At 41.9% G+C, this 72,089-nt stretch overlaps 1 long non-coding RNA gene across 1 annotated transcript; it reads left to right on the forward strand.

Moving 5' to 3' along the window:
• The first annotated feature begins 12,452 nt into the window (after positions 1 to 12,452).
• On the forward strand, positions 12,453 to 25,899 carry LOC120523354. The gene is made up of 2 exons (XR_005632601.1): positions 12,453 to 13,048; positions 25,324 to 25,899. It is a non-coding gene; the product is annotated as an uncharacterized LOC120523354 (long non-coding RNA).
• Positions 25,900 to 72,089: the final 46,190 nt, after the last annotated feature.

The following is a 72,089-nucleotide window of genomic DNA, read 5'->3' on the forward strand; positions in this document are numbered from 1 at the left end:
AAGATGTTTGATTTTTCGTTCCTATGCTACCCTTCTTGTCCCATTAGGGGTTGAATTGCTGGGGTTGTTTGATGTGGTATACACAACTTCAAGGCCTTCTGATCCTTCTTCTGAAGACAGCTATTGGTTTATCATATATTTGTGACTACCTGCACATAATATGGTGCAAAAATGGCCTAAACATTTTCCACGTCTAGAGGGCCAATATTGGGGAGAACCCTAAAAAGCTCAATGTCTTGCAAAACTAGAGATCAAGATGAGGGGGCTCTGAGGCTAAGAATCTGCACCAGTATTCAGAAGTTTGCCAGTTCAAATCCCCTTTACTGCCAAAAGAGTTCCCCTTCGGAGTCCTGTACAATGGCTGACTATGCACTCTGACACTGAGGGATATGCGGAAACTAACAAATTCCTAATACAAGAAATTGTATAAGGTGAAATAAAGAAGAAAAAGCAAAACTTCATAAGGTAGATATATATAATAAGCAAGAATAGTTGTGTCACTTATTTGAGATATTAAAATTAGTATTTTAATTTAAAAATTTAATGTTTAAATATTCTCATTTCTAATAGAAATTTGTTATTGCTCATTGTCTGATTGAGGTCTATAGAGGGCTTGATTCCTACTAAAGGATCAAAACTCAAAAATCACATCATATTCATAATCAATGACCTTGAAACAGTCTAAAACGATACCCAAGTCTGAAAGCTGTCAATTTTAACTTTCTGGGAGTGGCACTTAGAGGGTTAGGACCACCGGCAAAGAATAAAATACCAAATGATATTAGTATATTCGTGGTCACCAGCCTTGAAATAACAGAAAATGACACTCCACGTGCTTATATTACCAACCCCATTTTTTCTACGTTTACTGAAAAAGAGTAACTTTGACCCCATAGGAAAATAAAACTTACAAGATTTAAGAATCAACTTTGCCACAAATGTTCTTCCTAGAATTCCATTGGATAAACAGCTTTAAACAAACAGGAGACATGAGTGAAAAGGAGTCAAAATTGAGAATTTCGTTTGAATAGCACGGTGCATTTTGTGAGATCTCTTTCTAGTGTTGTTTTTATCTTCTTCAAGACTTCACATGTTTTTCCTATCATTGGACAGATGCCTTTATTCAGATGACTTTTAACATTTAAGATATGATTTGTTTCATTTCCTTTGCTAACTGAAGCAGTGGCAAGTGAAGTGACTCTTGTGGTCACACAGTGGTGTCAGTAGTGCGATTTGAACCAACAACCTCAGAGATTGAAGCCCAAAGTCTTAACCACCATTGCCAGCCTCTTCATCTACCATGAGTGTGATGTAACTCAGAGCACAGCAATATATAGCAGAGCCACTAACAGTATTATTCAGAAGCAAAGAATACAGCTTTGTAATCATAGAAAAAGTATTTAATTATTAACGTCCATACAACTCACATTACATTACTGAGCACACAATGTAAATACTTTCAAATGCAAAAAAACATATGTTCAGACACCACATGGACGATCTCTGCTGAAATTCAATTTAAATGTTAAAGTTTAAATATTCTCAATGTGTCATTGTTCATTGTCTGGTTGAGGTTGAGAGAGTGCTAGTTTCCAAAAATTAAAAATTCAAAAATGACATCATATTCATAATCACCAGCCTTAAAAGAGTCTAATATGATACCCAAAATGTGGGGTATTTTTGTATCAGGAGGTAAAAGACAATGTCTCCATTATGTTTCCTTCTGATCTCATTGCTGCTGGGGAAAAGTCAAAAAAGATGTTAAAGAGATTTCTTTTTTGATTTTTCGTTCCTGTGCTACCGTTCTTATCCCATTAGGGGGTGAATTGCTGGGGTTGTTTGATGTGATATACACAACTTCATGTCCTTCTGATCCTTCTTCTGAAGACACCTATTGGTTTATCAAAAACGTGTAACTTCCTTCACGTAATATGGTGCAGATATGGCCTACAAATAAGGGTTTTCCAGGTCTAGAGGGCCAATATTAGGGAGACCCCCAAAAGGTCGATGTCTTGCAAAACTAGACATCAAGATGAGGTGGCTTTGAGGTTAAGAATCTGGACCAGTATCCAGAAGGTTGCTGGTTCAAATCCCTATTACTGCCAAAAGAGTTCCTACTCTGCTGGGCCATTGAGCAAGGACCTTCAGGGGTGCTGTACAATGGCTGACGATGCACTCTGACCCTGAGGGGTATGCGAAAACTAACAAATTCCTAATACAAGGAATTGTTTAAGGCAAAATAAAGAACAAAAAATAAATAAACGCATATCATACGTATGTGGGGCTTTTCTCATACTGGTGATTACAGATTACAAAGTGTTTCCAAGCAATTCTTCTGAACACCAAATTATATTATACTAGCCAACCCGCGGCGTACCATACGCTGCATAATCAGGCCGGTTTTTTAATGAATTTTAAGCACAGGGAGAAAGTTAACATTTGAAAAATCGGTAATGTAATAAATCAGCAAGAAAAGCAACATTGTACCAATGCACGGAACGAACCAACACACAATCGTCCGTAACTGAAAACCGGCGGATCATCCTCGCGCCTTCTGCTGCCAGACGGAGGGATGGGGGTTCACGGCACGGAGAGTGGAACGGGAGGAGAGAAGGACGTCCATTCAACTCCGTCCGTCATGCTAGTCTGCTGATTTCTCGTTCAGTATGTACTGCCCGGTCATGTGCCCACCTCCAACTTGTCACTTGAGTCATCGTCTTTACACAGTCCAGATGTACATGTGACTGACGTGGACTTTTCATTGCTCTGTGCGGTTTTGGCCGCTTTTCTATATATAATCCACCAAGACACCTGACCACGGTAGTAGCGAGGTGGGAGGGGGGTGCGTACAAAGTGCAGGAACATCTAAGAAGACGCATGTTTGTCGCGACGCAACCAGTGGGAGCGTCAGGGCGATCCTGGGTAGACGGCCGCCTTTGTGCGAATGTGGTTTCGCCGCCCTACGTACCTATTTTCTGTTATGATATGATGGATATTACTATTACATGTACTACTTCAAACAGGATTAAGACGGTGTTAGGGTTAGAGTCGGGATGTATAAATAAAATTTAATTTCAAACGATTAATTTCAAACCAAACCAGCCTAGATTAGAAAGCCGGTTTATTTAATCGTTCTAAGCGACAGGCAGCTCTGCACACAGCGACAGTCAATTCAGAGATCGCCGCAGCCCGCTGTCTTTTGCCGCTTCTCTTGACTCGCAATCCGTTGAGGCGTCGCGTCTCACATGAAATCTATCGCCCGCGGCGCAACTATGAAACATGCAAGTTGAGCGTTGACTAGGGGCTACACACATTTAGAGGCGTGCGTAAACACATGGTAAGCAATGGAACCGTTCAGACAGAGCGTGCGATGAGCGGCGACTATCAAAGGCTTTTTGCCGCTCGCGCAAGCAAATCGCTATGTATGTGGAGTCCCTAATAGGCATCAACGCATCGACTACAATACACGCCACCGCAACTTTGTCAAACTTTGCTCACTGCAAACGCCGCCGCTGCTATAGTCGTCGACCGCCCTCAGACTTTAAAATTCAAAGGCGGACAGCCGCCAGTCGCAGCGTCGCCGGCTGCTGCACGTCTCCTAAACGGCCGCCTTTGAGTTTGCGCCGCCACGCGGGCACGTTTTGCCCGTCGCCAGGATCGGCCCTGGGAGCGTATGAGTCGCACTTAGTGGGAATTCCACGGTTTGCACCCGAATGGGGCTCAACGGCTTATCCACGCCGGGTAGACACACGGTCAATGTCATGCATAATTATTTATTGAATGCTAAACACTTCTGGAAAGACACAGTTGTCTAAAAAGTGAGGGTTTGAGGATACAACAGAAAGTGAATGAAAAGATGGAACTGTAGACTTTTCATTGCTCTGTGCGGTTTCGGCTGCCTTTCTATAATATAATCCACCAAGACACCTGACCATGGTAGTAGGGAGGGGGGTGTGAACAAAGTGCAGGAGCATCTAAGAAGATACATGTTTGTCGCGGATGCGAATTGCTGTATGTAGCGTGTAAAACAGTTTGCCATGGAGCACGTGGTGGAGCTTCGTAACCGAAAACTCAGTTTTTAAAAACTGCTCACTTCATTGTGTTTTAACCTCAGTTGTAAAGGATTGTTTTAAGGATCCCATGGGATACCCTCGCAAACCGTTTGACACGCTGCACCATAGAGTCCGGACGTATTCATGTAATCAGCGTATTGTTGAGCAGACTGTATAACAACGCCTCTGTGACTAAGAACAACGGACACCACGTCACCGAAGTTATCCCAATGTTGACAAACAAAGCTAAGAGCCATGTCACGAAGTTTGAGAGCAACAGTTTAAGTCAATGACATTTCTTCAAAAAAACCCGACTGACAGAAACAAACAGTTACCTGAAGCAGGAATTTCCATAACATTGAAAGAATTGTTGTTTCCATGAAATACATTTGAAGCGGCAGCCATGGAGGGCAAAAGAATAGTCAACGTGGCTCACAGCTGGGTTTGGACCGGAGCACAGACCAAAGCGAGTGAGTATGTGTTTGATGAGCTGTTTGATTTGGCGGGCAGTGGTCTGAGGTGCGTTCCTGAGCACGTGGGAGGAGGGGTAGAGTTTCTGGGCGGGGCTTCGTTGTTCCTTTCGCATGGTTTTTCATGGTGTCGGAACCAAAAAGAATAATGAAAAGTCAATGTGGCTTAGATGTGCATGTGGACTCCTAGCACAGACGAAAGGGGCTAACTGGGTGGTCGGTGAGTTTTTGCGTCCGGGCACATGGGCAGGCAGTGTGAATGCCTAGAGAGCGAGGGTAGACGCGGGCCGGTGAAAAGGAGTGTTGGTGGGTAGGAAAACGTCTTCCGTGTTCCTGCAGGAGCATCTAAGAAGACGCATGTTTGTCGCGGATGCAAATTGCTGTATGTAGCGTGTAAAACAGTTTGCTATGGTGCAAGCGGTCATGCGTTGTAACCGAAAAATCGTTTTTTAAAGACTGCTTACTTCATTGTGTTTTAACCTCAGTTGTAAAGGATTGTTTTAAAGATCCCATGAGATACCCCTCACATGCTGCATATGGCGATTCACCTCCGCGAGAAACATGCCTCTATGAACAGTCAACGTAGCTCGGAGGTGCATGACATGAACATGACATTAACCTGCCCTGCACCGCATGTGGCCTCCACGACAGACGGATATAAATGACGCCACTTTGTCTGTGTCCTCGTGTCCGACTTGGTGGGCGTGGCCCTGCGAGTTGTCGTCGTATCCAATGGAGTTGGCGGGCATGGCTCCTTCCTTCGTGCGCCATAGTTGTCTCACTTGTCGGCGGCTTAGTGAATCCACGCCCCTTCCGGCGTGCTTTTCATGAGTGTCTTGCCTTAGTGAATTATATATATAGATAAGGACCCTACTTTTCTATTAATTATATATCTAATTTATGTAAATGTGTGTATTGATTTATGTTTTGAGAATTGTTTATTTTAATCTGAGTTAAATCCTTTGTAAGAAAATGAGCCCTAGAAATAAATGTTGTTAACATGGGATTTGGACCCAGGGCACTGGATTTGGTAGACAACAGTGCTAACCAGAGCACCATGTGAATGCTAATGATTAGTGTTTAAATTCAGAAAAATCAGTATTTAGTAGGTGGTAATCGTGTGACTATTAGGGTAATACTGAAAACAATTAAATCAAATAGCTTGCATTTTAATTTGTCTGAAGGTGTTTTAAAAATAAAGGAGGCAGACTACATAAAAGAGGTTGAGGAATAAATAGGAATCCATCCCAAAATGCATATCTTTCATTATTGCATATCGGCACAGAGAGAACATGAGACTCCCAGGAAGATTTTATCCCAGATATTTGAAACTATAATCAGAACTAAGCTGCTATAAACTTAAAGATATATTAATTAAAAAAAATGTTAAAATTGAGAGTATTTTATATTTTGCTTAGCTTCTCAATTAGGTATCCCTCCCTGTCCACACACACCCACACACACACACAGAGGACGTTTTCTCCAATATAATAAGAGTGGAGAGAGGCCCTCGCAAGGTTTACAGGCTGAGAGTACAACAGCACAAAACCCCCACATTGTCTACGGCTCATAAAACAGATTAACAACTTGTTTAGGCTTGCAATGCATTCTGGGAGGTTATCTGACAGGGCAGAGGGAATTGACACGGTATGTCAAAACAGGATGTGAATGGTTCTCATTAGCAGGACGTTTAAGGGGCTCTGTTTTACAGAAAATAGTCGGTTAACATTCAAAGAGTTAAATGTGAAAAATATGATAAAGACAGCAGGAAGGGCAAAAGATTATAACCCTGTGCATTTACATTTTTGTAAACAAAAGAGCTGGCCAAATATGGGTAAGTTGTGTTGTATTTTTTTTTTTTTACAGTGGCGTATTTAATCCCCTTGAAAGTCATCATAATTTTCTGCATGACAAAAGATTTGTCCCCATATTTATCCCTTCGGTGTTTTAATGAGAACTCTTATGTTGTAACAATACATTTCCAGAGTCAAAATGAATAATTTTTTGTAGATATGTAACTGAAGAAGAAAAAAATCCAAAGTTAGAGTTTGCTTTGGAAGCTCCAGTTTTACACAAATGACACAAACTACACAAAGGTGACAGTCATTTGACAGTCATAATCTTTATATATAATACGTTCGTTCGTTTGTTTGTCTGTCCAGGATTTTAAATCACCTGTAGCTCACAAACAGTTTGAACTATTGATCTGAAATTTAGGACACATATACTACATGACCTCTACTATCCACTTTTGGGGTAATGATTGACCTCCAAGATTATTCCTCTTTTGATTTTTGTTTTATTTTATTGTAGAATCAACTCTCTGCAGCGGCCAGCAGGGCGGCCATGCGTTCTTATCCCCTACCGCCTTCGTCATCACTTCCCCTACCTCTTCATATCTTAAATCATTCTTGAGGCAGATTGAAGACTTAAGTGCCAGCTTAAGTGAAAAATTAATGAAAACCAACGAATGAAGCAATTGCAACACAAACACTGACTTAATCTTGAGAGATGTTTGCACATCAAGTAATTTTCATTTGAGTGGCCCACTATTCAATTTATGGGTCCTCCTGCCTTTGACTTAAATTGCATAACTGATAAATGAATATGTTTTGGTTAAATGATGGTGTCACATGAGTGCGCTTGGGGAACAACTTAAGGGCTCGAGTGACTGTAATATTCCACCGAGACATGAGGTGGCACTGTTTAATAATGATCTCTCTTGTTCTCCCTCTGCAGAAAGGAAGACTGACACCTTTCCATTCAGGATGTCACTTCTGGGATCCGACCACCTGGGCCCGCCTCTCTTTCCCAGAATCCATCACAACCAGAAGAAACACCACTTTGGGCAGTCTGCCTGATGGAAAAGTTGGACAAACATGTTAGCATTATTACTACTCGCTTTATTTTCATTTTTTCGATTGCACATTCAGGGTTGGCCTTCAAGATGCCCCAAAACACTTTAATCTTCCAGTATTTTTCTTACAGATGGGTACACCTGCACAGGATCTGAAGTAATGATGGCCAGTTTTGGTCAAGTGATGGGTATTGGGTAATTATGGGAAGAGCTAAAAGGAGGAGAGTATTTTGCATAAATAGTTACTAATGTAATAATGGACATGGCTGTGGTGAATACGTATTTTAAGAAGAGGGAGGAACATAGGGTGACGTACAAGAGTGGAGGAAGAGGCACACAGGTAGATTACATCCTATGCAGAAGAGTTGATCTGAAGGAGATTGAAGACTGTAAAGTGGTGGCAGGGGAAAGTGTAGTTAAGCAGCATAGGATGGTGGTCTGTAGGATGACATTGGAGATCAAGAAGAGGAACAGAGAGTGGGCAGAGCCAAGAATCAAATGGTGGAAGTTGGAAAAGGAAGACTGCAAGGTTGAGTTTAGAGAGGAGGTGAGACAGGCACTGGGTGGCAGTGAAGAGTTACCAGAGAGCTGGGAAACTACAGCAGATGTAGTTAGGGTGACAGCAATAAGGGTGCTTGGTGTGACATCTGGAAAGCCGAAGAAGGAAAAGGAAACCTGGTGGTGGAATCGGGAAATACAGGAGAGTATACAGAAGAAGAGGATGGCAAAGAAGAAGTGGGATAGTCAGAGAGATGCAGAAAGTAGACAAGAGTACAAGGAGATAAGGCGCAAATTGAAGAGAGAGGTGGCGAAGGCCGAAGAAAAGGAGTATGTGAGTTGTATGAGAGGCTGGACACTAAGGACGGAGAAGAGGACTGGTGGGCTAGACAGAGGGACCAAGGTGGGAAAGATGTGCAGCAGGTTAGGGTGATAAAGGATAAAGATGGAAACGTACTCACAAGCGAGGAGAGTGTGTTGAGCAGATGGAAAGAGTACTTTGAGTGGCTGATAAATGAAGAGAACATGAGAGAGAAGAGGTTGGATGATGTGGAGATAATGAATCAGGAAGTGCAACGGATTAGCAAGGAGGAAGTAAGGACAGCTATGAAGAAGATGAAAAATGGAAAGGCCATTGATCCAGATGACATACCTATGGAAGCATGGAAGTGTTTAGGAGAGATGGCAGGGGAGTTTTTAACCAGGTTGTTTAATGGAATTTTGGAAAGTGAGAGGATGCCTGAGAAGTGGAGAAGAAGTGCACTGGTGCTGATATTTAAGAATAAGGGGGATGTGCAGAACTGTAATGACTACAGAGGGATAAAATTGATGAGTCACAGCATGAAGTTATGGGAAAGAGTACTGGAAGCTAGGTTAAGAAGTGAGGTGATGATTAGTGAGCAGCAGTATGGTTTCATGCCAAGAAAGAGCACCACAGATGCAATGTTAGCTCTGAGGATGTTGATGGAGAAGTTTAGAGAAAGCCAGAAGGAGTTGCATTGCGTCTTTGTGGACCTGGAGAAAGCATATGACAGGGTGCCTCGAGAGGAGCTGTGGTATTGTATGAGGAAGTCGGGAGTGGCGTACTGTACGTAAGAGATGTACAGGATATGTACGAGGGAAGTGTGACGGTGGTGAGGTCTGCGGTAGGAGCAACAGATGCATTCAACGTGGAGGTGGGATCACATCAGGGATCAGCTCTGAGCTCTTTCTTATTTGCAATAGTGATGGACTGGTTGACAGACTAGATTAGACAGGAGTCCCCGTGGACTATGATGTTTGCTGACGCCATTGTGATCTGTAGTGAGAGTAGGGACGAATGAGGAGACCCTGGAGAGGTGGAGATATGCTCTAGAGAGGAGAGGAATGAAGGTCAGTAGGAACAAGACAGAATACATGTGTGTAAATGAGAGGGAGGTCAGTGGAATGGTGAGGATGCGTTTAGGTGGATGAGTTTAAATACTTGGGATCAACAGTACATAGGAATGGGGATTGTGGAAGTGAGGTGATAAAGAGAGTGCAGGCAGGGTGGAGTGGGTTGAAAAGAGTGTCAGGAGTGATTTGTGACAGATGGGTATCAGCAAGAGTAAAAGGGAAGGTCTACAGGACAGTAGTGAGACCATCTATTTTATATGGGTTGTAGATGGTGGCACTGACCAGAAAACAGAAGACAGAGCTGGAGGTGGCAGAGTTAAAGATGTTAAGATTTGCATTGGGCATGACAAGGATGGACAGGATTAGAAATGAGGACATTAGAGGATCAGATCAGGTTGGACGGTTGGGAGTCAAAGTCAGAAAGGCGAGATTTTATTGGTTTGGACATGTGTAGAGGAGAGATGCTCAGTATAATGAGAGAAGGATGTTAAGCATAGAGCTGCCAGGCACGAGGAACAGAGGAAGGCCTAAGAGAAGGTGTATGGATGTGGTGAGAGAAGATATGCAGGTGATGGGTGTAACAGAACAAGATGATGAGCACAGGAAGATATGGAAGAAGATGATCTGCTGTGGCAACTGCTAATAATAACCTGATGCACTTTCTAGTTGAAGCACTTGCACCATGGTCAAGTCCCTGTTACATTGTTGTGTTATAAATTTTTTATGCACTTCCATCTGGGCTCTTAGACTGCCTTATTTCAAGAGAGAGAACTTTTCTCCACAACATTGTCTACACAAAATTTAACATTTTGACCAAAATTAGAGTATATTCTTGTGACACTGGGAGGAAATCCCATGCAGACATGGGGAGAACATGCCAACTTTACACAGACTGTGGATCTGGGAGGCTGTAGTGCTTTAGACTGTGCCAATTTCTTGCCCTTACAGTATGTCTACCCAGATGGACAAAAATATCTTGTTTAATAATAATAGCAATTTATTACATTTATATAGTTTTTTTAGACAGTCAAAGTGTATAAAGACTGTTCTGTCACCACCAATGTGCAGCACCCACCAGGTTGATATAACGGCAGCCATTCTTGTCCCAGTACACTCACCACAATTTGAAGGGGTGAGAGAGCCAGTTAGCCAATAAGCGACAGGGGGATTATTAGGAGGCCAGAATGGACAAGGCAGTGATGGGCAATTTAGTCAGGACTGTGGAGTACGGCCAAAGCTCTCCTCAAAAAATGCACCGGCATCTTTAATGACCATGGGAAAGGCACTATATAAATTAAATGCATTATTATTACCTTAGAGAATCAGGACTTCTATTATGTCTCACCTGAAGGATGGCACCATTTTTACATCACAGAGTCCCCGTCACAGCACTGCGGCATTGGGATCCACACACAGACCACAAGGTAACCACCTTATGCAAGCCTCACTAACACCTCTTCTAGGAGCATCCCAAGCTTTTTTCCTAGATGGTCCCCATCCAAGTAATGGCCGGGCCCAAACAGGGACAACTTTAGGTGGATTACTTGCCCCAAAGTGCAGGAGGTATGGTTGCTATATTGAAAAGCATCCTTAGGCACTGTATGGAATAAAGGTCAATTGAATTGTAGTAAGGGGTTACACTGGTTAATACTGAGCTGCTCCATTATAGTTCTAATCAGAGCACACAGAAAAGGCAAAGGTATAAAGTATCCAAAACAGAGCCAAATTCTAGCCACATCCCCATCCACCCTGACTAGATGAGGTTCACTCCTAGTGACCACTCACAAGCCTACACCAGGCCCACCCCAAATTGGCTTTGGCTTCAGAAAATGTTCAGATATCCTTAAATATCCCAAGTGCCTCCAAATATAAATATATCCATCCATCCATCCATCTTCTAACCCGCTGAATCCAAATACAGGGTCACGGGGGTCTGCTGGAGCCAATCCCAGCCAACACAGGGCACAAGGCAGGAACCAATCCTGGGCAGGGTGCCAACCCACCGCAGGACACACACAAACACACCAAGCACACACTAGGGCCAATTTAGAATCGCCAATCCACCTAACCTGCATGTCTTTGGATTGTGGGAGGAAACCGGAGCGCCCGGAGGAAACCCACGCAGACACGGGGAGAACATGCAAACTCCATATAAATATATATAAGTGATTATTATGGAAGGACTGGGGGAGAAAAAGAACTCGGTCCATTACCTCCCCCAGGTCGCTAGGTGGCATCCCCCCTAGTTTGCAGCGGTGCCTCAGACTCCATGGGAGCTGAAGTTTGGAGCAACTCTGTTGGGTTCTGTGGGCACTGCCATGCTTCACACATTATACACTTCATGTCTAGATTTTCTCAAGTATTACTAAAACATGAAAAACGTTTCTGTTTTAACAATTTGTTTACATAGATCGTTGTAAACACGGAACACACATGAAATGCAAGTGCTCCAAATAACGATATAGTATTTATAAAAGGTGTCATTTTGCTTGACTTCTCACTCTATACAACACTAAGCAACTGACATGCAGGTAAACAGACATGAGCTGAGAAAACTGTGCGGCAGTGGGGGATGTGATAGCAGGCTGCTTGCTGCTTAATAAACACATTTAAAGGACAAAGGACGCTGATGGAGAGGTGAGAAGAGATTTAAGGTGGGACGGATCTACGAGTTTTTTCATAGGCTCAGGTAATTCAAGTGTTAAAGAGCTCTCAGAGAAGGTGGAGAGGGTTGTGGTCGTCGAGGAAGGAGAGTTTTTGGGTAATAACCCCACAGTAAGGCCAGCTGTAGGCAGTGGCAGGGAGACATCCTCATTTGGCCATTGGACCCAACAGCAGATTGTACTGTGTAGAGGGCGAAACATCAGTGACTGGTGGGACCAACTGATGACCCTGCAGCCCACCTAATGGGCACTGGTGGAGGTGAGACAGGCAAATGCTGAAGAGGAAAGACATCTATCATATAGTGCCTTTCTTATCTATCTATCCGAGTCTCCAGGACTCTGACCAAATCTAAATCATTTTCTGTGATATCATCAACTGTTGAATTCTGCTTTGTACTCGGAATATTTCTACTTACTTGTGTTCTGTTCTGTGTATTGCATTGTATTTGCCCTCCTCTCTGACACCCACTACACGCCCAGCCTACTCAGAAAGGGGTCTCTCTTTGAACTGGTCTGTTTCCTGCCTTTTCCAAAATGATACCACATTGCCTTCCTGCTCCCTAATAAAGTAAAAGGCAGAATAAATTTATGCTAGATTAAAAATGTAATTCCTCTGTACCATCTCATGTCTAATTTTGCTGAATACCTGACCCAAGAAAACTTAACATTTATCTCCAACTTTACTTCTTGATTATGTACTCAGCTCAAACTGTGTCTTTTGCTTTTCATTTTTCTTTGAGTCCAGCACTAGGACACACAGCTGGGTAAGACATGTGTTTGCTTTTAAGCAGGCGGAGGAATGCTGTTCAAGTTGTCACACACCCCCACAACCCTCCCCCAGCTCTCCCCCTCCCCCTCTCCATCTATCTGTACCTCTGAGACGGGCACAACCTTTTTTTATAACTGCTGCACAGGCACGGCCGAAAGATCCACAAAGACTTACAGCAACTTCTCATTGAAAGCATGGAACAAAGTGATCAGAAAGAGCCCAGGGGGTACTGTTCTGGAGCTACAGTGATTGAAATCGAGCAGGATCCAACTCTGGTGAAGGACCATATCCTGTGGTCTATCTTCAGTTTCCATTACCTGAACTGCTGCTGCCTTGGTTTTATTGCTTTGTGGTACTCCATTAAAGTGAGTATTCCTATTATTACAATGGGCTGCAAAGGAAAGGTCTTCTGTTTCTGTTTTAAGTAATGGGTACAATTTTTGGACACAAATCTACTGAAAATAAAATATATATATCGTATATATATATATATAGTATAGTATATAGTTTATATAAATAAATGAATACTACTTTGTGTATGGCTTTAGATTATGTGTTAGCATGGGCACCAACCGCACATCTGGAAAAGTAAAGCAATAAGTAGGGGTTTGTTTTTTTAACATGGTTTCAATCTAAAAGAATGTTTTATTTATATTCTAAATGTCACATTTATGCATTTATTTTTCCCTAAATATGTTAAATATTATAAATATTAAATTTGGGCAAAAGTGAAACAGTAATTGGTCAGTTTTTTACAGAAAACTTCTTTTTATACTTTCAAAAGCTGCTTATGAGACACACACTTGTAGGATACAGTGCTCTGTAAATTGGTGTGTGTGTGTTATATAAATGGAGCTGTGGAATGTTATTGTTTTATACCGAGCAAGAAAGAACTTGTAGCATCACACATCTCTTAAAAGGAGGAGCAAAATAAAGTAAGACTACAGTAAGCTCAGTCTTAGTCTCTGTGTTTCTGTCAGTACAGCACCTTCTATGTGTATTAATATCCATATTTATCCCTTTGATAGATAGATAGATAGATAGATAGATAGATAGATAGATAGATAGATAGATAGATAGATAGATAGATAGATAGATGTGAAAGGTGCTATATAATAGATAGATAGATAGATAGATAGATAGATAGATAGATAGATAGATAGATAGATAGATAGATAGATAGATAGATAGATAGATTATACATTTGTCTTCTAAGCCTCTGCTTCCAGCAGAAATCAAATTACAGAACTTTGTTATTAATCCAAGAGGAAGGCGCGAGCCAAGCTGATGTGCGTTTGGGATCTCTCTTACAAAACCTTAAAAATTCCACTTGAATTTCCTTGTGTGCATCTTGTTAATGTCTTTACAAAGCTCATCACTACATTGTTAATTTTGGAAAAATAATAAAGAAAGACTATTACACATGTTCACAATGTCCTATTATGCAAATGTTCCAGACTGATGTACAGAATTGCTTTAAGTAGGAAAATAACAGAAAATTAAACTATTCTTTTTTCTTCTAGTTGTAATAACTCAATGGCAATAATGCTTTTTAGTTACTTACTTATTATTATTATTATTATTATTATTATTATTATTATTATTATTATTATTATTATTATTATTACGAAAATCATATATATCAATAAACTTGAATTTAACCGATAATAAATTTATTGATCAGAAACTAGGGTGTTGTGCCGTGTTAACCATTATGGATGTAGTGAGCAGAATGACTCCTTATATTGGCTAACTAAAGAGATTACAATATGTAAGCTTTCGAGGCAAATCAGGCCCCTTATTCAGGCAAGATGTAATTTGGCTTGACTTCTGGTTAGAAACCAAATTGTTTATAGAGTATGACCACTAGGGGGTGCTGCAGCACTCCAAAGCACAGATAGCACTGCACAGACATGAGGCCCAGTGTAATTAAAAGGTTTATTTGTACAAACCCCCTGCACAAAGGCTCCAAAAGTGGCATAAACACAAATATTTTCTTTCTTTCTTTCTTTCTTTCTTTCTTTCTTTCTTTCTTTCTTTCTTCTCCTCCACACCTCCTAGATGAGCTTTGTCTGTCCTCCACACTCGACTCCATCTCGTCTGGATGAGGTCAAGCGGTTTCTTTTATTTTGTGCCCGGGAGTACTTTTGTTGGTACGGCATAGCCCCTTGGCGGTACTTCCAGGTTAAATGGAAGCCCCACAAAGTAGGGATAATTAATTCCAGGAGCTATCCCTGGTGGCACTTACAGACCCCAAAAAGGCCACCCTAAGGGTCTCCAGTTCTCAGCATGCCTTGCTGGTGTTTGCACAGGTAGCGTGGCCCAGTGAGACTGCCACCTAACATGCCAGCTGGGTTAAGTAGCCCTGCCAGGTTATCCCTCCTTGTTCCTCCATCCTACTGGCATCCCAGCTGGGTAAGGGTCTTCGGTCCATCCCTACCAGGAAACCAATGTGCCCACCTGCAAACTAAATTCTTTATCAGTTCTCTGGAAAGGGAAGGGAGCATTTTGCTATTCTTTTTGCCCACGCAATGCCATGACCTCCCAGGCAGATAAGGGATCAGAACCCATCCCGACAGGGATGCCAGTCCATGCATGCCATCTATCACAAGAGTTAAATTAACACTTAAGTGTAAAGAAAACCAGTTTCTCTGTCCACACTCTAAATAAATTAGTTACTTTAAGACTTACAAGGGTTAATTTAACACTAATGATTTTTCTGTGAATTTAACAATGAAATTAACTAATCATTTTAGTCACACAGTCCATTATAAGACAGCTTCTAACAAATATTTAACATTCTACTGACATTAATACATTATTATTAAAAGTAGTGTGATTCTTAAAAGTTGTTACTGCCAGTTTTCATTGTTTGATGGCATATTAAAAACGCTTGTGATATTTTTTTTATAACATGCACACTGTTTATGACTGTTTATAGTGGATCACTAAAGTGTTACTGAAAAAGTAGGCCACTTTAAACTTGCTTGATTATTTTTTTACACCCTTGCAATATTTTTGTATTTGTAGGTTTGTTTGGAATACGTTTCTTGTATCTTATTGTGTTGTTTAATGTTGTGTATTGTTTGCTTTTTAATTAAAAATCGGGAGTCACCTCCCCTTGACTTTCTCGTATACTCAGACATTTCAGGTAAAGTACCACATCCAGTTAGCAGAAATAGCCCAAAGGTTACTAGAAGTCTACATTTTGTACCTAATACTTGTATCCAAAATGTGGTTGACCTCACTGAAAGCGTACTCGAGTTATCGTGTTTACACACACACAGACATAACTCCAAAAAATAATTTTGGATTCAGGGAGGTCTAAAATGTTGAGATTCATCAAAATCTCAAAATCTAACTTTTGGATGATCGCAGTACTTTTACTATGAGAAAGTAAAAAGGGAATGAGTTATGTGCAAAAAAAAAAAAATTAAAAAATAAGCTAATTAGCCGAGTTGTGACGTCATATAGACCTCTGACCTTACTGAATAATCCAGCCATTTTCAAACGCACTAGGGTTCCAAATTCCAAATTTATTTATAAAGCACACTAAAAACAACCAATGGCCACCTCCAATTTTCCCTCAGTGAAACAGTACCCTGGTGTTGTGCAACAACACAGCTCACAAATGACAGGATTGAGGAAAGAGAGCAATTTCAACACCACTAAAGGCATGGGAATTGGGTTGGTGAGAGCACCTCCCCCCAACAGGACCCCTTTTCCATAGGCTGAAACTCTGCATTAACGATCAACTTGTGTTTTTTTTTTTTTTTTTTGGACTGCAGCCATTTGGTGTTGTAATTGTTACAGTCGGGGCTTCAGAGCTTCAGGGGTTTAGGTTTCATGTCTGTATTCAATTTCCATATTCTTTTTTCAGTTCTAATTGTTGTTCCTTCTGGGCAGTTTCCTTTCCTCTCACATCTTAGAGAAACAATGTCTCTAGCTATGGGCGTATTCAGTATGGGTGAATGGCTAATAAATGACCATCTGGCCTCCATGTTGCCGGGACAGGCATTAGCCCCCCTGTGAATCAGCAAATTAAAACTGTCCATAGCTGATTAAAGAAGGGTTAGCATAGTGTGTAAAAGTGGATAGATAGATAGATAGATAGATAGATAGATAGATAGATAGATAGATAGATAGATAGATAGATAGATAGATAGATAGATAGATAGATAGATAGATAGATAGAACTTTATTTATTTCCACAAGAGGAAATCTAACATATTATAGAAGCTCAATAAATAATTAAATAAATGACGCTCCTCCACCAGTGCCCATTAGGTCAGCTGCAGGGTCATCAGTTGGTCCCACCAGTCACTGATGTTTTGCCATCTACACAGTACAATCTACTGTTGTGTCCAATGGCCAAATGGGGACATCTCCCTGCCACTGCCTACAGCTGGCCTTACTGTGGGGTTAATCCCCAAAAACTCCTCGGCGGCCACAACCTTCTCCTCTTCCTCTGCCAGCTCTTTAATGGCCTAATATGTTGCTATCAGTACTTTGTCTTCTTCTTTCTCCTTTTGTCTTTTTCTTCTTCACCTCCCTCCTCCTCTGGCAAGCTTTGTCCACCTCCCTCCCGACTCTGAGGCTCCAGGAGTAGTGGTGGCTGGCTCCTTTTATAGAGCACCTGAAAGTGCTGCAAGTGTCCGGTGATCTTCTTCCACCAGCACTTCCGGGTTTGGAGGAAGTGCTGTATAAAAGGGCTCAGATTTACTTGCAGCAACCCCTGGTGGTGCCAACAGAACCCAATTATGATAGATAGATAGATATGAAAGTCACTATATAATAGATAGCAGATAGATAGATCGGTCAATCTGAAAGGCACTATATGATAGATAGATAGACAGATAGATATGAAAGGCACTATATAATAGATAGATAGATAGATAGATAGATAGATAGATAGATAGATAGATAGATAGATAGATAGATAGATAGATATGAAAGGCACTATATAATAGATAGATAGATAGATAGATAGATATGAAAGGCACTATATAATAGATAGAGTTAGGGTTAGGGTCACCAGGGGACAAATGGCTTTTTAGAGAAGCTCTTTCAATAAATAAAAAAAAAATAAACAGATAAATAAATTTATAGTCACACACACACACCAGAATAACTAAAGAGGAAGATAAAATTAAAAAGAAAGAAAATAAATATTTCTGATTTTGCAGTCCCAGTCCCAGTGAAGCACTACGCAGACATGTTCCTGTTTGTATAAGGAAGCCCCGATAACGCTTCTTGACACACTTCTGCTGAATAATTCGTTGGTGGCTGAAAGTCCTTAGTGTCAGTCTGTCAGAAAGATAATGTGTAACGTTGGTCATAATGGCACTTCTCTTCTTTGCTACAACCTAAAGGGGGTCCAAAGTGTATCCAATAACTAAGCCTATTTTGTTGATTCGGTGGGCCCCACGGTGTATAAAATTGCCCTGGCCATCACAGAGTTGTAGAAAATGTGAAGGATGTCACTCCTCACATTAAAGGAACACAGTCTGCTAAGGAGGAAGAGCCTACTATGCCCTTTCTTATATAGTTCCTCTGTGTTCCAAGACCAGTCCAAACTGTCATTGATGTGGACCCCCAAGCACCTGTAGGAGTGGACCACCACTACATCCACTCCTTGAACTGTAACCAATCATAGAGGCTCTTTGATATGATGAAAGTCAATAATCAGTAACTTGGTTTTGCTGATGTTTAGTTGCAGACCATTCTCTTTGCACCAAGAAACAAAGTTCTCCCCCTGATTCTTCTCCTCTGTCTCATCCTCCTTATCATTACCCACCATAAGTGCATAATTATCTGAGGATTTCTGCAAGCGACATGACCTGCTGTTATATTTATAGTCTGAGGTGTACAGAATGAAGAGCAGAGCAGACAGGCCAGCTCCTTGTGATACCCCAGTGTTGCTCACAACAGTCATTGAGTCTCACAACCTGCAGTCTGCCCCACAGATATCCATCATCAAGTCACCACAGGCTCATCCACATGCATATCTCAGAGTTTACCCCTTAACAGGAATGGCTGGATGGTACTGAAGACACTGGAGAAATCAAACAAAATAATCCTCAAGGTGCTGCCAGCTTTGTCCAGGTGAGAATAAGACTTGTTTAGCAGACACTCCAATCTTTGTCCAATAGTCAAACTGCAGTGGGTCTAGGTGATCTACCACAAGTGGACTCTTATAGTCCAGGGCCAGCCTCTCAAAAGACGTCATAAAGTGAGAAGTGAGCACCACTGGTCTGTAGTCATTAGGCAAAAGGCGCCTGCCTCCTTTAGAACAGAAACAATCCAGGATGTTTTTCACAGCAGCTGCATTTTCTGGAGCCTTAGGGACAAACTGAACAGGTGACAGATGACACCACAAAGTTGACTTGATACCCTTTACAGTAAATTACAAGAGTAGCAGGTGGATCTTATGTATTTTAGACTTCCTCCTAAACAGGGAGTGTTTTGTTAAGGTTGATAATTACATTTCTACAATCCATTATACAGTAATAGGAGCTCCACCAGGCTCAGTGATCACCCCGATACTCTTCTCTAGCTGAACTAACTGTTTGAAAGGATCTCACAATGCTTGTTTAGCTGTCAAGTTTGCAGATGATACAGCTTTGATCAACACCTCTGATATTGTGGCACATCTTAAGACAGAGCCCGGGAGGATGCAGAGGTAGTGCCAGGAGCAGAACCTCCAACTAAATGTGAGGAAGACAAAAGAGCTTCAAATTGATTTAAAGAAGAATGCTGAAGAGTTATAACCACTGCTCTGCAATGGAGAACAACTTTTGAGAGTTAGTAGCTTTAAGCATCAGGGGACCATATTGTATAACAGCTTGAACTGTAATGAAAACAAAATATCAGTTAATTAAAAAGGCTGAGGAACTTTTTTAGTTGCCATTTTGAGAGCACACTGACTTTGTACTTCCTGGCTTAGGTTGGGTGACCGGCTGATAGAAATAAAAAAAAACCCAATTTGGGTCTGTACTCTGTTGACAATTGCAATTAGGATTTGAAAAACTGTTTAACAATAGAGCAAAAAAAAAAAAAAATGGATAAGATAATAAAATATAGTAAAAATAAAAGTATGAATGGCTCTATACCAACTGAAAAAATTCGGTAAAACTTTACATTAAGTGTCCATAATTACACTGTAACTACTATGTAGTTACCTGTATAAGTATAGTGTATCTATGAGTTATTACTCCATACTTACTGTGTAATACAAAGTAACGTTATAGTTAATTACTCAGTTGTCATTGTTATTCCACAGTTAATACAATTACAAAGTAAAAATTTATCCAAAACAAGTGTACTTACATAGTTACATTGTATCTGTACTTTCAATTTGTAATAAAACCATTAGGGCATGTAACTACAACAATGTAACAGATGTTCCATGGTCTGGGCAATTTCAATGGAGAATTGCAGTGATAATTGCATAGGTTTTCAAGATCTTTTTAAATGGTGAAAACATCTTTGCAAAATGGTTAACGCTTTTTTCCAAAATCTAGAGGGGCACCTCATTGACATGTTTTGCTTAAACAAACATTTGTCACAATCTTGTAGTTGTGTTACACTAATCATTGAGTACTGAGAAAAGTGCTATATAAATGTAATGATTATTATTATTATTATTATTATTATTATTATTATTATTATTATTATTATTATTATCATTGTTTAATTTTGTGGGCTATTATTATACCCATCCCTAACATAATACTGCCAAACTTGCATCATTCAATCAATGTACACAGGGCTGCAGAGCCATTAAAAGCATCACCGGGTACAAGGCAGGAAACAGCCCAGGATGGGGAGCCATCCGATTGCAAGGCCCACTGACAAACATATCAGCAGTCACGCTCTTGCACATGTGGCCACGTAACCCAACCTACATGTCCCTGTGATGTGGCAGTAAAACTCATGAAGAAGACATAGGGAGACATGGATAGAACGTACAAATTTTACACACATATGTCCAGACAAAATTCCATCTCAGGATAACGGATCCGTGAGGCAAAAGCGTTAACCATTTTGCAAATGTGTTTTCACCATTTAAAACAGATCTTGAAATATCATCGAAAACATAAGTAGTTATCACTGCAATTCTCCGTTAAAATTGCTCAGACCATGGAACATCTGTTACATAGTTGTAGTTATATATCCTGATGTTTTTAATACATTTTGAAAGTACAGATACATCGTAACTATGTAAGTACACTTGTTTTTGGATCAGTGATAAATTGTTACATTGTAATTATATACACTGTGGAATAACAATGACAACTGAGTAATTAACTATAGCATTACTTTGTATTACACAATAAGTACGGAGTATAACTCATAGTTATACTGTACTTATACAGGTAATTACATAGTAGTTACAGTGTAATTATGGACACTTAATGTAAAGTGTTACCAAAAAATCTTTTGAATAGGCCAAATTCTACATTGTTGCAATAGCTTATTATTGTAGAATTGTTTTTTATGTAGTGAATATAAATGTTTTGCTAATTTGTATTTTTTTTAATGCCTTGTATATAAGAATATTTTAAGGTTATAAGGATACAGTTGGTCCAGAGTGCTGCCGCTCGCTTTCTGGTTGGGGCAAGAACGTCTGATTCTGTTTCTCCAATATTAGCTTCATTACACTGGCTGCCTGTCAGTTTTCAAACTGATTTTAAAATTTTGTTGCTAGTTTTTAAATCTTTACATGGGCTTGCTCCTGCCTATTTATCTGAATTGTGTGTTTTACACCAGCCATCGAGACTGCTTAGATCTTCTGGTCAGTTGTCTCTTGTTGTCCCTCATACCGAGTGTAAAACTAAGAGGACACGGCTTTTGCAGCTGCTGCTCCTCGCCTGTGGAACTCTTTACCTCATCACATAAAGGAGTCGCCTACAATTGAACTGTTCAAAACGAGATTAAAGACTCATTTCTATTCACTTGCTTTCCGTGACCTTCAGTAATACTGATGGTTTCCTCATTGTGATTATGTAATCTTACTTCTATTTATTATTTATGTTATTTATGTTCATATATTTTATTTCTATTTATGTTATTTATATTATTTGTTTGTTTTCTTTTATTCTATTATTGTAAAGCACTTTGGCCACAGCATTCCTAAGTTATTTTAAATGTGCTATAGAAATACATTGATATTGACATTGACAATCCAATGCAATTAAGTCCAAATACAGCAATCCAGAAAGGTAGTATTAAGGGTCAAAAAATCCAGAAATCCAACAAATCAAAGAAACACAAGTAAATTTGTCAACTCCAAGGCACATTTGAATGAGCTGACAGGCTCAGTGGAAGACCCTCCAGATTTAGAGGGCAGTTCTTGGCATTGATTGGCCGGTGGCCCAGCCTCTTGGGGGACCACCCACAAAACATATCGGACATAGCAAAGGCAACTGATATACATAGACAAAGTCAAACATAAAGGATGATGTACGTGATCAACATAAATCCAAGAATAAATGAACAAAAGAGACACAAAGCATGAATCTGAACACCAGCTACAGGAAGAGACACGTCCTTTAATTCAGGTTTTCTTTTGCTCTTAATTTTTTTTCGTGTTTTTTTTTTTTTTTGCCTGTTTAGGTTTCTTGCATTTTTAATGTCTGTTTATGCTTGTTTTATTTTGACAGTCATTTAAGAACTAGTTGACATAGACAGGCGACTAGCTGACCGTGTTAGAGCCGGGGTGAAGTAAACTGTTCTGAGCATTAGGAAGTATTTCCATTAGCTTTCAGTGTTTTAAGCTATCAGTGGTGTTATGTTTAGGAGTCACTACCCTAGTGTACGTGTAAATTCCTTGTGTCCTTTTCATTCATTTTTGATTCTTTGGTTATTATCATTTATGTTAATATAGGTTATTATGTTTATTTGTATAACTATGTATTTTAATCAGTTTTCTTTATTGTTTGGTTTTTATGTGTTTATGTTTGTTCTGTTATGTCCCTTATGTTTTTTTGGTGGTGCCCCAAGTGGCAGGACTAGAACTGCCAAACATCCACATTTTCGCGGACATTTTTAAAGCGCCATGGACTGTCCAGTAAGAATTTAGAAAATTTTGAAAAAGTCTGGAATTTTGGCTCCTAAAATGTGAAAAACTCAATATCCTCATCATTGGTAAAAATTGAAAGATGTACACCAATCAGCATTTGTGGAAGTAGTGTGCACAGTATTTTGTCCCCAGAATCGTCACTTCTATTCCGATAGTAAACAACGCAGATATTGACGAGAATAGTCGACGTCTGTCCAACTTGGCTTTTTCACTTCATCTTTTGAATTCAGCTTCATCTTCTTGGCGAGTTGACAGTTCATTATAAATGTTGTTCCTTTCCTTAATTATTTGTAATCCTAATTCACCGTAATTAAGTTAATTTATTCAAAATCGAAATTACAATTTCACATTTTCTATGTGAGATCTCATTTTCGAATCTTCTTTCAGCAGCTTGGTTAAACGAGAACTTTCATACATCCAGGTACAGTCCGTCGTAATTTAAGTATGAAGAAGTACTGCTTTGTAATATTTTAATGGAAAATATTATTACCACCCGTTGTTCCAAAATGGATTTATGGAAATTATTAAAGTTTTAGTTCATTTAAACAAATTACATATTTATTCTGCCATATAAATGAAATATCTTTTTTTGTGTCACTTCTTCAAGTAATTTAATAATAAATAATTCTTTCATTTACATAAATTCAGGAATACCTCAGTGTTGTGCAAGTTCTCACCTCACAAGAATGAGCTCAAAGTTCAGTTCACACAGATTAAAATGAATACATTCACACTCATAGTTCACCATTTCAATTTTGAACAAGTTCACGTTCAGTTCATTTTGTATTTTTTAAGGAGTGAGAATAAATGACCCATGAGTTTACTTTTTTCAATTTTGCATGCCTTGTATTAGGTTATTACAATAATTCTGAAGACTTTTTTTATTTAAATACACTTCACTGAGTTATACCCAGCAACAAACACGTATAACCATATGTGCTAATATCCTCCCGGTCAAAGAAGAAGTTAAATAGTTGCAAGTATACATATAAATTACTGATCTATTTCCAACCATGTGACACAAATGGTGACTGTAGAACCAGCGTGTAGGTGAACTAACCTTTAACTCTGCCGGTTAAAATTTGCGTCACATATTGCATGTCCAATGGGGAAAAATATAAAGTGGCCTAGCGAAGTACAACATTTTCCTAAAAGTGAAAGCGGAGCTTCACCGCGTGCTCGTGTCAGCGGGAGTGCAGCATAAAATAAATATTTGTAAAAATCCATTATTTGTGCTTATCCGAATACCGTATTCGGATTCAGCTCCACCCTTACGTTGCAGGGTAAGGCAAAACGTTTAATCTGGACGTAAACCAGATCCAGAATGTCACATAAAACTGAACTTGCTCACGTTCAAAATCTTCACTTGCAGATACATTACGTTAAGTTCACCGTTCTTAGAAAAATCATCCTTTTCAATGAACGCGCTCTTTTGAACTAGTTCCTGCACAACACTGGAATACCCATTATGCCAAAAAGAAAGTGGAAATTCACAGACTACTTGAACAACAAATATCCTTTTTTTCAAAAGGCAGAACAGATTCATTTAAGGGGCTGATGCTCCCAAGATTCCATTGCAGTAGTGCACTACGTAAAGATTTCTATTCATATTTATCCAAGAACCCAGATTTACTGAGAAAAATTGCTTCAGTGGAAAGATATAAAAGAATGTAGATAAATGCAAATAAACTAAATTGAAAAGAGTAAAATTATTTTTTATGTTACTAGAAAATTAATTTACAAAGTGTAACATTTTTTACAGATTTATGACAATTAAACTATCCAAATAAGAATGGAAGGAATTAAGTCTGTTAAATTAAGAGGCTTGACATATTCAAAATATTTAATGGGTTATTAGTTTGCCAGTGACTGTGATTGTGGCCATCATATCATAACTATAGTGATAAACTGCTACTAAAGGTTCATATCATTTAAAAAAAAACCATAAGACAGTATAACGGCATATTATGGCATCATAGGAAAAGGTGTCCTCAAAAGTCTTTATTTTTACACCCAAATGTCCTCATTTCTAGAGAAAGAGAGTTGGCAGCCCTAGGCAGGATCAGTTGCCCATCACTGTTTAAGGACTGCTCTCAGCCCTATACATGCTGATGGGATATGCAGTTCCTGATGGTTCATTGAATGTGCTTGGTAGGTTGGTGAGTTCTCCAGTTTTTAACAATGCCTCCTTCCAGAGTTACTTTCTAACATTCACCCTGAACAGCCAAAGCACTGGCTTTTCATGACCTTAAAATGGAAAAACTGGGTTCCAAAAATCAGTGGATCGTTAGTGACCCAGAGATTGGTGTGCCCTACAGTGCTCTAGCAACCCATGGATAAGAAATCTCTGTCATGAACTGGTGCTCCATCCAATTCGGACTTATGGTCCTGGGAATAATTTGTGGCTTTAGGTGGTCTATTACTGTATGTTAGAATCCACTATAAAGAATGGATAAGTAGATTTCATACAGTGTCCAAATATCTGTCTACCTTGGAGCTCTCAATGTAAATCAATATTAAATAACTGTCTTTATTTTTGTCTCTCTTTTGTTGCAGTCTCGTGACCAGAAACATGCAAAAAACTTGACACTGGCCAGAGAGTTTGGACTTACTGCAAAGCGACTGAATATTGTCACCACAGTCTTGACAATCATTACTTATGTGATTGTGATTGCAATTTATGCTGCCACAATAATTACCATGATTTCACAGTTAAAACAGAGGAATTAAAGAATAATCACGTTACGACTTTTTTCTAGCACCACGCAAATTGGAGAGCCTATATGTTATCTCCCTTAATCCTGTATTTGTTGTAGATTGTCAACTAATATCCAGCATTGCATTTTTCTATTTGTGCATATTAACATAGATTCATAGTCTCTAGGTATTACACTGTTGTATATCTAATTTCTTAAATGGTACATTCTATGGACTTTCCTGAAAATGACTCTGTACTGAATGCCTGGCAGCTTCTTACCAAATATTGAAGCCTGTAATGCAAATCGCAGGAATCTTGGATATTTTGTGTATTGCCAATGTAATCTAAAACCTACGTTTGCTTATGTACTACAAATTGTATTTTTTTCACATATGTTTTGACAGTTTTATACATTAAAATGTATTGAAAACAAATTTTGTTGCATCACTCTTTTAATTTCTAAGAATTTCAGAAGGTACGGAGGAGAAACAGTGTTACAAAATAAAAAATGCTTTATTCATAGAAAGTGTGTAATAATCTTAGATCTTGAACCACCCTCAAGTCCTCTTCAGGCTTTTAGGACACGTGTCTGTAAAGTTATTGTTACCATACAGTGTTGGTAATTTTAACTGTGGGATAAATTTTCAGGGATAGGCATACCTTCTATGGTTATACAATCAGCCCAGGTTAGGTTGGGGAGCATATACTGATACAATCCATTGCTGTACCCACCACACAATGAAACAGCTTGGGATCCCAGTTGCGAACCCTCCAAGCAGACACATGGTCCAGTTCCAGCCTCCAGAAATGACCATCTATCTGCCTCAGCCAGGTGTTAAGTGGGCATCCCCTTGGCCTGGTCCACCCACTCAGGTCCTCAACAATAACGATCCTGTAAAGTGAATCACTTTAAGGGAGTTGCACCACATGTTCATAGTGCCCTCTCATAATGCAGGTAATGTGCCTCATTCGGGACTCCGTGAGCAACCCCTTGTTTGACAAAAAGTCAGATCAGCGGTATCCAAGGATTTTTCGAAGAGACACAGTACTAAAGGAGTCCAGTCTCAGGTGGGATAGTGTCCATGACTCACAACCATATAGCAAGACAGGAAGCACCAGGACTCTAAAGACATGGACCTTCATCCTTTTGCAGAGATATCGGGAGCGCCACACACCCCTTTCCAGCGACCTCATGGCGTCCTATTCCTCTCCCAATCCATCAAATGACTTCATGGGAAGAGTCACCAGAAACATGGATGTCACTGCTGAGGTAAGTAAACCTCTCAACAAGGTCGACAATCTTTTCGCAGACACACACACTGCTGATGGCTGTGCCTAAGAGGTCATTACAGGCATAGATCTTGGTTTTTCTCCAGGACACTCGCAAGCCCAGACCATCAGACTCCTCACTCAGTCTCTCAGAGCCTCCATTGACTCTGAGAAGATCATAGTATCATCAGCAAAGTCAAGATCACTGAATCTTTCTTCAACATCAGGTGCCCTAGAGCTGCTGGACCCCAGGAGTCCCCAACACCCAGTCCATGCATGCATTATACACAGAAGGAGCAAAAACACAGCCCTGAAGAACACCAGAGTCAACTGGGAAAAACGCAGAGGTTCTGCCTCCACTCTGCACAGCAGTCACAGTACCAGTGTGATATCCACCAACTTCTGGGGATTCCATAAAGTCTCAGGATGCCCAAAAGGGCAACTCAATCAAATGAGTAGAACACTTTATGAAAATCGACAAAGGGTGCAAAGAAACTCTGCCGATAGTTATGTTTTTGCTCAATGAGAACTCTCAGTGCCAGGATGCTGTCAATGGTAGGCTTCTTTGGCATAAAACCAGACTGCTCTGGTTACTGGTAGGTGAGCAAGTGATCACGGATCTTATTGAGGTTGATCCTAGCAAGGACCTTACCTGGGCACAGAGAGTAGTGTTAGCATCCTGTAGCTGCCAGAATCCAGGTGATCACCCTTCCATTTCTAAAAAGTGACGACAAGAACCATTTCCATTCAGTTGGGGTGACAAACATCTCCCAAATGAAAGTAAAGATTGCTTGCAATGCCAGGAGGACAGCCCTACCACCAGCCTGGAGAAGTTCACCCCAGGTACCACAGATCCCTGCAGCCTTCACTACTTTTGGCTGGTTCACCACCTGTAAAATTTCAGTGAGATTTGGTGGTTCACAGCTAATTGGAGGATCAGCCTCCAGAACCATGGACCCAGAGATGTCCAACGTCCTAGCCAGAGGATCAGCTTTAAAAAGCTGCTCAAAGTAGCCAGCCCAGTGGGTCACATATTGGGTTATACAATGTTTTCACCAAAAAATAACTGCATGTGCTGTAGCTATGTAATTATTGTATTATTATTATTAAATGATTAAAACACAAGACAACAACTGTGATCTCAAAGGGAAACCATTGAGCCCCAAACCCCAGACACAACACCACCCAACAAGGAATTTTATTACACAAAGAAATCACCAAATGTGTGAAAGCAACAAGACTACAACTATAAATAAGTAACTCTCCTCTTTCTCTCTCCTTCAGCTCCTCTGATTAAGTGTTGCCCACTCGACTTCAACTCTTCCAGGTAAGGTGGTTTTAAGCTGGACCTGGAAATGCTTCTGGTGCCACAGTGTGTCCTCTCGGAAGCACTTCCAGGTCATGTGGAAACCAGAAAGATCTCCCACCGGCAGCACCCTCTAATGACACAGTGGTGCTCTTCCAGAGTACAAGACCCATGTACTCCTGGTGGTGTCCAAACTGAGAGGACCACTGCCACCAGTCATATGGGAGATGGGAACTGCTCCTTGCCTTTAACTTCCACTGGTCCATCCTTTATATACCTCCGGCCAGCATACCCACCTGTCCTTAATGGCACTTACACTATATAAACGCTGCGAGTCCTTTGAAAGGATCTCTGTGTTCCACTGTCTACAAACATGTATACTTCAGGGATTGATGTGGGTCACACAGACCGTGGAAAAGTTTTTCAACTGTCTCCATTTCTTTTTGTGAAAACCTCTTAAATCTGATGGGAAATCACATGCAATGATGGTGAAAATTATTTTTTGATGACATGTCAAATCGGGTGTACAGTAACTATACTGCTCAAAAGAATTAAAGGAACACTTTTTAATCAGAGTATAGCATAAAGTCAATGAAACTTATGGGATATTAATCTGGTCAGTTAAGTAGCAGAGGGGGTTGTTAATCATTTTCAGCTGCTGTGGTGTTAATGAAATTAACAACAGATGCACTAGAGGGGCAACAATGAGATGACCCCCAAAACAGGAATGGTTTAACAGGTGGAGGCCACTGACATTTTTCCCTCCTCATCTTTTCTGACTGTTTCTTCACTAGTTTTGCATTTGGCTACAGTCAGTGTCACTACTGGTAGCATGAGGCGATACCTGGACCCTACAGAGGTTGCACAGGTAGTCCAACTTTTCCAGGATGGCACATCAATACGTGTCATTGCCAGAAGGTTTGCTGTGTCTCCCTGCACAGTCTCAAGGGCATGGAGGAGATTCTAGAAGACAAGCAGTTACTCTAGGAGAGCTGGAGAGGGCCATAGAAGGTCCATAACCCATCAGCAGGACCAGTATCTGCTCCTTTGGGCAAGGAGGAACAGGATGAGCACTGCCAGAGCCCTACAAAATGACCTCCAGCAGGCCACTGGTGTGAATGTCTCTGACCAAACAACCAGAAAGACTTCATGAGGGTGACCCAAGGGCCCCATGTCCTCTAATGGGCCCTGAGCTCACTGCCCAGCAGCATGCAGCTCGATTGGCATTCACCATAGAATACCAGAATTGGCAGATGCACCACTGGTGTCCTGTGCTTTTTACTGATGAGAGCGGGTTCAGCCTGAGCACGTGACAGAAGTGAAAGGGTCCGGAGAAGCCATGGAGAACATTATGCTGCCTGTAACATCATTCAGCATGAGCAGTTTGGTGGTGGGTTAATGATTGTCTAGGGAGGCATATCCATGGAGGGTCACACAGACCGCTACAGGCTTGACAAAGGCACCTTGGCTGCCATTAGGTATCAGGATGAAATCCTTGGACCCATTGTCAGACCCTATGCTGGTACAGTGGCTCCTGGTGCACGACAATTCCTGGCCTCATGTGGTGAGAATATGCAGGCAGTTCCTGGAGGATGAAGGAATTGATACCATTGACTGGCCACCACACTTTCCTGACCTAAATCCAATAGAACACCTCTGGGACATTATGTTTTGGTCCATCCAATGCCACCAGGTTGCACCTCAGACTGTCCAGGAGCTCAGTGATGCCCTGGTCCAGATCTGAGAGGAGATCCCCCACAACACCATCTGTCATCTCATTAGAAGCATGCACCGATGTTGTCAGGCATGTATACAAGAACACAGGGGCCATACAAAGTGCTGCGTACAATTTTAAGTTGCTGCAATTAAATTTTGGCAAAATGGACTAGCCTGCCACATAATTTTTTCACTCTGATTTTTGGGGTGTCTTTGAATTCAGGGCTCTGTAGGTTGATCATTTTCATTTCCATCAAACGATGTGGCATCCTTTCGTTCCTAACACATTACCCAGTCTATATCAGTATAGATATCCAGGAGGATTTCTTTTTCCCATTGAGATCTGATGTGTTTTCAAAGTGTTCCTTTAATTTTTTTGAGCAGTTTAGTTTAACCTGGGTTTATTTTTTCAAGACATTTTATAGAACATAAAAGTCTCCATAATTTGACCCTGTGTTCGGATTCAACAGGTTGGACAATGGATGGATGGATGTAAATTTGCTGGTTATAAAAACTTGCTGACATGAGGGATTTAGATGGAACTAAAATTACAAGGAGTCCTTTATAACGTGGACCGGCGAGAGCTTGCGGAGCAACAATATTGAGCTGTTGGAGCTCTTCTCTCCCTGGCAGAGAAGCCTGCCACTGGCAGCTCCCTTTAGTGGCATCCACAAACATCAACAGGGCTGCCCACCACAACTACAACTCCCATGTAGCCCAAACAGGTGTCCTAACGGATGTCATACCAGAGTGATGCTGCCACTCAGTGTACTGGGGGAATACATTGTGTGATGGGCGGCCACGACCACCACCTGGTTTGGACGCCAACAGTGGAAGGACCAGGCAAACCTCCCCTGAGACACTAGAGGGCAGCCATCCTGGGCAGCTGTGGAAGTGCATCATGGCACAAACAAAGGGGATTTCTGAGGACCTCAGAAAAAGAGTTATTGATGCTCATCAGGCTGGAAAAGGTTACAAAACCATCTCTAAAGAGTTTGGACTCCACCAATTCACAGTCAGACAGATTGTGTACAAATGGAGGAAATTCAAGACCATTGTTACCCTCCCCAGGAGTGGTCGACCAACAAAGATCACTCCAAGAGCAAGGCGTGTAATAATCGGCAAGGTCACAAAGGACCCCAGGGTAACTTCTAAGCAACTGAAGGCCTCTCTCACATTGGCTAATGTTCATGTTCATGAGTCCACCATCAGGAGAACACTGAACAACAATGGTGTGCAAGGCAGGGTTGTAAGGAGAAAGCCACTTCTCTCCTAAAAAAAACATTGCTGCTCGTCTGCAGTTTGCTAAAGATCACGTGGACAAATCAGAAGGCTACTGGAAGAATGTTTTGTGGACGGATGAGACCAAAATAGAATTTTTTGGTTTAAATGATAAGTGTTATGTTTGGAGAAAGGAAAACACTGCATTCCAGCAAAAGAACCTTATGCTCTGTGAAACATGGTGGTGGTAGTATCATGGTTTGGGCCTGTTTTGCTGCATCTGGGCCAGGACGGCTTGCCTTCATTGATGGAACAATGAATTCTGAATTATATCAGAGTATTCTAAAAGAAAATGTCAGGACATCTGTTCATGAACTGAATCTCAAGAGAAGGTGGGTCATGCAGCAAGACAACGACCCTAAGCACACAAGTCGTTCTACCAAAGGATGGTTAAAGAAGAATAAAGTGAATGTTTTGGAATGGCCAAATCAAAGTCCTGACCTTAATCCAATTGAAATGTTGTGGAAGGACCTGAAGCGAGCAGTTCATGTGAGGAAACCCACCAACATCCCAGAGTTGAAGCTGTTCTGTACGGAGGAATAGGCTAAAATTCCTCAAAGCTGGTGTGCAAGAATGATCAAAAGTTACCGGAAACGTTTAGTTGCAGTTATTGCTGCAAAGGGGGTTCACACCAGATACTGAAAGCAAAGGTTCACATACTTTTGCCACTCACAAATATGTAATATTCGATTATTTTCCTTAATAAATAAATGACCAAGTATAACATTTTTGTCTCATTTGTTTAAATGGTTTCTCTTTATCTACTTTTAGGACTTGAGTGAAAATCTGATGATGTTTTAGGTCATATTTATGCAGAAATATAGAAAATTCTAAAGGGTTCCCAAACTTTCAAGCACAACTGTATATACATAATATCGCGCGGCATCGCTTCCCACCCAACAAAAAACATGGCACAAAACACTTAAACACATATGCTACTAATACAGAAATTTGAGAAAGAGAAAAAAAAAATATATATTCGTAGGCCTTTAAATATTCTCTGTACGGAATGACTATCTCAGTCTGTGGTGGGGAATGAGGCGCCAAACAATACCTCCTGTTCTGGGAAACGCACAGATCAACAGTTCCTTGTGCTGGCTCGTCAGGTCTTCTCCTGAATACCTGCACCAGAAAGGAAAAATAATTCGTCCTGAAATGAACCCGGGTTCAGCTGACGTTTTCCATGTGGTGTTAATCTCTTTCCCTCTTGCCTTTTCTTTTGATGGTGTCCATTTCTCTCTTGTCTCTGTGCTTATCCTCTCTATTTACATACTGTTGGCTCTTCCCCGTCTGTTAGGCCATCCAAGCCAGGTGCTCCCCTCTCCATGTACAATTGGCCGGCCTTACAAATTTAGCCATTTCACTAATAACAGGAATGAGAAAATGTACAAACTCACAGTGACACACACATATTCCGCACGACCGTTACAGATTCTCTCTCATATAGTCAGCATTTGTACGAGTTTCTATTGTTTACTAGAGCATTGTGACCACATGTGTGTGTGTGTGCATAAAGGATTGTTTTATTTTGTGTGTTAGTGATGAATCTGTTTAACAACAATACAATGTCACATTTTTTACACAAATCCTCAAAAGGAGGCAAAAGCAAGAGTCATTGGATAGGTTCCTTGTTAAAGTCGCAAAAAAAAAAGAAAAAGATTCCATCCAGTGAGCCAACAGATAACAGTAATTCCGTTAATTAGTGTGAAAGTCATCCTACACAATAACTCTCCTCCTCCTCCTCTCCTCTCTCATCTCCTTCACACCAGCCACGATTCTTTTCAAAGGTAAAGTGTAGGTTAATTTCTGTTATGTATTTTTACTTTATATTTTGTATTAATCATTTTTTATATGAATATTTTTGGGTTGTGGAACAAATCATTTGAGTTTCCATTATTTCTTATGGGAAAATTTGTTTTGATATACGAGTGCTTTGGATTACAAGCACGTTTCCAGAATGAATTATGCTCATAAACCAAGGCACCACTGTACCATAGAATCCTAATTGTAGGGGATTTCAGTTTACATGTAGATATTCAGTGTGATCCTAAAGCAATGAATTGTTGCCATTGTTTAATCTTAACCAGCAAGTCAGCCAGCCTACACATCAGGGAGGACACATGCTGGATTTAGTCATTTCAAAAGGGTTAAAAGTTAACGTGAGGCAGGTTGTGGACATCAGTATATCTGACCATTTCTTCATTCTTTTTCACATAGAAATTCTGGTAACTAGAACTAAAGAGCAGAATGTTGTTAAAAAATATTTCTGCAGCATTAAAGTTTGCTAAAATTCTCAATAATCATTCTGAATTTAGTGCTTGTCCTAGCACAGCCTGTAGGGTGAAATGTTGAGAGCTGTAGCCAACATAGTGCCCCCTGCAAAAATTGTCCCGTACTAAAATACCATGCAAAACTCATAGCGTGTGAGATTTTAATAAAAAATGCCTTAGGGATGAGCATAAATGGAGGAAAACTAAATTAACAGCCCACTGTGAAATATTAAAAGGCACACCCTTCTATATAAAAGCGGTCGGGATTGTCCTTCCGTCCCATGAGTGCTACGCAGGCTGAGTTTCACACGCCCCGTCCATTTTGCAATGCACGATGGGATTTGTAGTTTCGTTTTTCCAGAAAAAAGATGATTTTCTACTCCAGACTGTGCGATATCTTCTTCTTCTTTCTTACTATATAAAAGCGGTCGGGATTGTCCTTCCGTCCTGTGAGTGGAAAGCATAGCGGTATTCCGCTTATCACAGACTTACTACTTGCAGCTTGCGGTACGAAGCGACATGATGTAAGCAGAGTTCTGGTGCTTCCATCGTTCCCTTGCTTTTGTGCGTGATGCGCTGGAAAAATAGACCAAATTATGTCTCTGGAAATAATTAATGTTGATGGAGTACAAATGCCTCACCGCGTAGTAAATATCAGGGGGGTTCAAAAGGGCGACTTCAATATAGAAAAAAAGTTTACATTTCATCACAAAAATAACAGAAGCTACGAGTATTAAAGTAATACCACTCAAATGCAATATAACCAAATTAATGAGTTTGTATAAAATATCAAATTGATCTACATGTTGAATTGCCTTAAGAACTGGTCAACTTAAAAGTCAGTCACCTTAAAAGGCGGGTCAGCCTAGTATAGCTGAATATAACAACAATTGATTTTATTCTATAACCCAAATCACACAATGAATGCCTTAATGGGGCCTTCTTTTTGACAGACCCCCCAGCCTTGACCCTCTAAGAATACAAGAAAAAAAAGCCTCGTAAAGAAAGAAAAATGGAAGAAATCTTAGGAAAGGAAATTCAACCACTGTGTTTTAAAAAACGGGGTAAACTCAACACACAAATCAGAATGCAAGTAATCCTCTTCTCAGAGCTAGATAGCCAATCTATCATGGCCACCTCAGGAATATTGTTCTTGCACAGCAAGTCTCACCAAATGCAGATGTATAGTGTGGTAACTCTCTATGTAATATGCAAAAATAGATGATACCACTCATTAAATGTATATCTATCACATATGAAAATACAGATTTGTTCAAATACATCAAAAACAAAGTGGAAATGAATGAACATAAATGAAAAACAACAGCATCTGTCCATCAGCTAACTGTAGGGTCACAGCCAGATTGTAGAAAAGGAGTCAGGCAGGTCAGACACAGACCCAGAGACCGTGGTCATCAAGCTGCCTCCCCCTATTGGCCATTCTACAGCTGAGTCAGTCCAATCTGATGAAATCTGTGCTCCTTTATCTGAGATGACTTTTCCATAGGGGCGGCACGGTGGCGCAGTGGTAGCACTGCTGCCTCGCAGTTAGGAGACCCGGGTTCACTTCCCGGGTCCTCCCTGCGTGGAGTTTGCATGCTCTCCCCGTGTCTGCGTGGGTTTACTCCGGGCGCTCCGGTTTCCTCCCACAATCCAAAGACATGCTGGTTAGGTGGATTGGCGATTCTACATTGGCCCTAGTGTGTGCTTGGTGTGTTTGTGTGTGTCCTGCGGTGGGTTGGCACCCTGCCCAGGATTGGTCCCTGCCTTGTGCCCTCCAGCAGACCCCCGTGACCCTATTCGGATTCAGCGGGTTAGAAGATGGATGGATGGATGGACTTTTCCATAGGCAGATAGGCAGCTTATCAGTACAGCAGTGTCACATGTAAGTACCGAGAAGAAAAACAGCATAGGTGAGCATTAGAAACAGTTTATAAATGTCATATTACTTACATTTTAGTACTAAAGACAAAGAGCAGAGATTCAGTATGTACAGCTAATCAGAAGCTCTAGTCAGCATATGCTAACGTGAAGTCGTGAGTCTTCAGCCTGGTTTGGATAAACTTGAAAGTCATTTTTGTACATAATCTTATGCACATTTAAAGCATATTTTAAATTTTAAAAGCTAGTTTCAAATTTTATACCTGTGTGGGTCAAAGCCTGCCAATAGTGGTTGGAGGGGGTGGGGTGGCTGAGATGAGGACACATCTGGGACATTTAGGAACCCTCACACTTAATACCTGTAGGGGGCATGGCAGAGCCTCAAACACTAGACACAAGTAAGCTACACAGATTTGAATCATTTCTTTATTTACAAAAATACGTTAAATCAAGCTTCTTCCTCAATGTCTGCCCAGTACAAATGTTTCTGTTTTTCTTCCTTCCTACAGACCGCTCCAGGTGAATGTTGCTGTACTCCGTTCCCGACTCTGACTCCCTGAGGTGAGGCAGAGGGCTCCTTTTTTTAACATAGACCCAGGCGTATTTTCAGTTCTGTGACACTGCCAGGTGGAGGAATCCCAAAGTAGACACAGCTCCCCCTAGCAGCACCCATGAAATCCAAGCAATGGCACTACAGTTCTCAGTATGCCCTGTGAGGATGTGCATGGCTGCACTGGTCCAGGAGTGCTGCCCCCTAGCACACTGAAAGATCATGCAGCCTTGGAGAGCTGCCTTCCTTGGTTATTTCATTATTTTGGTATCCTGGCCAGGTACTGATCTTCTCTCCAACCCCTTCTGGATTCCACTCCATCCATTCTAGGAGACACATAAGATGGATGAGTGGCCTGGCCATTGTGGTGTAGCGGGTCCACAACTCAAGTCAAAAAGGCCACTTTTTAAAAAAATAATTGTCGCACTCACGGCTTAGTTCGTTCGAATTCGTTATGCGGGCGGTCCTCGCTTAAGTCCACAGGTGAGGAGTCGTTTACATCCACAATTGATGCCAGGAGCTGCTAATTGCCACACCTGATCCACGTCCCCATGATAAATAATAGAAGCGCTAGGTGGCTAGGAAAAAGGAGAAAGAAAAAAATACGAACGGAGGTTGCAGGAGAAGAAGGCAGGAAGCAGGGAGGAGAAAGCCGGTGTGTGAGTGAGCGAAGGTGCAGCTGAGCAGTGAGCCTGCGTGTAGTGGCCGCTCCTGCTGAGCGTTAGTGAGGAACAGGAGTGACCAGAAGGAGGATGGTTCGCCGCATAAGGCCAGGAAGGCAGCGAGAGTTGGGACTTGGGTAGTGAAAGCCCCAGCATGAGTGCCCTGATCGCTGGGGAGCCCAAGTCACAGTCTGCTGAAGCCCACCAGAACCAGGGATCGGCAAGGCGAACAGACCAGCAGAAGAAGGCAGAAAGAAGGTCAGCTGCAGGTAGGGTGGCTCCCCTGGTGCATAGCCTGGACGGGAGAAACAGGGGAGTCACCAGTAGAAAGGCACCAGGACCTGTTTTTAAGAGGACGGCTTCCAGCCATTGTTTTAACCTCGGTTTTAAAAGGATTTTTTCTATTGGATTTTAACCTCCACCAGTTCACTCATTTTTATTGGATTATTTATTTATTTGAAGATTTTTAAAGCACTGCACTTATTTGAACACTGTTTTGTTGTCAGGGTGGCACAGTGGCGCAGTGGGTAGCACTGTTGCCTCGCAGTTAGGAGACCTGCGTTCGCTTCCCAGGTCCTCCCTGCGTGGAGTTTGCATGTTCTCCCCGTGTCTGCATGGGTTTCCTCCCACAGTCCAAAATTGTCCCTAGTGTGTGCTTGGTGGGTGTGTGTGTGCACCCTGCGGTGGGCTGGAACCCCGCCCAGGGTTTGTTTCCTGCCTTGAGCCCTGTGTTGGTTGGGATTGGCTCCTGCAGACCCCCATGACCTTGTAGTTAGGATATAGCAGGTTGGATAATGGATGGATGGATGTTTTGTTGTTGCTGTTTTAAGTAAAAGCACTTTTGTACTTTTTGCGCCATCCCCTTGCTTTGTTGTATCTCAGTGTCCAGCACATCAGTGACATTACCGACGGTGTCAGGTTCAAGAGTTCCCAGAAGCCAGATGGGAGCATGGAGTGGAACCCGCATCGTCACAGCCAGTAGCCCAGAAGATTCCTTACACAGATGGGAGACCTTGAATAAATGGACAGGTGTCCCGACCGGACATGGACTTTATACCTTCTCTGGCCACGACAGAGGAATACAGGGAAGGACTGTCTCTGGGGGTGTTTATCCCCAGGTGCTAGATGACTTCAGCCCACCATATCGGCACCCAATCAGGAACCATCAGGGAATGCCATGAATTATAGTTCCTGCAGCACACCCCTGGGTGCTGCAAGGGGGCGCTGCAGGGAAATGTGCTCCCTGAAATACGGGACTTCCATATGACCCAGAAGTGTCCAAAGAAGTAATCCCCGGTCCTTAATAAAAGGGACCACACTCCATTATGCAGGTGAGTTAGAGCAGGGACAACGTGGAGCAACACTCGACTAGAGGAGGGCAGTAAGACAGAGTACTGTTAGAAGAGAGAACCTGTTATTTGTGCTTGTATTTGCAACTTTGAAAGTAATTTTGGTTAATAAACCTTCCATTATTTGAACCCGAGACTCTTAGTTTAGATTAGATTAGATTAGATTCACTTTATTGTCATTACACATGTATAAATACAGGGCAACGAGATTCATGTTCAGAGTTTAGGGCTCGCTGACTGCCTGGAATCTATCACATCATGCTGAACAAGGGAGCGAGATTCACCCTGGCTGGGACATCAGTCCATCCATGCCATGTTTATGACTCCTATCTACAACATTCACATCTGAACAAGGAAAGGCCTCACAAGAGAGTAGTGCTTGTGTAACTGCTGACTAGGGAAAGAATTTTGTTTTGAATCTATTTTTTGTTGCATTACAACTTTGGTTTTGTCCTTACAATTCTGATTAAAGATCATATGACGTCTCCCTAGCGAATACAGCAGTTCTTTTGTTTTTGTTTTGTCTTCCTGCACGCTATAACAAGCAGTCTATTTGGCCATCTACTTTGTCCAATAGACATGACTGAGAGAATCCTGGAAATAATTTAGGAATTAAAGCAGGAAAACAAAAGGGGTCATTGTCTTTAAACCTCCCCAGAAATCCAGAAGTCTTTTTTTACCCATCTTGGGTGGTATAACCATCAGGTCTGGGCCATCACCTCTCCTCTATTAAAATTGTAACCCAGTCACTATCTGCATAGAATACACATATTCTCAACATGTCTTCTTTGTTTTCTTCTCACATTGTACAGTTGTTTTCACAGTATGAGTGGGAGTTTGCCCTGTAATTGAGTAAGTGCCAGGATAAGTGCCAACTTCCGTGACTCTGAACTGGATCTGTGGATTTTATTCACCTTCAGATAAGTATTCAAAGACAGCTTGCGTATCCAAAGCTGAATGAAGCAATCTGTTACTGTTTCGATTGTAAAATGCAAGGTTTATTTCCCAATGACAAAATAACGGAATCAAATATTTGACTTACGAGGCAGGGCAGTGCAAAGCTGCATTGCATCAACAAATCCGGTCATACAGCGTGGTGTAATGACACAAGCTTTGGTTGTGACAAGAACAACAGAACTCTTTCTGCCACTTTACCAAAGCAAAAATTAAGCCTCACTGAACAGAAAAGTATTTTAAAATGGCGGTACTGAAACACCATACATACAGTAAGAAACTGAAGTGCTGTCGTCCTGCATCTGGGCTGACATTGATGGGCTAATTGTGAGGACCCACCCTTCCTTCTGCGCTGTGCCGATGAGATCATCACTTACTGTCAGTGGCCTGGATGATAAACATTAGGTTCCAGTGCTCCTGCTCCTTAATTCTGATGATTGTTCCTCTCTTTCTACTTTGACATTCTTTTGGCTGACCTGGTGTAATATTTCTTTTGGCACCGCCATCTCCGGTTTTATGCGTCTGATAGCGTGCCATTGAAGAAGGTGGTGTAAAATCTCAAGAATTACAAACGGGTGGTGGGATTGCTGCAGTGCCTCACCCCTCTGTTCTGCTTTGTCATTTTCCCCCTGATTCTTTACCTTTGTGCTCCTTACATTTTATATCATGTCCTTTGCCCTCCCTGTTCTTTGTTTTTTTTGGAACAGAGACCCATTTAAATGTATGCCCTGTGGTTTTAAGACTATTAAATGACACCTGTTGCCACAAAAGTCTTTGCTGTGACACATTCGCTTCATACAATTGTGTTATTTTGCTCTCTTTTTTTTTCTCCTCAGTCTTTATGTTTTTCATTCTCTGGCTTTTGATTCCTGTTTTGCTTTTTCAATTATTATATGGCATATAGTGTCATGAAAGGCACACCTGGGCTGGCATCCCTGACAGTCCATTACCTGCCTGGGAGGCCCAGAGAAAGAAAACGCAGGAATATGCCTGCTCTTTGTCATGAGGTTGGCATGAGGTGCCAACAATTTGTAGAGTGTGTCAGCATCCCAGCAGAGGGGGATGAAGGACCTTTACCAAGCTGAGAGAACAACATAATTGAATAATCGGGGACGACTCCATACATTAGACAGCAGCATCCCTTGGCCTCGGTACCCAAATGGACACCTACAGGGCATGCTGGGAACTCTAGTGCCGTGGAGCAGTCCTGTTGGGTTCTATGAGTACTGCCAGGGGGTGCTGCTGGAATTGGCCATTCCACAACTGAGTCAGCCAAACCGATGAAAGGAACCATCTACCCGACGATTCCTGCGATCATCCATCGTGTATGGAGTGTATCTACGGTACAATAAAATGTCCGTGTGTGCAATCTTGATTGGTCAGTTTGACTTTGGTCTGATTGGTCAGTTTTGCTTTTGATGCTCAGTTAGATGTGATTGAGACACGAAGCTGCGGTCAAGAGAGGTTTGATATACACAAGGATACTGAGAAGGGGTTCAATTCATGACTATTTTTTTTGTTTGTTTTTGGAAAAACAAGTTAAAATGGAGAATTTAATGACAACAAAGTTAGAAATGTACTGAGTGACGCTGGGTTGCTAAATACACACAACCTGAATCACCTTCAACGGTGGGAAGTATAAAGCAGACCAAAGTTGAGCAACACACCACAAATTGATAAAGTCTGAGACACAGGCATTACAGTAAAACAGGGGTCCTCAATCGCGGTCCTGGAGGGCCGCAGTGGCTGCAGGTTTTTGCTCCAACCCAGTTGCTTAATAAGAAGCACTTATTGCTCAACTAACACTTCTGCTTCACTTTAGTTGTCTCGCTCATTAACATTTTGAACCCTTATTGCTTATTTTAGCCCTAAACAGCTGTATTCTTGGTTCCTAATTAACAATAACATGCAAATGACAAAATAGACCAGCATTTCTCCATTTAGCTTGTTATCATTTGCACCTTTGTGTATTTATCATGCACTACTGGGTTTAATTAAATACTTGGAAGGAAAGTGAAGGGAAAAAAACAGAAGGACTGACAATTACTCAACCATTGTAGCCTTCAAATCATTTGGATGATATCCTTAGAAAGGGAAAGAAAATCAAGGATATGAGAATGGCCTGACATGGCAGAGTTAAAGCACTAACAAGCCGTGAAATGAAATTATTGGCAAGAATTGCTTTCTAATTAAGCATCCGGGTTAGAACAAAAACCTGCAGCCACTGCGGCCCTCCAGGACCGTGATTGAGGACCCCTGCAGTAATGCACTTAAAAGACACAGTTTAAGACACATGCGGATACCTGTTGTTAACTATGAGGTCTTATAGCACAAAAAGTCCCAAAAAAGAAAAAAAAAATACTCAAAATGCTCAATACAAGGGGTAAAAACTGGAGAGTCACACAAAAGCAATGAAGAACCTTTACGACATAAAAGATTTATTTTTATAAAAGTTCTGATGACATAAAGTAGCTATGAGAAGCATAGAAGGCAATGCCTTCAAATGATAATCCCAAAACCGAACAAAGTCCAAATCCAAAATCTAAGAGGCACAGTCAAAACACAGCGGAAAAAGTTAAAAAAATGAGTAAATTCACAATGAACCGCAAGGGACTGTTTTTTGTTTTTGTTTTTTCAGCCATTATAGCGCTGTGGCAGACCCTCGTGGTGATGGGCTGGTGGCCTTACCCCCTTTGGGACACCCACAAAATACAGAGAACATAACAGATGTTACTTTGACTATTAGAAACTACATAATCAATAATGTTAACATAAATAAAGGAATCAATAATATACAAGATAGACATAAGAATTACATTTGAACCCCTGTTCAGGGAAGAACCCTCTGGCTTAAGTATAACAATACTGAACAAACACACAGGATGAATGCTGATTACATATGTGGTATCAAATATCATATACTTTTAAATTAATTCCATTACCTGTCTTTGACAGTAATATAGATTGTAACTAATAATGTTAATAATTTATATCAGTTCTTTGTTGTTTTTCTTTTTGTTTTGTTTTTTTTTTTTGTTTTTTTGATGTTTAAAGATGATCAAGACTTAGAAGTGGTAGCCCGATGAAGAACTGAATGCAGAGATAACCCACAGAGTGCAGGGTGGATAGAACAAATGGAAGAAGGTATAAGGAGCATTGTGTGATCAGAGAATAATGGTGAAGGTTAAAGGTCAGGTTTTAGAGACAGTGCTAAGACCAGCAATGAATTATGGAGCTGAGGCATGGACAGTAAAGGAGGCACAGGAGAAGAAGTTAGATGTGGTAGAAATGAGAATATTGAGATGGATGTGTGGAGTTACCAAGTCGGAACGAATAAGAAAGGAGACAATCAGATGCATAACAAAAGTAGGAGAGATGTCTGTCTTTGGACATGTGATGAGGAGAGACAAGAAATATATGGAAAAAGACTAATGGGAATGGAAGTACAGGGGAAGAAAAAGAGGGAGAACAAAGCAAAGGTGGATGGGTGAAGTAAAAGAAGGTCTGAAGGAAAAGGGCTTAACTGCGGAGCTGTATGGAGAAGGCTGATTAGTCACATTGACCCCACATATGAGGGTCGTTCAAAAATTTATTAAAAATTTGAAAAACAAATTACATCACTTTCTACATTGTCACCTTTATTTGCAATGCAATTATTCCTGAATGTGCCAACTTTTTAATGCCATCAGTGAAAAATGTTTTTGGTTGAGCACATAACCACTGATGCACCGCTGCTTTCACGTTATTCCTCGTGGTTGTGGCTGTAGCTGCACGTCCAGAGCGCTCTGCATCCGACACACTAGTACGGCCATTTTTGAAAATTTCTATCCACTCATAGACAACTCTACAAAAGAGAACTTTGACCCCAAACTAAGCACACATGCGGAAATTAATCTGTGCTCCCGGCACACCTTCTGCCCACAAAAATCATCGGACAGACATACTGTGACTGTGAGTCGCAGTCTTGCACCCCAAAATGCGAGGCTGAGTCTCAGTACTTTAGCAAAACCAGCTTTATTCAGCGTGAAACGGGATCTTCCACTCTCCTATACACGGACACAGCAATCAGGCAGGGTCGTGACTAAGTAATCCTGTTCCCTGCATTCATAAAGTTCCTTGCATCAGCCATCGATGAGAGGCATGTATAGCCTGAATGTGGTTGGCTAGGATTTGCTTTCGTGACGAGCTGCTGAATCGCTGGGAGCCTGCGGTAGCCCCGACAACTGATAGGCTGTCTTCCACAGACGTGGCGATTGCACTTCGTGATGCTCTTCGGTGTGTTGTCCTGTTGGGGGGAATCACAAAAGAGTTTAGAAACCTTACAATATGTTTCGCAGCCATGTTCACCACAGGGTGACAACTCTTATACTAAACTGCAAAGGCATCAAGCTTGCCTGACAGAACTAGTCACATGACACTCTCAGATATGACCAATTACTACTCATTCCACCTTTGCCATTTCCAATGAAAATATAAAAAGTGCACAAACGTTTCGAACAATCCGCATAGAATGAGAATATAGGAATAACTGTCTTCTTTCTGATAGTAGGAAGTCCTATTCAAGGTTCTTTTTTTTGTATTGTTTTCTGGTAATTTAATAATTCCACTGTTCTGCCATAAACAGAATTCTGCAGGTTAAAAGGCAAGGGAAAAAAAGGATCAGGAGATAAAAATGTAAAAAGAGAACTAGTAAGACAAAAACAAGGACAACAAAATGTGTTATGACAATGAACCACAAAATGGTGATACCTACAAAAAAAAAGAAAATGACAGCATGGTTACAAAAAATAAATCATAGTGAAATGATTTTTAGATTTTTTTTTTTCTCTAAATAACAAAATAAGACACTCATTAAATCTTTGAATTTAAAAACCAGCAGCAACTAACAAAATACTGGCAGGAAAATTTTAATGAATCATGACATCAGGTTAATAGCCAATTACTTTCCAGTTCTAATTCTGTATATAGATTTGTTGATCTAATAATTGTTATTTCTGAGTGTGATGGGCTGCGTCATGTTAGTCAGGGATTATTTTTTTGTTATTATTGAAGGGGTTCAGTAGGAAATGGCCTTAAGTAAAGAAATAAATCAAGACTCTATATTGATGGATTTGACACACACACACACACACCCACACACTCTGCTGTGATTTTCATACAAGGTTTAGTTTTGCTCACAGACCTGACTTCTTATGGCACTTTATTAAATTTAGAAAATTACACATAGGACATTACACATCCACTATTAACTGCTAATTCTCAGAACAGAAATAAAAATAATTTTATAGAACAAACATGTGGTCATGGGAGTCATATGCCTTATCATAAAATCATAAAGAATACACATTTTGATCATTATTAACCCCCAATACTGTATAATCAACTTTATTTATTGTATCTATAGTTGTTTTCTGAATAGCTCCTTTAACAGGTGCACTAAGGTTAATAAACATGTGAGCAAAAGAAGCCACGCCAGGTACTTTTCCTGGCAGGGTAAATAAATAACCAAGGTTGCGGCAGGACATTTCCAGCTGTCGTGCTTGCACTAAGGACTCTAGGGGCTTGGAAGCTTCCCAGAAAACTCCACACTATTTATAGAAGAAAGTGTAAATAGTTGCAGCAGCACTTATTTGTACTAAACGTGGTGCTGCAGAGTGGCGCTCTGTTGAGAAGTGGCTCTGTATTGGCATACATTCACCTTCAGTGTGCGAGAGAATTGATAGACCTACAGGTTTCCACAAGTCTACAGGAAAAAAGGAGGGTACATAACGATGCCAGTTTGCCACTATGGCTTCTGGTCTGCTATTCTAATTTTTTAAGGGAATTTTAAAATTGAGGGCGGCACGGTGGCGCAGTGGGTAGCACTGCTGCCTCGCAGTAAGGAGACCTGGGTTCACTTCTCAGGTCCTCTCTGCGTGGAGTTTGCGTGTTCTCCCTGTGTCTGCGTGGGTTTCCTCCCAAAGACATGCTGGTTAGGTGCATTGGCGATCCTAAGTTGTGTGTGGATGTGTGTGTGCCCTATGGTGGGCTGGCACCCTGCCTGGGATTTGTTCCTGGCTTGTGCCCTGTGTTGGCTGGGATTAGCTCCCTGTGACCCTGTAGTTAGGATATAGCGGGTTGGAAAATGGATGGATGTATTTTTAAATTGAACATATGCTGCCATTGTAGACCTTTCTTCTTTTGGAGCTGGGTTGAGAACTTGAGAGATGTTCTCAGTGAGGGAAAGAGTGAGAAGAGAGAAAAGGTGTGGTCGAATTATAGAAATCATAGATCAATATGTACTAGCAACGAAAATAAAAAAGAGGATAAATACAGGCAACAGTCAATACCAAAATAGACTTTGGAACAAGATTTCTTTTAAGAAAAAGCATAAAGGGGTTTGGCGTTCCAAAAGCTCAGATAAGGAAGTAAACCTTAGATGTTCTTTTTAGCCCTCTGAATAGTCATAACCTCCGAGCATATGCCTCGAACAACCTGGCATGCTACCCTAGCTACGAGAGGACAACAATTTTTTTACTTACACAGCAAATAATTCCATTGTCAAATTAGGAACCAAAAAACATCAGGATGTTAAAAAACAAAGCATGAACAAAAAAAAAAAAAGTCAAAAGCTAACAAAACAGAACTCAACCCTTACCCGAGAGAAAGAGAAGAATGCTATTACAGGTCAATTTGCTCTTCTCCACTTTAAGTCCATTGAGGTCCACCAAACACAGCTGTTAATGGGTTAGGAGTGTCTGTGACACCAAGCCTGTCTGATAAGCATTCAAAAATATTTGCTCATTTGGTGAACTCCCTAAGCATATGGCCCAGCAAGGCTGGAGCTTGACTGCAATGTCCGCAGGTTGGACTTTTGCCTGGATACATTCTGAACAATTATAAACAAGATAAATGTGATCGATACTTCTGATCCTGACCTTTTAATTTAAACGTCAATGTTCACATTAAAAGTATTGATATTACACATTTTCAATAAAAAAGGCAGTAGGCAGGCAGTTCCCAGGTAGCATTAGTACTGTAAACTGATGAAAGTTTGTTTTAATTGTTTGAATAGAAAAAAATCAATGTCTGTTTTTAATGAGTACTATATTACTTGATGAATGGGCATACTTGGAACACATTTTCGGACTTTCTATATTTATTACATCTATTTTGTAAAAAAAATATATATATATATAGGTAGTCCCCAGGTTACGGATATCTGACCTACGACTTACGAATGGGTCTGCAGGTGCGACTCATGCGCCTCAGAAACTGCCACTCCATCATCTTTGGCCTGGGGACGCTGCAAGCGGTGGCTGGAGGGGGGCAATTTTATTGCTTGCACAGTGTAGTGTCCCTCGGGCGGCTCCCGGCAGCAAGTGGTGACCCGTGGTCCAAAGTCACCAGGGACACAGCTATCGCTCATGTGCAGGACGGAGGCTTGATGGGGCGGTTCGCTACCTGCCCACTGCACCGCTACAGCTAATGTTCCTGACTGGACGTAGGCTGGATGGAGCGGAGGGGGGCATTTCACTGTCCGTCCACCACACACGGCTGCCCCATTCATTCTCGGTGGGTGGCTGATAATGCTGCTAGTGGTGACCCGGTTGTGGCTGAACGGAGGCCATTGAGGGTGAACGGGGCGGTGCGGGGTAGCATTGTAGGGTGGTTGCCTGTTGAATATGGGCGGTGATGGGTGATTCACTACCCGCCTTTGGCCACACTGTGTTCGTTCTCGGTGGGCGAACGCTGCAGGCAGCATACTGTAGTGGAGGTGACTGTGTGGTGGGCGAGTGATGAACCCCGCTGCCGCCCCCAGTCTTACGCAATAGCAAGCCTGCTTGTACTGTTATGCACATAGCAGGAAGTTGTCTCTTGTCAGTATAACAGACGTGTTGACGTGGGGTGCCTTCCTGCTGTGACAGCGTGTACAGTGCTGTGTAGAAGAGCTCATCTTAACCTTTTGTCTTCACCCTTCAAGAATGTCTCTGAAACACAAATCTGATGCAAGTGCTGGTGATACAATAAGGAAGAGAAAAACCATCACCATTGAAAATAAAGTAGAAATAATTAAAAGGTCAGAGAGAGGTGAAACTCCATCATTCATTGACAGAGCACTTGGTTACAGTCGGTCAACAATAGCATTTATTAAAATAATGTACCTGTTCTGACTTACATACAAGTTCAACTTAAGAACAAACCTACAGTCTCTATCTCGTATGTAACCCGGGGACTGCCTGTATACTGTATATACTTGTGTTTAAGTTCTCTCTGGGATTGATTTTACTATATCATTTTCGGTGTTTTATAATGTCAGTTGTATAAGTCGAATGTGGAAAACTCATGTTATTGGTCCAAGAGATTATGATATGCTAACGGCCACCTGAGTGAGTAACCACAGAGCACACTGTCCCTACGTGACCACACAGTGATACCCAAACTATTCCGAAGCGATGTTTGCACTGATTTGTGGTTTTTGTATCTCACACCCTCATACACCTTTATCGTAAGAGCATCCCTTATCTACAATGGAACATTCAATCAGAGGAAAGTATGAAGCTTGTTCTAAATTAAAAGTCGATGAAGTGGCAAAAGAAATTGGTAACTTCGATGTGTCTGAGAAACTGTAAAAAAAAAATAAGAAAAAATATTAAGTGTTTTTTGAACGGGCGTATAAGTCGGGGTCTGATTTTATGATTGATTTTTTGGTTTTCAAGACCTGACTTATATGCAAGTATATACGATATATATTACACGATATTAGCTTTACTTCATTCGGGCAGTAAAAACAGTGCTAAAAGCGGCATTCCCAAGCATTACCTGGGCAATTGTATAGCCACGTGTTCTCCTCTAGCCTGTAGGCATGTTAGTGAGCATAGTTTGATAAAAAAAAAATTAAAAGAGAATACAAGGAAAAACACATCACGGAATAACGTTAGTCTGTGTGATTAAGTGTTTTAAATGAATATCTGAATATTTCTCAAGTTTGTGTGTGTATTTTTTTTTTTTAACTTTTATTTCACTAACCTTTTGCTCTAAACCGGCGACAATAACTCACACCCACAACCTGTTGCTTCTTTGAAAGTCACATGACTTTATTGCTAAATTATCCAACCTCCACTGACGATGAATCCACTTGGTGTGTTTTAATTTCTGGGGACTAAACGTCTACCTAAATGACTGAATTAAGGATATTGTTCATACCACAAGATTCAATAAATTAAACATGATCAAGTTATGTTCAAAAGTGGAACATAAACAATACATGTAATATAAAGTTAATACATTTTTGTAAATGTAACAACCTGCCATTTCCCTATTTTCAGTGGATGGGGTCCCGAGTTATGATGTATAACTGTACGAATGAGTGATGCATGGCACTCTTTTTGGCTTATTTGTGAACTAGCAAAATACCCGTGCTTCGCAGCGGAGAAGTAGTGTGTTAAAGAAGTAATGAAAAGGAAAAGGAAACATTTTAAAAATAACGTAACATGATTGTCAATGTAATTGTTTTGTCACTGTTATGAGTGTTGCTGTCATATATATATATATATATATATATACACACACACATATACATACACATACAGTATATATATACACACACATACATACATACACACACACATATATAAACATATATATACACATATACATATATACACATATATACACTCACCTAAAGGATTATTAGGAACACCTGTTCAATTTCTCATTAATGTAATTATCTAATCAACCAATCACATGGCAGTTGCTTCAATGCATTTAGGGTGTGGTCCTGGTCAAGACAATCTCCTGAACTCCAAACTGAATGTCAGAATGGGAAAGAAAGGTGATTTAAGCAATTTTGAGCGTGGCATGGTTGTTGGTGCCAGACAGGCCGGTCTGAGTATTTCACAATCTGCTCAGTTACTGGGATTTTCACGCACAACCATTTCTAGGGTTTACAAAGATTGGTGTGAAAAGGGAAAAACATCCAGTATGCGGCAGTCCTGTGGGCAAAAATGCCTTGTTGATGCTAGAGGTCAGAGGAGAATGGGCCGACTGATTCAAGCTGATAGAAGAGCAACTCTGACTGAAATAACCACTTGTTACAACCGAGGTATGCAGCAAAGCATTTGTGAAGCCACAACACGCACAACCTTGAGGCGGATGGGCTACAACAGCAGAAGTCCCCACCGGGTACCACTCATCTCCACTACAAATAGGAAAAAGAGGCTACAATTTGCACGAGCTCACCAAAATTGGACAGATGAAGACTGGAAAAATGTTGCCTGGTCTGATGAGTCTCGATTTCTGTTGAGACATTCAAATAGTAGAGTCAGAATTTGGCGTAAACAGAATGAGAACATGGATCCATCATGCCTTGTTACCACTGTGCAGGCTGATGGTGGTGGTGTAATGGTGTGGGGGATGTTTTCTTGCCACACTTTAGGCCCCTTAGTGCCAATTGGGCATCGTTTAAATGCCACGGGCTACCTGAGCATTGTTTCTGCCCATACCCATCCCTTCATGACCACTATGTACCCATCCTCTGATGGCTACTTCCAGCAGGATAATGCACCATGTCACAAAGCTCGAATCATTTCAAATTGGTTTCTTGAACATGACAATAAGTTCACTGTACTAAAATGGCCCCCACAGTCACCAGATCTCAACCCAATAGAGCATCTTTGGGATGTGGTGGAACGGGAGCTTCGTGCCCTGGATGTGCATCCCACAAATCTCCATCAACTGCAAGATGCTATCCTATCAATATGGGCCAACATTTTTAAAGAATGCTTTCAGCACCTTGTTGAATCAATGCCACGTAGAATTAAGGCAGTTCTGAAGACGAAAGGGGGTCAAACACCGTATTAGTATGGTGTTCCTAATAATTCTTTAGGTGAGTGTATATATATCCATCCATCCATCCATTTTCCAACCCGCTGAATCCGAACACAGGGTCACAGGGGCCTGCTGGAGCCAATCCCAGCCAACACAGGGCAAAAGGCAGGAAACAATCCCAGGCAGGGTGCCAACCCCCCGCAGGTCACACACAAACACACCCACACCCCAAGCACACACTAGAGGCAATTTAGAATCACCAATCCACCTAACCTGCATGTCTTTGGACTGTGGGAGGAAACCATAGAGCCGGAGGAAACCCATGCAGACACGGGGAGAACATGCAGACTCCACGCAGGGAGGACCTAGGAAGTGAACCCAGGTCTCCTAACTACGAGGCAGCAGCGCCACCCTTATATATATATATATATATATATATATATACACATACATCCACATATACAGTATATACATATATACATACATATCTACACACATATATATGTGTGTGTGTATATATATATATATATATATATATATATATATATATATATATATATATACACAGTATATATGTATTGAAATAGTTTTACTGTCAAATAATGCAAAGAGTATGCGACACATGTTTCACCCTAATTCTGGGCTCATCAGGTGTACACACTCACTGCACCCCCTCTCGGGAATCGAATCTCGGACGTCAGCGCTAGAGGCGAAGCCTCTTGTGTTCTGCCATGGTGTGTTGTTCGTTTATTTGACAGTATGTAGATCGGGGTATATATACATACAGTATATAGCAAAATACCCGCGCTTCGCAGAGGAGAAGTTGTGTGTTAAAGAAGTTATGAAAAAGAAAAGGGAACATTTTAAAAAATAACGTAACATGATTGTCAAAGTTATTGTTTTGTGACTGTTATGAGTGTTGCTGTCATCAAGGATTTGATTATCATTATTTCTTTTAATCAGGTTCGTATTTGGAGGATGTGTTGTGTTCAAGTTACATTCTGTGTTTAACAACCGTTGTAAAGATATCAGGTTTCATTCATCGATTCCTTTCACTTTATTTGAGACATCACACACTGCATGCATGGGTTTTTTTTACACTGTCTTCCTTTAGCTGGACATTGACTTTTTCCACTGTGTGCTTTGTTTTCGCAGTAGCTGCACTTATGAATATGCTCTTTCTATGTTCTTTTGCTGCCTTCTCAATTGTGTAATGTGTCTTTGTTCAGCGCTCTTTGGAACTGTTGCTTTATGTCTGCGTACTGCATTCACAGTCAGTTCACGTGAGCCACTCGGAGTACATGCATCGGAGGTTCTCAGCTGTGCTTGTGCTATCTTGTGCGATGTCCACAGATTTATTTAATGTTAGCTAAGACCCGGCACTTAAAGGTTTCTCTCGCAGTTTCGCTGAGTTTGTGCGAAACACCACCCTAACCATCTCATCTTCGTCTGCATAAGCACAGTCCTTCACCCCTGAATATTTAGCGTCAGAGTGTTTCTATTGGATTGCCGCTGACAGATGGCCTTATATGGGCAGGCACTCAATTACGTGGGAGGCGTGACGATGAGGGACGCAACTCCGACTCACACGGCGACCGAGCTGCAGGCTACGGTCGGTATATATGTACATAAGTACGTTCCAGTTATGACTGTTACGATTAGAATTTCAAAATGAAACCTGCTTAACTTTTGTAAGTAAGCTGTAAGGAAATATGCCTGCCAAATTTCAGCCTTCTACCTACACGGGAAGTTGGAGAATTAGTGATGAGTCAGTCAGTCAGTGAGGGCTTTTCCTTTTATTAGTATAGATGAACTGGATGATCGTGAGACCAGTGACGGTTATTTCCAGCAAGATGAGGCAACTTGTCACATGTCAACTGACAGCATGACACAAAGTGAATAGTTTCTTTGGCAGTCAGGTCGTTCCTCGGACCTATCACCTCTGATTTCTTCCTTTGAGGAGCTCTGAAAAGAATAGTGTACAAGAACAAGCCCCATACATCGGAACAATTACAGTGAAACATTGAACAGTACGTGACCTCCATCACCCCTACAATGCTAAGAAGATTAGAACACTCTAGACGAGAACAGGCCATTCAGCCCAACAAAGCTCGCCAGTCCTATCCACTTGCTTCCTCCAAGAAAACATCAAGTCGAGTTTTGAAAGTCCCTAACGTCTTACTGTCTACCACACTACTTGGTAGCTTATTCCAAGTGTCTATCGTTCTTTGTGTAAAGAAAAACTTCCTAATGTTTGTGCAAATTTACCCTTAACAAGTTTCCAACTGTGTCCCGTGTTCTTGATGAACTCATTTTAAAATACAAGTCTCGATCCACTGTACTAATTCCCTTCATAATTTTAAACACTTCAATGGTGTCACCTCTTAATCTTGTTTTGCTTAAACTGTAAAGGTTCAGCTCTTTTAATCTTTCCTCATAATTCAACCCCTGTAGACCTGGAATCAGCCTAGTCGCTCTTCTCTGGACCTTTTCTAGTGCTGCTATGTCCTTTTTGTAGCCTGGAGACCAAAACTGCACACAGTACTCAAGATGAGGCCTCACCAATGCATTATAAAGGTTGAGCATAACCTCCTTGGACTTGTACTCCACAGATCGGCTATATAACCTAACATTCTGTTAGCCTTCTTAATGGCTTCTGAACACTGTTGGAAGTTGATAGCTTAGAGTCCACTATGACTCCTAAATCCTTCTCATAAGGTGTACTCTCAATTTTTCGACCGCCCATTGTGTATTCAAACCTAATATTTTTACTTCCTATGTGTAATACTTTACATTTACTGACATTAAATTTCATCTGCCACAAATCTGCCCAAGCCTGTATGCTATCCAAGTCCTTCTGTAATGATATAACGGATTCCAAATTATCTGCTAATCCACCTATCTTGGTATCATCTGCAAACTTAACCAGCTTGTTACTTATATTCCTATCTAAATCATTTATATATATTAAAAATAGCAGCGCCCTAGCACTGACCCCTGTGGAACACCACTCTTAACATCGGCCAGTTCTGATGAGGTTCCTCGCACCATCACCCTCTGCTTCCTGTGTCTGAGCCAATTCTGCACCCATCTAAAAACATCACCCTGAACTCCCACTTCTTTTAACTTGATGCCCAACCTCTCATGTGGCACCTTATCAAATGCTTTCTGAAAGTCCAGATAAATAATATCATAAGCTCCACTTTGATCGTATCCTTTTGTTGCCCTCATAGAATTCCAACATGTTAGTAAAACACGACCTCCCTCTTCTGACCCCACACTGACTGTTCAGAATAACTCCTGTCCTTGTCATGTGTTGCTCAATCTTATCCTTAATAATTCCTTCCATTAATTTTCCTGTGATGCTTGTTAAGCTTACTGGCCTATAGTTGCTTGGATCTGCCCTGTCACCCTTTTTATATAATGGGATGATATTTGCCATTTTCCAGTCCTTTGGAATCTCTCCAGTGCGCAGTGACTTCCTAAAATATGTGTCAAGGGTTTATATCTGTACTCACTAGCCTCCTTAAGAACACAGGGATAAATATGATCCGGTCCTGGCGATTTGTTTGATTTCATCTTATTTAATCTGAGCAGCACTTCTCCCTCTACAATTTCCAAATCCCTCAGTACCTCCTTAGTAGTCCCTGTTACCACTCTGAGGTTATCCACTTGCTCACTTGTAAACACCTCAGAAAATGTAAGTTTAGGGCATCTGCTATTTCATTGTCTGTATCTTTTAATTCCCCTTTACTATTCCTGATGAACTTGACCTCCTCCTTTACTAAAATACTGAAAGAATCTCTTAGGGTCTTCTCTCGCCTTATCTGCTATATTCCTCTCCAACTGTCTTTTAGCCACTCTGATATCCTTCTTAATGGTTGCCCTCATGTTCTCATATGCTCTACGATTCACTTTGCAGTTATTAGTCTTATATGCCTTACACAGCAGTTTTTTCCTTTGCATCTTCTTTTTTAAATTTTTATTAATCCACTGGGAGTTTTTTTTAGTTTCCTATTAATTACAAATTTAGGTATGTATCTGTCCTGCATTACATGTAAAACATTTTTAAACCTGTTCCACTGCTCCTCGACTGTCTCCACATTTAAAAGCTTATCCCAGTCTTAGACTTTGTCGCATCTGCTCAAAATTAGCCCTACCAAAGTTCAACTTAACAATTTTAGTCTTTGCATCTGTACTCTTACAAAATACTGAGATTTGTTTTACATTATGGTCACTTGACCCAAGTGGTTCAATCACCTCTACACCCTCAATTCTATCCTGATTATCTAATCCAGACAGGATTGTGGATACCTCAGCCAATATCAAATCAAATCTTTATTGTCATTGTAGCAATGAGAGATTGTAAAACAAATTTTTTAGGTACAATTTTCCAGTACAAAAAAATAAAATAAAAACAAAACAAAAACACACTTACTCAAGTTAAAATTAAAATAAAAAGGGAATAATATGGACTGCTGTGTTGATCTGTGTTTGCAAGAAGGTAAACGTTTGCAACACCGAATGTAATTGGATTGCTTACACATCTATCAAGGTATGCACTTTATTTATTTAATTTCAATCGCTTCATTATTACATGAGTAACCCATCATAACTCAGGACCTGCCCTTTAGAATCCCCCTTTATAACATCATGAGGTGGGCCTACATTTAAATGCTCATTTACATCTGAGTATATTCTACTTCAGTTCATAAAAGTGTTTTTATGAAGCAAATTATTTAACAGTGTTTTAGTAAAATTACATGTATTTGGGATGCTGTGAACATTGGGACGTAATGTGACTTTTTATACAGTATTTTGTTTTCATTTATTTGCTGTTGTACAGCATTGGTCACCATAGATGACTATTCTGTCTGAAACTTTGCTCTACATAAAATCATTAAATTTTAAATTGCCATTACTTTGTACTACACGGGGTAATTAGCATATAAAAAAATTTAGTTTTTGGGTGAAGTGTTCCATTTAAGCTGTATCTTGATATCTTGTCTATGAATGGGATATTAGATAAGATGCCCCCTTTGGAGAGTCCAATTCCCACCTTGAATTGCCAGGTATGCAACACAACTCTGATGTTTCAAATGCAGAGTCCAAGTGGCATGCAGCAGCAGCTCATAAACTTCTTTATTCTTGAAAAACTTTTTACCAAATACTAAGAAGTACTGTACACGTTCATAAGTGCTATCCGAATACTCAAAGCTCTGATCACTCAAATATCTGTGCAGGGACAAACAACTAGTCTGGACAGATCAGTGCTGCTGCTTCTTCTGCATCACAGGGTCAACTATTGAACAAAGCCTTCATTCTGGTATATTTCCAAAGGTTCTTCTACAGAGGCAGTGAGTTATGAACCCTGGTATCCAGAAACTGCTTTAGTAAGTAAAATATCAACATGCCCAATAGAGCACATTGAAGGAAAACACTTCAGCCTTTAACAACATAACACAAGTCACAAAAAAGTGACTGAGCTTTCTTTCCCATTTATTCTTACACCATAAGTATGGTCAAAATCTACTGTTTGGCAATTTGAAAAATAAAGTTACTCAATGACTTGTTCCACAAAACAATTCAGGAAATGAAACTCTAAAAGCTTACCAAAATGCAGCTGCATTTCAAAATGTCCTCATGCAGAATCCAAATGACAAGTAGGAAGTTTCAAGAATCCAAAGTGGGGGCAATTCTAGGGTCAGCAATTGAGTCACAGAAAAGGGTAAAGAAACCCATTGAATGAAGCTAAGGATTCTGACGACATAACTTTACAGAGAGTAAAAATTCTCGTTTGATAAAGTTTAATTTGTTCATCCAACCTTCTGATCATTTTCAAACCCACTTAATTCAGTTCAGTGCCACTTGGGTCGTAGATAGACAGACAGATATGAAAGGCACTATATAATAGATAGATAGATAGATAGATAGATAGATAGATAGATAGATAGATAGATAGATAGATAGATAGATAGATAGATAGACTCCAAAAGGGGTGAGCAGCATGGAGAAGAAAGCTGTGGAGAACCGACAATAAGAGGAGGGTCGTTGTGCAGAGGGACTTCAGGGATTAATATTACTGTGCACTGAGGCTGGAACCGTGGCGTGGGGTGCAGAGACAGTTGTGGTTTGCTCTGTGGTCAGGACACCGGGGTGAGATTCAGTGAAGCCTGTAGCATACTCTGGGATTGAAATAGTGAAGCAGCGTGCTTTCAATCCGCAACACTGCAGCTGGTTACAGAGACATTAGCAGCATGGCCCAAGGCCGAAATATCAAGACTTCTAAGTGGTAACCTTCCTCTGCATAATGGAAGTTATTTAACAACTTGATTTAAATAGTTCTTAGCCCATTACCATTTATTTATAATTCACTAGCTGTGTAAGCCTGTGCTGTAAAAAGCCCAGGCACCTAGAAAACTATTGAAATCTTCAGAGAAAAAATAAAAATGCAGAGTCGGCAGTTTCGTTTGCAGACTTTCTCACCCCCTTGTCTGTCAGTGGCTAAGCGAGTTTCTCTCTCTTCAAAGGTTTTGTTTTATAGACGTGCTCGCCTCCATTCTCTATCCACGGCTAAGCGAGTTTCTCTCTTCTCGGAGGTTTCGTTTTGCTAATGTGCTCACCTCGCCTTGTGTATCAGTGGCTAAGCAAGTTTGTCTTTCGTCGCCCATTTCACTTTGGCAACAGAGTTGTTTTCTTTCAGCTTCATGCTGTAGCCTCGCACTTCTTTCTTCTTCTACCTTGTGAACTTGGGGATGCCTTGCAGGCTCTTTGAGCTTCATGCTGTAGCTTCGCACTTCTAAGCCGAACAGACAGATACACACAATGCCATCTCTTTATGCTATGTTCATTTCCATTACGACACAATGATGGTTCATTACAATGGATACTCAAATTTCACATTATTCCTACTGATTACCTGCCCTGTTAAATTTCAAATGAACACACTTTCCTGTAAAAACGTGCTTTGCAATGACCTTTGTCATATGCGTGCGCAAGAGAGACAGCTCTCTGATGATGGTGAATTTTCCAACGAGCTAGACAGTGCCCACGAACCGCAACCTTATCGTGGTGGAGGGGTTTGCACATCCCAATGAACCTAGGAGCTTTGTTGTCCGGGGCTTTATGACCCTGGTAGGGTCAACCAAGGCAAAATGGTCCTGGTGAGAGATGAGATAAAGAGTGGTTTGACCAAACCTCCTATGAAGAACAAAAACCTTGGACGACATTTTCCCTCGCCTGGATGCAGGTCACCGGGGGCCCCCTTCTGGAGCCAGGCCTGGAGGTGGGGCTCGATGGTGAGAGCCTGGTGGCCGGGCCTGCATCCATGGGGCTCGGCCGGGCACAGCCCAAAGAGACAACATGGGTCCCACTTCCCATGGGCTCACCACCTATAGGAGGGGCCAAGGAGGTCGGGTGCAGTGTGAGTTGGGTGGTGGCCGAAGGCGGGGACCTTGGCGGTCTGATCCTCGGCTACAGAAGCTGGATCTTGGAACGTGGAATGTCACCTCTCTGAAGGGGAAGGAGACTGAGCTAGTGCGCAAGGTCGAGAGGTTCCAGCTAGATATAGTCAGGCTCACATTGACACACAGCTTGGACTCTGGAACCAATCTCCTTGAGAGGGGCTGGACTCTCTACCACTCTGGAGTTGCCCCGGCGAGAGGCGCCGAGCGGGTGTGGGCATACTTATTGCCCCCCCAACTTGGAGCCTGTTCATTGGGGTTTACCCCGGTGGATGAGAGGGTGGCCTCCCTCCACCTTCGGGTTGGGGGACGGATCCTAACTGTTGTTTATGCGTATGCGCCGAACAGCAGTCTGGAGTACCCACCATTTTTTGGAGTCCCTGGAGGGAGTGCTAGTGGGCATCCCTTCTGGGGACTCCCTTGATCTGCTGGGAGACTTCAATGCTCACTTAAGCAATGACAGTGAGACCTGGAAGGGCGTGACTGGGAGGAATGGCCCCCAATCTGAACCCAAACGGTGTTTTGTTATTGAACTTCTGTGCTCGTCACGGATTGTCCATAACGGACACCATGTTCAAGCATAGAGGTGTTCATATATGTGAACTTAGCACCAGGACACCCTAGGCCTCAGTTCGATGATCGACTTTGTGGTCGTGTCGTCGGACTTGCGGCCATATGTCTTGGACACTCGGGTGAAGAGAGGGGCGGAGCTGTCAAATGATCACAACCTGCTGGTGAGTTGGCTTCGATGGTGGGGGAGGATGCCGGTCAGGCCTGGTAGGCCCAAACGTATTGTGAGGGTCTGCTGAGAACGTCTGGCAGAGTCCCCTGTCAAAAGTAGCTTCAACTCCCACCTCCGGCAGAACTTTGACCAAGTCCCGAGGGAGGTGGGGGACATTGAGTCCGAATGGGCCATGTTCCGTGCCTCTATTGTTGAGGTGGCTGACCGGAGCTGTGGCCATAAGGTGGTCAGTGGCTGTCGTGGCGGAAATCCCCAAACCCGTTGGTGGACACCAGTGGTGAGGGATGCCGTCAAGCTGAAGAAGGAGTTCTAAGGAACTCTTTTGTTCTGTGGGACTCTGGAGGCTGATAGGTACCGGCAGGCCAAGCAGAATGCGGCTTCGGTGGTTGCTGAAACAAAAAGTCGGGCATGGGAGGTGTTTGGGGAGGCCATGAAGAATGACTTTTGGACAGCCTCGAGGAGATTCTGGTCCACCATCCGGCGTCTCGGGAGGGGGAAGCAGTGCAGTATCAACACTGTATATGTTGGGGTGGTGCGCTGCTGACTTCAACTCGGGACGTTGTGGGTCGGTGGGGGGAGTACTTTGAAGACCTCTTCAATCCCATTAACATGCCTTCCAATGAGGAAGTAGAGCCTGGGGACTCAGAGGTGGGCTCCCCCATCTCTGGGACTGAGATCACCGAAGTAGTCAGGGCCCCGGGGTTGGATGAGATACGCCCAGAGTGCCTCAAGACTCTGGATGTTGTAGGACTGTCTTGGCTGACACGCATCTGCAATATCACATGGACATTGGGGACAGTGCCTCTGGATTGGCAGACCTGGGTGGTGATCCCCCTTTTTGAGTAAATGCCCACTAAAGGCAATTCAACCCATCCCTAATAGAAAGCATGCCCCAAAGAATGGCGTCTCAGATCGGACACATGTTTATCATGGAGCTCCAGAAAGATGACCCGCTAGATTCCCACTAGAGACAGAAAAGACATCCTTTAGTTTACATATTGATTCAATATATGCCATCGAGCATTCTTTTTGTTTAAATTTGCTTTGTTTGGAGTTAAAAGGGGTGACCTGGCTGGCACCCCAACACTTGCTCTACATTTTGAGTGTCCTTCCAGTCATCCATAATACATATTGTCACACACGTGAGAATAGGAGGTAGCTGTATGGACCAAGTGAGGGCAATTCCACACAAGGCCAGTGGGTGGCGGGGTGCTCTAAACCTTTCGTCTGTTGTGTTTGAAAACGGGAAAACCTGTCTGATCCAACTCTGAAGACATCAATTCCGATTCCAGTACCCAGAAACATGTCACTTCCAGTTCTGGCACCCTAAACCACGTCACTTCTGGTGGCAACCCCAGATGCACATTACGTTAGGGTTCACTACACCACATCCTGTCTGTACATTTAAAACCACCATCTTTTCCAATCATCCTCAGTTCAGTCACGGACTCTAATCCATGCACATCAGTGCTATTTTCAAATCCTTTTTGCAGCCAGGCAAATTATACAGTGGCTGCCCCTAACCCTTTTGAGTGTGTTGAGTCTATTCATTTCACATTGGCGTAGTTGGCAGGATGATGACCTCCATATTAAACCGGAAGTCAAACCTCATCAAAGACTCGACACACTAACCAAACCTGCAACCAAAGAAAGGTTAGCATACCTTTCCACCTCCTGACCTGGCGTGGAATTACCCTCACTTGGTCCATACAGCTCTCTCCTATTCGTACATCTGTGACAATATATATAAGTATTGTATAAGTAAAGTACTTAGTTAGTTAGTTACATAGTATTTCTAACGTACCCAATAAACTGATGGCTCTCTAACTGACAGCCATTCTCTTATGAAATTTGCAGAGTGAAGCTGGCCAACACAGCTTGTATCTTTATATACCACAAATGACAACCCTCCTCTAAAATACCCAGCAGAATAACTAATAGGAAAGAAAACTATAAAGAAGTTAAATCTTCTGACTTGGCTGAAGATAAAAAGATCAGTTGCAATTCCAGTGAGGCATTACACAGACATATTGCTGCTGGGTATGAAGGAGTCCCAGTAGTGTTTCTTCACACACTTCGCTGAATAATTCATTGGCTGAAAGTCTTCAGTGTTGGTATGTCAAGGAAGAGGATGTGCATCATTGTTTATAATGGCACTCAATTTTGCTTTCATTCTCACCTCCACTCCCACCTCCAGCTGGTCCAGAAGGCATTACATAACTGATCTTGCCTTTTTAGTTCACTTGTTGACTTGTTGACTTCTCTTGAAGTGATGTTACTGACTCATCATACTACACTGGCACTCATAAAGTTATAACAGAGTTATACAATGGGTGTCTGATGAAAAGTGAGCCTACCTGGGAAGGGAGTGTTGTGACATAATGCTTTTTTTAGGATTCTTCAATGTTGTCTCCCTGAAGGTGAACACACTTCTCCCACCAGCTTTCCAGTCTCTGAATAACCTCAGAAAAAAATTACATACTACTGTGGGCGGCACGGTGGCACAGTGGGTAGCGCTGCTGCCTCACAGTTAGGAGACCCGGGTTCGCTTCCCTATTGCGTGGAGTTTGCATGTTCTCCCCGTGTCTGCATGGGTTTCCTCTGGGTGCTCCGGTTTCCTCCCACAGTCCAAAGACATGCAGATTAGGTGCATTGGCAATTCTAAATTGTCCCTAGTGTGTGCTTGGTGTGTGGGTGTGTTTGTGTCTGTGTGCACGCACTGCAGTGGGCTGGCACCCTGCCCGGGGTTTGTTTCCTGCCTTGCACCCTGTGTTGGCTGGGATTGGCTCCAGCAGACCCCCGTGACCCTGTAGTTAGGATATAGCAGGTTGGATAATGGATGGATGGATACTACTGCACCACCTTATCAATGACAGCATCATATGTGTCAAAATGGCAACCACACGGGTGTTTCTACATTTCAAGAAAGAGAAGGAAGTCAGAAGCCACTACATCTGGTGGAAAAAGAAGGTGGGGAAACAGTTCAAAGTTGCATTCTTGCAATATTTCCATTGTCACGTGCATCCTGTATAGTGGAGCATTGTTGTGATGAAAGAGGACACTGTAGGGCAACTTTTTAGCAATGACACTCGTCAGCTTCTAGATTAGGTTAGTATAGTATTCCCTAATAATGGTGCACCCTACTCAGAGAAAGTCCACCATGATGACACATCCACCATCCAAAAAATGTAGCCATAAACTTTTCAGCTGATGTCTGTGTCCTGAAAGATTTCGGTAGCAATGACAGTTGTCAGGATGAAAGTTGGTGGGAATTACAAACAAGGTCTTGCCTACCTAACACAAAAATTATACAAACCTGATATTACTCATTCACAGATAGCCTCATTTTCTATCAGACAGCCATTGTAAAACATGTAAAGAATGTCATTATCCACATTAAGTGAGAGCTGTCTCCTAAGAAAAAAAAAGAGTCTGTTCTGTCCTTTCTTGTGTAGTTCCTCTGTTTTTCAAGAACAGTCAAGCCTGTAATTGATTTAGATCAACAAGTACCTTTAGCAGTGCATCACCTCCATATTTACTCCCTGAATAGTGGCATAGCATTCACAGCCCTGCTTATTCCAGTACAGGGTTAAAGACTGGTTAGAGTTTGTCCTGACAGGACACAAGAGTAGTGCAGTGCTCACTTGCAAACCAACTCAATCAAACTAATCTGCACGTCTTTCACCTTATCTGCTATATTCCTCTGCAACTGTCTTTTAGCCTCCCTAATATCCTTCTTAATGTTTGCCCTCATGTTCTTATATGCCTTATGATTCACTTTGGAGTTGTCTTGTATGCCTTGTACAGTGTCTCAGACGGTCAGGGTCATTGTCCAGCTGGGACACCTCTACACCGTATGGACCGGGGGAGCAAGCCTGGTCAGAACAGTACCTCACCCAGGACGCTAGATGGCAGTCCCCTTGGATGGCAGTGGTGCCTCGGATTCCCACAGGGCTCCATGGGAGTTCCCTACAACCCTGTTGGGATTCGGGGGTGCCGCCAGGGGCATTGCAGTTGTTCCTCAGTCCATGTGGGCGACTCTTCCACCACACCCGGAAGTGCAACCGGAAATGGGTCATCTAACACCTGGATCACTTCTGGGTGGGCTATAGAAGAAGCCAGCAACCACCACTCCAGGAGCCAGAGTCTGGAGGAGGGAGACAAAGCTTGCTGGAGAGGAGCAGAGGAGAAAGAAAGAGAAAGTATTGTGATCGGGCAAGTGCTTGTGCTTATTGGGACTGTGTTGTGCCTGTGGAAACGGGGAAGGCGTTGCCCACAGACAAAAAAAACGAAATAAAAACTTGTGCTTTTATAAAGTGTGCCTCCCATGCCTGTCTGTGTTGGATTGAGCGTTAGTATTGCGCCATCACAGTAGCTGTTTTTTGCAGATTCTTTTTTAACTGGTTATTATCCCATTGCAGAGTTTTTTTAAAAATTTCCTATTAATTCCAATTTTAGGTACGTACCTGTCCTGCATTACATGTAAAAGTGTTTTAAACCTGTTCCTACTGCTCCTCAACTGTCTCCACACTTAAAAGCTTATCTCAGTCCATCCACCTTGGACGTGGAATCTCTGAGGTGGTAAGAACAGCATCACATCTTGATGCCCCACGGTCTCTTGAATCATGGACTACCTGACCAACAGATGGCACTTAGTGAGGCTCAAGGGCTGTGTGTCAGAAATGGTGGTTTATAATACTGGGGCATCTCAGGGAACCATCCTGTCCACCTTCTTGTTTACCCTCGACACTAATGTTGCTTAAACCATGAGTTGTGTTGGTTGGGTGCTGGGGGTTCTCCTTTGGAGAATCGCCACTGACAGTCGTAGCAGAACAATGTTGGTTGCTTAAACTGCCTGCAGCAACCCATTGTGAGAAACTTTGCTAAGTGTATGTGACCCTTTCCCACTGAATGCAATGAGAAGCAGGCTAATAATATCCAACTGCAGAGCCAAAGTGTCATACATCACCACAGTTTTTGACTGAAGTTTATTGACAGAAGTAAGCAGACATCACCTTAGGTCTATGGTACTAGTTATAGACCAGTATAGTATAAATGGTAAGGATTAGAGGTAACGTTAAGCGTTATGTGTGGTTAAGGTTAGGGGATAACTTAAGGATATGAGTTAGTATTTTTAAAGTTTGGAGCTGGTGTGATTAGTGTATAGTACAGAAGTGAGGAAATGTGACTTTGGCCGTGAAGCTGTTGGTCTACAACTGAGGCTGTAGACCTGCTGTGGAGTATGGCAGTGTGGATATTGGATATTATGGGATAGAATGGTGAGTAACAACTCTCTGTGACCCAAAAGGTGGAAACCCAGACCTTGTTTTGGGTTATGACCCATAGGTTAAGAAACTAGGGTCTACACAATGGACTTCCAGTATAATACCAGCTTATGGCTTCTACAGTACTTCTCAGATGACTCTTCTTAATGGTGAGCAATGAACCTCCATGGCTCTAAATCCGGCAACCAGGAAACCATTTTGGGTTGTGACCTATAGTTCAAAAAACTAGGCTTTACACAATGGACTTCCAGTATAATACCAGCTCTTGCCATCTACAGTACTTCTCAGACTCCTCCAGCGTAGGTGGTATTGTTACTTGAGACGAGTCAGGGTAGGTGGATGATTTTATTCTGTGGTGCAGAGAGAAGCGCCTACAGCTCATCATCAACAAAAAAAAAAAAAATATTTGGTGGTGGGCTTCCAACATTCCAAAGAGGACCCTAAGACCAGTCATCTTTCAGGGGAAGGAAGTATAAGTACCCGGGGTTCCATATGAACAGCAAACCAGGCTGATCTGACAACACAAGAGTGCTACATAAGAAGAGACGGGCCTGACTGCACTTTCTGAGGTGAATCATATTTTTTGTTGTGTGCAGCACCCTGCTGGAAATGTTTAACCAGTTTGTTATAACCAGTGTGTTGTTCTATGCTGTGGTCTCCAGAAGGAAGCAATTTAATTCAGGTGATGCAAAACGCATGAAGAACAACCTGTCAAAAAATTCAAGTCCATCATTGGTAAAAATTAATGGTAGTAAAATTGAATGCCATCATGAACAATTCTACTTATCCCTTCTAGAGGGCTCTTTTTTTGAGTACTTTAAGCCAAAGGCACATTCCTCCAATACGGAACGAGAAGCACCTCTGGGGATCTGTTCTGAAAGATGCCATTGGGCACTGCAATGTTTCCTGCCAACGTCATGACTTTTACTCCAACCAGAAACCATCGGAAGATAGAACATACTCCATCTACTACGAACTGCTACTGTTATTTTTACCATAATATTCATTATATTACATGTTTCTATTTAATTATCTTATACCAGTAATGGCGTACTGCACAACAGCGTGCAGTGAATACACTTGACTTACAGTTTTCATCCTCTTTCTCTGTCTCTGTTTACCATTCGTTTGCTCAGAGGTTGATGCGCTTAGTGCTTCCCAAGCAGCTCTTCTTTTCTCCACCCTAGCGGCCCACTTCCTCTCTTCTGTTGGCAGCGTTAAAACTGATTAAGTCAGTGTTTGTGTTTTAATTACTTAGTACGTTTTCCTTAATTTTTCACTTAAGCTGTCACTTAAGTCTTCAATTTGCCTCAAGAATTATTTAAGATATGAAGAGGTAGGAGAAGTGACCATGAAGGTGGTAGGGAATGAGAACGGCGCCCATATGCATGTGCCACACGGCCGCCCTGCTGGCCGCTGCCGAGAGTTGATTCTACAATAAAATAAAATACAAATAAAAAGAGGAATAACCTTGGAGGTCGATCATCATCCCAAAAGTGAATAGTAGTATAGTATACAGTATGTGTACCAAATTTCGCTTTTATCATTTGTGGTCCCCGGCCGGGACCCCCAGGAGGACGTGAGGAGGGCTTGTGTCTCCTCCAGACCACGAGGGGGCGTCCGTCCTGGTTCTGTTGGGGGCCACGGGTGGAGGGCTTGAAAGCCCAGCCCTGTTGGGGCCCGTGGTCACCGCCAGGCGGCGCCCCGATGCCGGTTTATCCCGTACGGTCCTCGGCTGGGGCTGGAGCCCGGCGGGACGCTTGGAGGACCAGAGGAGGCGAGTGCCTCCTCCAGACCGAGTGGGGGCGTCCGTCCTGGTTATGCAGGGGGCCTCGGGTACAGGGCTTGGAAGCCCAGCCCTGTAGGGACCCGTGGCCACCGCCAGGCGGCACCCCAGTGTCTAATTATTCCAGGAGCTTTATGTGGTGCCCGGAGAGCTGCCAGGAAGACAGCCGACACTTCCGCCACGCTGGGGCGTGGCTAAGGAGGGAATGCCGGGAACACCTGGGGCTCATCCGGGAGCGTTATTTAAGCGCCTCCTCCAGTCGGTGGTGGAAGTCGGGAGGAAGTAGACTGAACTGGAGAGAGAGGACGGGAGGCGGCCAGGAAAGCAAAAGGACTGTGTGGCCTGGACTTGTGGAGATCGATGCAAGAAGGCACTGGGGGTGCACGTGAGAAAACTTTGTGTAAATAGTGTACATAATAAATGGTGTGTGGTGACAATATGATGTCCGTCTGTCCGTGCCAGGGCCAGCGTTCACACATTACAGATCAGTTTAAATACCTAGGGTTAAATATCACAAGTAAACATAAAGCTCTTTATCAACAAAATTTTGTTGTGTGCATGGAAAAAATTAAGCAAGACTTGCATAGATGGTCAACCCTTCATCTCACTTTAGCTGGAAGAATTAACATTGTTAAGATGAATATCCTTCCTAAGCTTCTTTTTCTATTTCAAAGCATTCCAAAGCATTGCTGCAGGCAGCATACTGTAGTGGAGGTGACTGTATGGTGGGCGAGTTATGAACCACCCCCTCGCCGCCCACAGTCTTTCTCAATAGTAAAATCATAAAATAAATAAATAAAATAAATAGTGTCCTCAGACGGTTGTGCCGCATGCCCTCTTCTACGTGGTGGTGTGCTGGGGAGACAGCATAAACAAGAAGAATGCCTCACGCCTTGACAAACTGATGAGGAAGGCAGGCTCTATTGTAGGCATGGAGCTGGACAGTTTGACATCCGTGGCAGAGCGACGGGCACTTAGCAGGCTCCTGTCAATCATGGAGAATCCACTGCATCCACTTAACAGGATCATCTCCAGAAAGAGGAGCAGCTTCAGCGACAGACTGCTGTCACCGTCCTGCTCCACTGACAGACTGAGGAGATCGTTCCTCCACCACACTATGCGACTCTTCAATTCTACCTGGTGGGGTAAACGCTAACATTATACAAAGTTATTGTCTGTTCTTACCTGCATTATTATCACTCTTTAATTAATATTGTTTTTTATCAGTATGCTGCTGCTGGAGTATGTGAATTTCCTCTTGGGATTAATAAAGTATCTATCTATCTATCTATCTATCTATCTATCTATCTATCTATCTATCTAGCTAGCTAGCTAGTAAGCCTGTTTGTACTGTTATGCACATAGCAGGAAGTTGTCTCTTGTCAGTACATCAGACGTGTTGACGACGGGTGCCTTCCTGCTGTGACAGCGTGTACAGTGCTGTGCAGAAAAACTCATCTTAACCTTTTGTCTTCACCCTTCAAGAATGTCTCTGAAACACAAATCTGATGCAAATGCCGGTGATACAGTAAAGAAGAGAAAAACCATCACCATTGAAAATAAAGTAGAAATAATAAAAAGGTCAGAGAGAGGTGAAACTCCATCATTCATTAGCAGAGCTCTTGCTTACAGTTGGTCAACAATAGCATTTATTAAATTTATGTACCTGTTCTGACTTACATACACATTCAACTTAAGTACAAACCTAGAGTCCCTATCTCGTACGTAACCCGGGGACTGCCTGTATTGAAGTTTTACTCTACTGGCCTAGCTCTCTTTCTCATGGGAGGGTGTTGATTTATTTCAACTTTGTTTTGTTAAACATGACTTGCATTTTTGGAATGTTATTTGATTTTAATAAAATCAATAAAATGCTAAAAAAAAAACATGAAAACAATGCCTGTTCAACTTTACCAATATTGGTAATTCATAATTATTGGAAAGAATCAATATGTACAAAAAAAGTAACAAAAGCAACAGGAAGCTCTCTCAATGTACACATTGCCTTGTGAAAGTATTCATCTCCCTCATTATCTGTCCTGTTTTGTCGCATTACAACCATCCATCCATCCATCCATCCTCTTCCGCTTATCCGAGGTTGGGTCGCGGGGGAGGCAGCTTAAGCAGAGAGGCCCAGACTTCCCTCTCCCCGGCCACTTCTTCCAGCTCTTCCGGGAGAATCCCAAGGCGTTCCCAGGCCAGCCGGAGACATAGTCCCTCCAGCACGTCCTGGGTCTTCCCCGGGGCCTCCTCCCGGTTGGACGTGCCCGGAACACCTCACCAGGGAGGCGTCCAGGAGGCATCCTGATCAGATGCCCGAGCCACCTCATCTGACTCCTCTCGATGCGGAGGAGCAGCGGCTCTACTCTGAGCCTCTCCCGGATGACTGAGCTTCTCACCCTATCTTTAAGTGAAAGCCCAGACACCCTGCGGAGGAAACTCATTTCAGCCGCTTGTATTCGCAATCTCGTTCTTTCGGTCACTACCCATAGCTCATGACCATAGGTGAGGGTAGGAGCATAGATCGACTGGTAAATTGAGAGCTTTGCCTTACGGCTCAGCTCCTTTTTCACCACGACAGACCGATGCAGAGCCCGCATCACTGCGGATGCCGCACCGATCCGCCTGTCGCTCTCACGCTCCATTCTTCCCTCACTCGTGAACAAGACCCCGAGATACTTGAACTCCTCCACTTGGGGCATTACAATCTGGTATTAAAATGGATGCTCATGTGGATTTAATGTAATGGTTTTAACAATATAGTCCAAGATATTGAAGTGGAATGAAAATAAACTAAATTATATATATATATATATATATTGTGGTGGACGGCCGGCAGCTCATCCCGGCCGACACATCCAGGACACAAGATGGCGTCCTCCCGATAGCCTTGAGGTGCCCTGGATTCCCACAGGGCATTATGGAAAATGAAGTCCGTTTCTTCAGCCCTGTTGGGTGCCGTGGGTACCGCCAGGGGGAGCTCATCGAAAACCTGGGGATTGTCACAGTTACGCCAACCTGGAAGTACTTCAGTGTCATAAGGACGGAAATAGTACTTCTGGGACACTTGAGAAAGGACGATGTGGAGTTGACCCGGAGAAGGAGGACTTCCGGGTCATGGACTTGAAAAGGATAATGGGAAACCCCAGCAGACTGATCCGGAGTTGGGAGGGTGTGTGACAGAGCTGCTGGGTGGACAGGAGGATTGATTAGTGTTTATTTGAGATTATTGATTTGTTATTTTGTATAGTGGAGGCGGAGGTGCTTGGTGCACATTATTATACTAATAAATTCATTATTGGGACTTTTTATCTGATGTTTTGGCATATTGTCTGAGGGTTCAAGGGGCAACAGCGACCCCTTTCTGTCACGATATATATATATATCCACCAACATAGTAGTGAAACAGAACAAACTTTAAAAATTTATTAAAAAAATTAAATATAATTCTGGCCAAATGGAAAGTAGGTACACTCCAACATCAAACATTTCCACTGTATCTGATCATGTTCAGCTCTGACAGGAGAGCATCCCCCGCGTGGACAGAAAAGCATGTGGCTATGATATCTCTGGTAATCTGCAGCTACCCTCTAAAACACACATAGCTCTGATCTCTCTATCAAAAACATCAAACGTTACTCCTTAACAATCTGTAGATGATAATCTTTGTTGAACAAACACATGGGAGAGGTAGAGTGACTGGAACGGAGGCTGGCGCGTGAGTGAGGAGAGCCCCGTCCCTTCTCCTTGGCCCGCAGCTTCTTTCTCAGATTTGCACAACTAAATTGGTATCGCTAGCAAAGTATGATACTTAGCGCAATGAGAGAAGTTGAAAAATCAACCCGAATGTTCAAGAAAATTATAGAAAAAAACAATATCAATCCATTAAGTAGTTCTCTCTGGAAAAGCAGACTGATATACAGACAAACAGATATTAGATTTTATATATTTAGAGATATAGTTTTGCTAGTGTCCTTGTCACTAATGGGCCTAGAAGACGGTACCTGCAGCCGATTCAGGTGACACAGACAGTCCAGCTCCTCCGTATGTGCTCTCACAAGAAGATCTGCTGTGTCTACCTGCACAGTCTCAAGAGTATGGTGGAGATACCGGGAGGGGCCATTACATAATGAGAGCTTGACTTGGCCATCGAAGAGTATCAGCAGAGCAGCAGGACCAGTGTCAGCTCTTTTTTGCAAGTAGGAACGGGAGGAGCTCTGCCAGAGCCCTAAACAATGACCTCCTGCTGGCTACTGGTGTGCAGACTCCATGAAGGTCACATGAGGGCCCAACATCCTCCAGTAGGATCTAGCGTCACAGTCTATCACCATGTAGCTTGATTGGCATTTGCCAGAGAATACCATAATTGGCAGCTCCCCTATTGGCACCTTGTTCTCTACACAGATGAGAGCAGATTCATGCTGAGCATATATGATAAACATAAATTGGTCTGAAGACGCCATGGTGAACATTATGCAGCCTGTAACACCATCCAGCTGGACCAGTTTGGCCGTGGGTCAGTGATGATCTGCGGAGGCATATCTTTTGAGTGTGACACAGACCTCCACATGCTTGGCAATGGTACCCTGACTGGTTAGGTACTTGGATGAAATCCTCAGAGCCATTATCTGAACTTGCGCTGGTGCAGTGGGCCCTCAGTTCCACCTTGTGCAGGACATTGTCCGGCCTTATGTGCCAGAGTTTGTAGGCAATCCCTGGATGACAAAGGAATTGTCAGGTAGTATTGACTGACCTGTACATTCTCCAGACATGAATCCAGTTGAGAGCTTCTGTGATGTTATGTATCAGTACATCTGATGCTGCTAAGGAATACCACAGACTGTCGAGGGGCTCACAGATGTCCTGGTCAAGATCTGCTAGGAGATCCAGCAGGATATCATCTGACGTCTCATCAGGAGCAGGCCCAGACATTGTCAGGAGTGCATACAGGCACGTGGGGGACATACACACTACTGAGTCACATTATGAGTTGCCCTAATGAAATTCACGTGAGTTGGATCAACCTGTGATTTCAATTTTGATTTTGACTTTGATTTTTGGTGTGATCTTGAATCCTGACCTCAATGGGTTGGTGAAGCTGGTTTCCAATGACTTTGTTAATTCATTTTGCTAACAACAAATTGCACAGTACAACTCAGTAAAGATTTTCCACTTGAATATTTAATTCATCGGGATCCGATGTGTGTTCCCTTAATTTTTTTGAGCAATTAACTTCAGAAGTCACATAATTAGGTGATTCAAAGTCAAAGTATCACAATATCTGTCACATGATGACTATATTAACAGACCTGTACTAAAAGCCTCCTTACTCTGCATCCCCACTAAGCTAGCAACATGAAGACCAAGGAGCACTCCAAACAGATCAGAGACAAAGTATAGATTAGGATTGGGTTTTAAAAAAATATCCCAAACTTTGAATGTTCCCATGGAGCACCATTAAATCCATTACAACCAAATAGAAAGAATATGGCATCGCTGCAAACCTCACAAGAGGAGGCCGCCCAACAAATCAGTGATTCAACAAAGACACCCAGGATAATACTGAAGATGCTGCAAAGATCCACTGCTGAGATGGCAGTATCTCCCCAAAGAACCACTTTATCCGTACATTCCATGGAGCGGGGCTTTATGCAAGAGGGGCAGAAAAACAGCTGTTGCTTAAAGAAATAATCAAGAAAACACATTTGGAGTTTGACCAACAGCATGTGATGGACTCCCCAAACACATGGAAGACAGTTCTCTGGTGGGATGAGACTAAAATTGAACTGCTTGGCCATCATGGAAACATGGTGCAAACCTAGCACTTACTATTGCCCCGAGAACACCATTCCCACAGTGAAGCTTGGTGGTGGCAGCATCATGCTATGGAGATGTTTTTCATTGGCATGGACAGCAAAACTGGTGAGGATAGAAGGAAAGATGGTTGGCATTAAATACAGGGTAATTCTTGAGGAAAATATGTTTCATTCTACCAGAGGTTTGAGATTGGGATGAAGATTCACCTTCCAGCAGGACAATGAATGACCCTAAGCAAAGTTCTAAAGCAACACTGGAGTGGTATGAAGGGAAACATCCAAATGTCTTGGAATGACCGTGTCAAAAGCCCAGACTTCAATCCAATGACATGACTTGAAGATGGCTGTAAACCAACATAACTCATCAAACTTGAAAGAGTTGGAGCAGTTTGGATTTGAGGAATGGACGGAAATCTCAGTAGCGAGATGTGCTAAGTTAATAGAGACATTCCCCAAGAGACTTGCAGAAAAAGGGGGGCTGTATAAAGTTTTGACTGTGGGGGGTGAATACCTATGTATACTCTGTTCTGTTTTGTCTAAATTTTTGTTGCCAAGTTGTGTAAATCAAATGATGATAACCCCCCAAAAATCCATTTTAATTCCAGGTTATAATGCACCAAAACAGGACACCCACCACTGGGGATAAATCATTTTGCAAGGCACTTTGTATAACAGAGAGTTGCTGTTGTGCACTGCACTTTGATATTCACAGCTTGGATTTGGCAGTTATAATATTATTATCTTACTAGCATTATAATGACCTCACCTGAATGAGTCACACTCAAACTATCTGCCATATATTTATGATATGCCATCTGGCAAGCTGCATATTTATAATGCTTACACAGAACTGCCCTATTGCCTGTTTTTGGGTAATGAAGACGCATTAAATATGAAGAAATCCATATTATGTTCATCCTGCTTATCTCCTGCCTATCTCTCACGCATTTCCTTAGTTATAATATACCCTGACACAGCCTTTTCTTATCTGTCTTCTTTTAATATTTACATCAGCCCTACCAATCTTTGGTGCCAATGCAATACTTCTACTACTGCTACCGTTTATTTCACACCCTGTCACTCAGCTCTGTAAGTCTCCAGCTCCACCTCCATTTCCTCTGTATGTAGCTGGAGGAGACGTTACACCGATGTATCAACATTTACTAAATTGAGCTGATTCTTTTGGCTCTAATTGAACTTTTCACTTAATGTTTTTAGAATATTCCCCAAATTAACTAAAACATCAAAATAACTACTTCAAGAATCTCAGTCCCCAATGAATTTCCCATCAAGGTTCAATGAAGTATTATCTATCTATCTATCTATCTATCTATCTATCTATTATTAAATAGTGCCTTACATAACTATCTATCTATCTATGACTAAATATTTATGGACACCTGACCGTCACACATATATGATCTTGAAGGATATCCCATTTCAAAACAATGCACATTAATATGGAGTTTGCCCCAAAAGTTGCAA

The sequence above is a fragment of the Polypterus senegalus genome, chromosome 1 (assembly GCF_016835505.1).
Source record: "Polypterus senegalus isolate Bchr_013 chromosome 1, ASM1683550v1, whole genome shotgun sequence".
NCBI lineage: Eukaryota > Metazoa > Chordata > Cladistia > Polypteriformes > Polypteridae > Polypterus > Polypterus senegalus.